The following is a 72,089-nucleotide window of genomic DNA, read 5'->3' as shown; positions in this document are numbered from 1 at the left end:
CTGGTGGGCCTCGGTGAGGCGTCTCATCGAGGCTATCTTCTTGCCCTCCGCGATGAGGGCAAGGCGGCGTGCCTCCAGGGTCTCGGCGTCGGCGTCGGCCGGGATGGGGACGGAGAGGTCGTGCATCGCCGCTTGCTGAGCGTCGCGGGCGTTCTCGCCCGAGATGGAGACGTGGCTGATGACCAGCACTTCGGTGACAGCGCTGCTGCCGCTGTCAGCTCGAGGGAGGGGGTCGTCGAAGACCACCACATCGGAGGGGTAGGCGTCGAGCGACGCGGTGTCGGAGTCGATGAGCATCGGGACGGTGGAGCCGACAGACTCCATGTCCGCAGCAGGCTCACTGGAGACGTGAAGTTGGTCGAGGAGGCTGACGAGGCGGCTCTCGGGGTAGTCGGTGCCTGCGTCAGACGCAGGCTCGTCGGAGATGCGAGTCTCGCCGAGCAGATCGGCGAGGCGGCTCGCTGCACAGGCGTCGTCAACGCCTTGCAGCGCGTCGAGGCAAACGCCATCGGGCGCAGCAGGCTGGCTGCGCTCGCAGGGGAGGAAGAGGGTTCCCGTCCAGAATAGGTCTCCGGACGACGGTGCACCTGGCCCCACGGTGGGCGCCAAATGTCGGGTGGTTGGTGCGACATATGCCAAGGGATGGCTTATCATTGTGGGAGCCAATAAAACGTCGCCGGTGCCCGGAAACGGGATGAGGCGAAGACATGCGCGCCGGCGAATCTTACCCAGGTTCGGGGCTCTCCGAGGAGATAACACCCCTAGTCCTGCTTTGCGGGGTCTCCGCATGATCACTAGATCGATAAAAGGTAGCTACAATCGCTCCTAGAGCTGTTGAGATCAAGGGAGAAGAAGAACAAGGCTAGCTCTTGCTTCTCTCTATCTATGGTGTGTGTGTGTCTGCTATGCTTAGAAGCGAACCCTTTGCATGGGTGCTCCGGGGGGTTTATATAGGCCTACCCCCCTGGGTTACAATGGTAATCCGACTGGGAACGGGTCCCAGCCGTTAGTGCCTACGCTCGTCGGCTTCTCCGCCGGCTGCTGGGTCCCGCCGGCTGCCGGCTACTTGGTCGACAGGCCGGCCCCACCGCCTTGGGTCTTGTCGGCGGCTACTTACTGTAGCCCCGCCCGTGATGACGAGGGCTTTGTCGAGGTAAGCGTGGCTACAGTGGGCCGCCTTGGGGGCTATCACTGTAGCCTTACCTCGTCTTGTCTCCTGAATGGGGCTCCTGCTTGGAGGGAGGGAGTAGCCGGCTTCTGGAGGCCGGCTATGCTCTTGGCCGACTGGGAAAGGCCGGGCCGCCTTCTCGCCTCTCTCTGGCTGAAGGGGCCCGCAGTCCTTGGGCCGTACAGTAGTGGATCGTGGACGACATCGAGGCTAGCATGGCTACAATGCGGAGACGCACGGGAGACGTCCGTCCCGTACGGCCTCCTGTAGCCACGCCCGCCTCGGGCTTCGGGGGTAGTGGACCGCACTGTGGCCACACCCCGTCATGTCGCCGTTAGAGTGGTTGCGGTCTTGGCCGGCTTCTAGGAGTCAGCGTCCTTCTTGGCCGGCTCCTTGGAGTCGGCCACCCTGTAGTCGTCTTGGGGAGCAGTCGGTGAGGCTGGGTCGCCTTTCGGGAGTCGGCTTTTAGTGGTAGCCGGCCGGGGAAGGCGGCCCAAATGCTTGGAGTGCTTGAAGGCCCAAAGGCCTGATAAATTTTCTGAAGAGCCAGGGGTAGTCGGTTAGGCTACCCGTGGCCATTTACTCCGACATTGTTGGTCTCCGGCATCGTCATCCATGTCGTCGATGTCTTCGGAGGCGTAGTCCAGCATGTCGGTTAAATCTTCGATAGTGGCTATGAAGTGGGTGGTGGGTTGGACGTAAAATTCCCCGCTCTCAGCCCCTAGTCCTGGCTAGGCGTAGTTCGGAAGTGATTCCTCTGTAATGAAGAGGGATCACATTAAGTCCAGAGCCTCATTTAGGAGTGAGGTTTGGACGGGGAAACGCGAGTCCGCGGGGCTGGCCGAGGCGAAGGCCTCCTGGCCATGCTTGCTTAGCGCGGACTTCGAGAGTTCGGATCTGGAGTTCGGGGGTGAGTCCAACCTTTCAATGCTAGGGGGAACCCGGTTTGATTCCGAGCTCGCCGTGGACACAGTCGCCTCCGGATCCTCGATGATGCAGTTTGCAGCGGAGAGTCCGGTGGGCTCCAAACTCCCATCCTCGGACCTGATGGTTTGCTCCGGATCTAAGGCCAGAGCGGTGATTGGGGCCGCGAACCCTTCGAAGATCAAGTCTCCTCGGATATCAGCAACGTAGTTCAGATTTTTGAAACTGATCTGATGACCAGGGGTGTAGCTGTGGATCTGTTCAAGGCGACCAACTGAGTTGGCACGCAGCGCGAAGCCGCCGAACACGAAAATTTGTTCGGGGAGAAAAGTCTCCCCCGAAACAGCATCGTTGTAGATGATTGAACGAGCCATCGAGCCTTCTGTTGATGGCAAGTGAAACTCTCAATGAAAGCACCAATGTCGGTGTCAAAACCGGCCGATCTCGGGTAGGGGGTCCCGAACTGTGCGTCTGAGGATCGAAGGTAACAGGAAGTAGGGGAAACAATGTTTACCCAGGTTTGGGCCCTCTTAATGTAGGTAATACCCTACTGCCTGCTTGATTGACTTTGATGAGTATAGGGTTTACAAGAGTTGATCTACCTCGAGATCGTAAGGGCTAAACCCTAGATGTCTAGCCTGTATGATTTTTGATAGCCTCGATGGACTAAACCCTCTGGTTTATATAGACACCGAAGGGGCCTAGGGTTGTACAGAGTCGGTTTACAGAGAATGGAAACTACACATCTGGACGCCAAGCTTGCCATCCACGCAAAGGAGACTCCCAGCCGGACACGGGGGAAGGCCTTCTATCTTGTATCTTCATGGCCCATCAGTCCGGCCCATGTCAAATAGGCCGGATGCCCGAGGACCCCATAATCCAGGACTCCCTCACCGGGGTCCAACCCAAACCCTCACTAGTTCATGTCCACACAAGAACAAGGTTCCTGAGGTTGTTCTTCCCCTTGTACTAGTTCATTATCAGCCCCTCGCGAGTCTAATCCACCCCAAAGCAGGAGTAGGGTCTTACACCGCAAGGTGACCCGAACCTGGGTAAATTGCCATGTCCCTTTCCTTTCTTGTTCATCGAGCTAGGATGTGGGGGCGGCAAACTGGCTGGCTGGAGAGGTTGAGTTCTTCGCACACGCCCCAGAGTTTGAACCATTCTTGGGTCAGCGGAGCCCTGAATCCGACATTTGGCGCGCCAGGTAGGGGCGTGTCGAAGGTTTGCCTCCTCATCATCCACGCCCCGCCCTCGCTGCTTGCTTCCCGTGGCAGGCGTCGCTCCACCCACCGGGCCGCCGGGCGCGTTTGGGGGCATCGCGGGCCTGCGGGCTTTCTCCCCCGCCTTGCGACAAGTGCAATGGTCGCTGAAGTTCAGGCCAGAGTTGCCGTTGTGATATGATGGCACGGCAGACCCGACGGAGGTCCTCCAGGTGTATGCGGAGGCCATCTGGGCAGCCGGCGGCATCGACAAGGTCATGGCGAACTGGCTCCTGATAACCCACAAGTATAGAGGATCGCAACAGTTTTTGAGGGTAGAGTATTCAACCCAAATTTATATATTCAACACAAGGGGAGCCAAAGAATATTTGAAGGTATTAGCAGCTGAATTGTAAATTCAACCACACCTGGAGATTAATTATCTGCAGCAGAGTGATCAGTAGCACAGTAATATGATAGTTTTGATAATAGTAGCAGCAACAATAGTAACGGTAATAGTGATAGCATTAGTTTTGTAGCAAGTGCAATAGTAACGATAGCAGTAGTAACTTAGCAAGAACAATAATAGATAAATTCGTAGGCCTTGGATCAGTGACTTGTTGGATGATATTCATCATGAGACAGTTATAACCTAGGGCGATACGACACTAGCTCCAGTTCATCAATATAATGTAGGCATGTATTCCGTAAATAGTCATACGTGCTTATGGAAAGAACATGCATGACATCTTTTGTCCTACCCTCCCATGGCAGCGGGGTCCTATTGGAAACTAAGGGATATTAAGGCCTCCTTTTAATAGAGAACCGGAACAAAGCATTAACACACGGTGAATACATGAACTCCTCAAACTACGGTCATCACCGGGAGTGGTCCTGACTATTGTCACTCCGGGGTTGCCGGATCATAACACGTAGTAGGTGACTATAACTTGCAAGATCGGATCTAGAACATGGATATAATGCTGATAAAATAAATGGGTCAGATCTGAATTCATGGCACCCAAGCCCAAAGTGACAAGCATTAAGCATGGCAAAGTCATAACAACATCAATCTTAGAACATAGTGGATACTAGGGATCAGGCCCTAACAAAACTAACTCGATTACATGATGAATCTCATCCAACTCCTCACCAACCAGCGAGCCTACGAATGAATTACTCACTCCCAGTGGGGAGCATCATGGAATTGGCGACGGAGAAGGGTTGGTGATGACAAAGAACGAAGACCCCCCCTCCCCGGAGCCCCAAATAGACTCCAGATCTGGCCTCGCGATGAAGAACAGGAGGTGACGGCGGCTCCATCTCATGGATCGCGATAATTCTTTCTCCCTGATTTTTTCTAGAAAAATAGGATTTTATAGCGTCGGTTTCAGGGTCTGCGGGGCCACCAGGTGGGGACAACCCACCTGGGTGCGCTAGGAGGGGGGCGCGCCCTGGTGGGTTGTGCCCACCCAGGTGCCCCCCTCTAGTGGATCTTGGCTTCGGAAATTCTTATTTATTGTATAAAAATTCCTCGCAAAGTTTCGTTCCATTCCGAGAACTTTTATTTCTGCACAAAAACAACACCATGGTATTTCTGCTGAAAACAACGTCAGTCCGGGGTTAGTTTCATTCAAATCATGCAAATTAGAGTCCAAAACAAGAGGAAAAGCGTTAGGAAAAGTAGATACGTTGGAGACGTATCAACTCCCTATGGCTCTTACGGGTGTGCCGCACGCCTGGCTCCTCAACCTGCCAGAGTCCTCAGTGGCCTCCTGGGAAGAACTGCGCGGCCTGTTCATCGTGCACTTCGCGGCGCCGGCGCCCCACGCCGTCGCGGCCATCCTCGGCGGGTCACAGGCGCCGGCCTCAGACAGCCACACCAAGTAGTTCTTTCGCCGGTTGGGGGCCACCCAGTCACGGCCGGGGGCCCCTCCGAGTTGGGCGGCGCCCAAGGCCAACCTCATCTTCGACTCCAGGGACCACCCCAGGACCACAGTCAGCGCTGGCGCACTTCCTATGCTTTTCACCCCCACCATCTCCAACGTGGTCATCACCAGGACCCTCATCGACGGCGGTGCCGGCCTCAACGTCCTCTCCGTGGAGGCCTTCGACCTACTTCATGTGCCTTATGATCGGCTCCTCCCCACCAAGCCCTTCTCTGGAGTCGTCGACGGCTCCACCTATCCTTTGGGGCAGATCCGCCTCCCCGTCACCTTTGGTACGCACAACAACTACCGCACCGAGCTCATCGACTTCGACGTCGCCCACATCGGTATCCCTTATAAGGCCATTCTCGGGTATCCGGCCCTCGCCAAGTTCATGGCGGTGACTCATCCCGGCTACAACGTCATGAAGATGCCAGGAAGCAGCGGTGTCCTCACCGTGGCAGGGGATACCAGGGACGCGCTCATGGCCCTCAAGCTCGCTTTCAAGGCCGCGGCGGCCGCGCAGCCAGGCACGAGGGGCGCTCCGGAGGGCCCGAGGGTAGAGCCAGCAAAAAAGAAGCAATTGTTCTCTCAAGATCGGGCCGAGACCAAGCAGGTGCCGGTCGACGAGGACGGGGGATCAGGCCCTACCTTGACCATAGGCGCCAGCCTCCCGCCGGACCAGGAAGAGGTGCTGGTCAGCTTCCTCCGCGCGAACAAGGATGTGTTTGCGTGGGAGGCAACGGACTTGGTCGGCATTCCGTGCGGGGTGATCGAGCACCACTTGATTAGGGTTAGAAGACCTTCGAGGGGCCCACAAGCCCTCAGGGCGCACCCCCACTGGGGCGCACCTAGCAGGCTTGTGGCCTCCTCGGGAACCTTCTGCCCCCCTCTCCAAGCTCTCTGGATGTCTTCTGGTCCAAGAGAAATCATCGCAAACGTTTTATTCCATTTAGACTCCGTTTGATATTCCTTTTCTGTAAAACTCAAAAACAAGGAAAACATAGAAACTGACACTAGGCTCTAGGTTAATAAGTTAGTTCCAAAATTAGTATAACATATTAATGCATATAAAACATCCAGAATAGATAATATAATAGCATTGAACAATAAAAAAATATAGATACATTGGAGACGTATCAGGCCCATACACCGTTTGCCGGTCAAAACTGAAGACGAGTTACTACTGATGGGACCATCGGTGATAAAACCCACGGCGCACCCACATGGAAGAAGGCATGTCAGCAACTGCTGCCCCCACCTGTCTGAATCTTTGACCGGTCAAACCCCAAGGCCAATCAACGGTGACGGATTATCGTCGCCAAAATGATCTTACGCGACAGATTGAGCTATCATAGGTGACATTCTCGGCTATCCCGGAAAACGACCATCGGTAACATTATTTGTTTCGTCACCTAAAATGCGATCTTGCATGACATAAAAAGTGGTACCGTCAAAAAATTTATTTTCCATGATGGCGCTTCGGTTACAGTGGGGGCGATGACCGGAAAACGTCACAGGGATATTTTCCGCGACGAAAAAGGGGTTATACGTGACACAAGTGAAACGTCACAAAATAGAGCAAATTTCGTAGTGTGAGTCTAGCTCAACCACGTGACACATGTGGTAAGTAAATCCAAACAATTTTTTAAAAAAAGTCTAGTTTAAAAATCCAAGAAATTTGGTTACCTTTTGCACTCATGGAATATAAATAAGCCCCCAAGATCAAATCAACAACCCGAAAAATCCTATGAGTAAAGATAATAGCAGAGCCGCCTGTTGGCTATATTTTGTTATCTATATGCAATCTTATAGCTAACATGTATAAATCCACAAAAAAGCTAACATGTATAATACTATTTAACTATAAATATGTACTACTTGACTTATCTTACAGTCTTACAAAGTTTTCTTGAAGCCCATTCTGCAGATGGCTCTTAATCTACAAACCGCTTCAGTATTGTCTCTTGTTCTCTCTCATTCAACTCAGCAAAAAATATAGTACTTAAATCTTTATAGGCTGCTAGTTGCCATATGTGCGGTCGCCATATGTTATATTAGCAGGTGGTCAACTTCATGGTGAATGACCAAGTCTATGTCCTAGTAGGTGGTTAACTTCATGGTGAATGACCTAGGCATGCAAGATGCAGAAGTATGAGCAGGTAGCCTTGCAAAAAAATGAGATCTCTTCTAGACATTGATATCATTGTGAGATCTGTACAACTCAAAACAACAATTCTAAATTCACAGATCTTCGGAGGCAACAACGTCCAAATTATGTTTGGATCCTTGCAATGCCAGGTGAACTGGTCATGCTACGATGCAGGGAAATTCTTCAACTTTCAGTGCATACAGTCAACATTCCTAAGCATCCCATGATAACCTTTTGCTTCATCATCGCTAGAAGCCTGGTTGTGCCCTCGACACCGAGTGCCTGCAGATACTATGGTTCATAAGCACACACCATGGTTTCAGCGAACACTTTCATACACTTGATAATTTTATCTTTGCCTGTTTGAAGAGTGTCATCTCATGAATCTACACAAGAGACATATGCAAACATCCAAAGTGAGGCGGTCACCTTATGAGAAGGGAAAAACTGAGGAGACTGCAGGTAACATTTCTCTGTTGTTGGAAGAAAGGTTCATTGGTGTGCATGTCTTGTGCAACTCAATGGAACAACCATTTGGTCATCCGGAAGCGTTGCCGGAACATGTATGGAGGGAAGGTATAACCAGACACAAAATTAATCCAGCATGAGCCACTCATGGCCGACGTATATATTTTGGCGAAATGTGGCAAGACCAAGCCGTGGTCCCGAATGCTTTCTCTTCCCTCCAGTTGATGCTATCCATTCAACACCCATCAAAATCACCTCATCTTCTCCAGCGTCCTTGATTTCACTCTCATGGTCAAAGCTTCAATTCGGCGACGAATCATCACAACACATTAGCTCCACCATTAGTCCATCTACACGGAAATCAGGGCCATATGACAATTCTACAGTTGTTCTTAGAGCATCTACAACCACAATTGCCAAATTTCACATCCTATACGTCCGTGGATGGGTCCGCGAATAGTGACTGGTCAGCCTCCATTTCTCCATGTCCGCATCCGTCCTCCTCAAATGTCCGCCCGCTCAAATCGATAAGACCCATGCAACATGATAAACATTTACATATATGCAATTTGAACATACCAATAACAAACATATACAGGGTGGTAGCAAGTTTCATCATCACATAGATCAGGGTTTTGGTTACCGAATGAGGCAATTTTACCGAGGGGGGCGGGTAAATGTGGTTACCACAGTTACCGAGAATATTTCGAGCGAATTTTATAGTTGAATTTTGAATTCAAATAAGTGAATGAACAATATTCAAACCAGAGACCTCTCAAAACAGGAACTAGGTTGCTACCAGCACGCCAAAACCAACTCTCATGGCATTAATTAGTATGATGTACTTTACAGTAAATCGAGTGTTTAAATTCAAAAATTTCAAAAATGGTATTTTTTGCTCTGTATGGCGATTTACCGAGGGGCATGGAAATACGCGGTAATCATGGGAAATCTTGAAATTTCGACCGGTAACCAAAACAGTGACATAGATACAACCGAACACAAAATGTTCAACAGATAAGCTAGATATATAGATACTTGTAGATGAGGAGGCCACCGAAATTCATCACTCTCTCGCCAGCCACTTCCCCTTGGGGTCTCCGGAGCAGCGATTGTAGTTCTTTGCGGTCGTAGGGGCATTTCCCTCGATTTTTGCTCCCCCTCCCCTGCTCCCTGCCGGCGGCCACTCCGGCACCGGTGTCCACTAACCCCGCCGCCTTCCATCCGGGTGCGACATCCACCCCCATGGCGTCTGGCTCAGGGAGCCCGCCATTCGTTTTCGCTCCGCGCAATGGCGAGCGGCTGGTGGTCTCGGGCCTGGGGCTGTCCGGCTCGCCTGGCTCGGCCCGCTCCTCGTCGGCCGTGGGGCCTGGCCCGGAGGTGGATATGACGGCAGCCGCTGGCCCCTGGAGAAGGAAAGGCCCGTCCCGCAAGGCCATGTGGCGCCGTCACAAGGCGCTGCACCGTCAGCAAGAGGCGGTCCGCCCGGGGTCGTTCTCTTCCTCGGAGCGGCGCCTGATCCCTCCAGATCTGTATGGCCTCTGCTTTCGCTGCTTTGGAGAGGGCCATCGCCGCCAGGACTGCACCAAGGAGCCACTTTGCATCCGCTGCGGGCTGTCGGGGCACGTCTCCTCGCAGTGCTTGCGGCCGCGCAGCCCCATCTTGGTGGAGGAGCTTCGCTGGGCCGTCATCGCCAAGGCCTCCAGGGACAGACCGGCACCGAGGTCGGACCACGGCTGGGAGCGGCGACTGTTGGAGCCTAGGCAGAGTGTGCCCAGTGCGCCGCTCTCGCCGGTTGCGCCCAGTCGTCCTCCTATGCCGCCCTCCTTCCCGGTGGCCGAGTCTCTGTCGGAGGGGTGCATCGTGCAGCGCTCGGCGGGTATGGATGATTTGGAGCATCGCCTCCAGCTCGCGGTGGTCATGTACGTTGGCGGTTCTCGACCACCGGTGACTTGTGAGGAGGCAACGGTGACGCTTGCGACGGAGTTAGACATCCCCAGGCATCGGTTTTCGGTTCTCAAGTTCTTCCCGGAGGATTTCCTCTTTGTTTTTGCTTCACATGAGTTCAGGAATAGGGCGCTGGCGCGTCCGGTGGTGCCGCATAGGGGCGTGCAGCTCCATATCAAACCTTGGCTGCGCCAGGCCCAGGCGACGGCGAGGTGCATGAGGGTTTAGGCTAACATCCTGATCGAGGGGGTGCCTTCCCACACATGGACCAAGGAGACGGCGGCGGAACTGCTCGGCAGCTCTTGCCTGATCGATAGTCTGGTGCCGGAGACGAAGAACCGCGAGGATCTCTCAGTCTTCAAGCTGAGGGCGTGGTGTGTGGATCCCGATGTGGTTCCGGTCTGTCGCCGGCTATGGGTGCCGGAGCCGGTGTCGACGAACCCTGCGAAGCAGTGGCCAGCTTTCCGGCAGCTGTTGGAGTACCCCATGCTGATCCACATTGGGAGGCTCAGGGATTTCTCGCCACCAGAGATGTGGAGACGGTGCTCGGACGCGGACAGTGACAGTGGGCAGAGCGGTTTGCCTGATAGCTCGGATGGATCGTTTGCAGGAGGAGATTGGTCTGTGCAATCTTGGACGAGAGGTGTCCGGGACCGCCGAGGTTTGGATCGCTCCGGCGTCACTCCGGCGGCGGGTGGTGATGGTCGTTCGTTCCCGCAGGTTCTCATGGGGCGGGTGGGCCCGTCAGATTGGAGGCTACCCCCATGACATTGCCGGGTCAGAGGGGACCGAATCGGGAGGTGCCCAATCGGGTGGTGGGGGAGCCGACCAGGGCCCCCAACGGTCTGCTGCGCAGCTTGGTGGAGCGGCCAGAGTTGGTGGCGCAGGCGGTCGAACAGACGACAACTGGTGAGTTGGAATTGGTCAAAAAGGGCGCGCGGGGCGCAGTAGAGGATAGTGATAAGGCGAGGGAGGATGGAAGTGGACAGGATCAGACTGTGCAGGCGGATAGGACGAAGGCCTCGGATCCCGTTGCTTGTCTGGTTCCTGGCTCTGTTCCCCCTGCTCTGGATGTTGTGAGGACCAGCAGGTGGATCCGGAGAGAGCGCTGGTGACACCCGGGCGTCCATTGGCTTTGGTGGCCTCTAATGCCGCGGTCTAGTTGGTGGAAAGTGCGGGGAGCCTGATGGAAGGGGAGCGGGATCTTCTGCTCCCTTCGTCGGCCCCGGCGCTCATGGAGAAGGATACTATGGAAGGTACGACTACACAGCAGTCGGCGTAGCCGATCCCATCGCCTCGGGACCCAGAGTTTGGAGCTTTGGCGGACGCACATGCGGATGGATGGGGGCCGATCCCCGAGCTGTGTGGGCCTGCTAGGCTTGACCCGGTCTCATTGGGCACGGTCCCCCAGGTTGATCCGGTGGTGCCATGCACGGACGTGACTACGTACACGGGTGTACCATGCACTAATGCGCCTCATTCATTGGAGGTGGCTGATCCTGTGCAGTTGGATGTGTTGCAAGCAAATGTCACAGCTAAAGAATTGGTTGCTCTGGGTAACATCTAGTCCTTCCGCGCCGAGTTGCTCAAGAAATTCACTCCACCGCTACTTAAGGAAATTGAGGGGGCCCGCGGCGTTCGACCGGGCCAAGATCCTTTCACACCAAGACGCACGACTAGATCGGTGGTGAGCTCGATTGGGGGAGGCAGGAAGACTAAAGCGACAGTGGCTGAGACAGTGCTTTTAAAGGCGTTGGGTGTGGCTTGTGACGAGTTGGCAGTTTCGGATGACACACTCGGTCTGCTCCGTTCCGTGTTTGACTCGCCGCTTCAAGAGCAACAGCTGAAGGCGATCGCGACAATCTTTGGGAAGGCCATGCCTACCAACCTGTCGGCCCAGTTGGAGTCCGCGTCCATGGCAAATGTGTAGGTAGGAGCATGCGTTGGTACGGACATGGAGCATCTTTTTCCTATGTCGTACAACCCTCTGGATGTGGTGTGCTGGAACGTGCGTGGCCTAAACAGCCCTGTCAAGAAGGCACTTAGGGAGTTTGTTGATTCTTTGCGTGTGGCCATTGTTTGTATCATGGAGTCTAAACTGGATTGGGTGGACCAGTACATTATATTGCAATGTTTAGGCCCATCGTATGATGGTTATGCGTATCTCCCGGCTTCTAAGACTAGAGGAGGGATCTTGGTGGGATGGGACTCCTGACGTGTCCAACTTTCTAACTTCGCCTTTGACTCCTTCTCTCTGTCTGGTTATGTTGCGCCGCGGGAGGGGAGCCCGTGGTAGCTGTCCGTGGTATACGGACCACAAGAGGATCACCTGAAGATTCAATTTCTCCAGGAGCTATCAGATAGAAGGACGCTGGTGATGGGAGATTTTAACATGATCTTACATGCGATGGACAAAAACAACACGCTGCTGGATCGTAGGATGATGGGGAAGTTCAAGTGATTTGTCGATGATAACGCGCTTAAGGAACTGTTCTTGCATGGTAGGAAGTTCTCGTGGAGCAATGAGAGGGAGGTGCCTACCCTTACTAAGATCGACCGGGCATTTGTGTTAGTGGATTGGGAGCTTGATCACCCGGACAGCTTGTTACAAGCTCTCTCCACTGACTCATCTGATCACTGCTCGCTGTACCTCTTGTTGGAGGAGCGCATGGACAAGAAGAGGAGATTTCATTTTGAGCTATTTTGGACAAAGCTTGAGGGGTTTTTGGTGGTGGTTCAAGAGGCTTGGATATGTGATCCCTTGATCATGGAGCCGTTTCACCGGCTGGATGTGCTTTTGCGGAACACGGCTAGAGCTCTCCCTTCTTGGGGCCAAAGGAAGATTGGGAATATCAGACTGCAGATAGGGGTGGCGAGATTGGTCATTCTCAGACTTGATGCTGCTCAGGACTCGCGACTCCTTACTCCTGAGGAGAGATGGTTGCGCAACATGCTCAAGCAGCTGGTTTTGGGGCTTGCTTCGCTTGAGAGGACGATCGCGCGACGGAGGTCCAGGTTACGCTGGCTCAAGGAAGGGGATGCTAACACAAAGCTGTTCCACCTGGTTGCAAATGGAAGGAAGACTAAGAATTTCATTCGTTGTTAACGGTCAGGTCATCACGGATCAAAGAGGAAAGGAGGAGGCATTTCTCCAGGCTTATAGAGAGCTGTTGGGAGCGTCATCTGCTAGAGATCACACCCTGGACATGGAGTTTCTCAACATACAACCAGTGTACCTCGCGGAGTTAGATCTTCCCTTCACAGAAGAGGAAGTGTGGGCCACTATCAAGGACATGCCATCAGACCGTGCCCCGGGCCCTGATGGTTTCATTAGGAGTGTTCTTCCAAACAACATGGAGCATTATCAAGGTTGATGTGATGGCTGCACTTCACAAGTTGGTACTCAATAATGGTCAGGGTTTCGGAAGACTTAATCAAGCCTTAATCACTCTCATACCCAAAAGTCCGGAAGCATGCAGAGTCAATGACTTCAGGCCGATCAGCCTAGTTCATAGCATCCCAAAATTGGCTTCCAAGTTGATGGCCAACTAGGTCTGTCTGCAGATGGGAGAGCTTGTGAACATCGACCAGTCGGCGTTCATTCGCGGTAGGAATCTTCATGACAACTTCCTGCTTGTGAGGCAAATGGCCAGAAGATTGCACCAAAGGAAAGCTAAGGGAGTCCTCCTCAAGTTGGATATTGCTCGAGCTTTTGATTCACTGTCGTGGCCCTTCCTCTTCGAGGTGCTTCATGCGAAAGGTTTTTCGGAGAGGTGCCTAGCTTGGCTGGCGACTATGCTTACTTCGGCCAGCTCGAGGATTGTGGTGAACGGGTGTATGACAGATAAATTCATGCATGCTTGTGGTCTTAGGCAAGGAGATTCGATCTCACCGCTTCTTTTTGTCATCGCAATGGAGACTCTAACAGCTATCATAACAAAGGCGCATGAGCTAAAGGTTCTGGATAAGTTGAATGGATGCAAACCTTTGCAACGTCTTTCTCTCTACGCGGATGATGTGGTTCTCTTTATCAGACCATCTAGGGCTGACATAGCTTTTGTCAAGGAGGCCCTAATGATCTTTGGAATGGCATCGGGATTGAAGGTCAACTTCGCCAAGTCCTCGGCGATCTTGATCCGGGGAGAGCAGCAGGACGAAGAGCTAGTCAGGAATGCTCTGCCTTGGAAGATTGAACACTTCCCATGTAAATATCTGGGTCTCCAACTGAGTATCAAACAACTAACACGCTCGGAGTGGCAGTTCATGGTGGATGGAGCTCTCAAGATCCTCCCGGGATGGCAAAGAGGACTGGTTACTCGCCCCGGGAGATTAATTTTGGTGAATCAAGTCATGAGAGCCCGGCCTACACACCATTTAATCGTGGCTGAAGCGCCTAAGTGGGTGGTAGAGAAAGTCGACCAAGGATGTAGAGCTTTCTTTTGGGATGGTACGGACGCGGTCGGCGGTGGGAAGTGTGCAGTTTCCTGGCAACGAGTCTGTCGCCCAAAACAGCTAGGTGGCCTCGGCATTATGGATCTTAGCAAGCATGGTCTTGCCCTACGGATGAGATGGGAATGGTTACATAGAGTGGATGGGAACCGGCCATGGCAAGGTCTAAATCTGGTTCCGGATAAGCAAGTCCAGTGCGCATTCAATAGCTTGGTGACTTGGGAGATTGGAGATGGCAAGAGGATTCTATTCTGGAAGGACAGATGGGTGCATGGTTATACGATCTCTAAGATTGTTCCTATGCTGGTTTCCAAGGTGAAAACGAGGACGATCAACTCTAGGTTGGCCAGAGAGGGTTTAAACCAACATGATTGGATCAAGGACATCCCGGAGTCGCTATCCACGGAGGAGCTCGCGCAATTCATCCACCTTTGGGAGATTCTTATGCAGTTTGTCATCACTCCAGGTAGTGAGGACAAGGCTGTTTGGTCATGGCACGAGTCAGGGATATACTCTGCTGCTTCGGCATATCGGATGTTTTGTGCGGGAGGAATCAGATTTGCGCCGGCGGCTGCTATTTGGAAGAACGGTGCACCTTTTGCCTGCAAGATCTTCATGTGGCTGGCAATCCAATACCGTATCTGGATATCAGATAGAAGGCTAAGGCATGGCCTACAAGAGATTGCATCCCCTTGTTACTTATGTGATCAGGAGGAGGACACGGTGGACCACCTCATGATCCAGTGTGTCTTCGCGCAACAGGTGTGGTTCAGATGCTTCTCCAAGGTGGGCATCAATCCCAATCTGATCCCCATGCATCATGATAGGCTTTGCCAATGGTGGATGCATTCGCGCAAGAAGATCAACAAAGTTGACAAGAAGGGCTTCGATGCGTTTGTCATGCTGATTTGCTGGACGTTGTGGTAGCAAAGGAACGCTAGGGTTTTTCATTCAGGTGCTATTCTCGATGAGCTCGCTAAGACCAATCTTATTTTTCAGGAGCTGCATCTATGGAGGCTTGCGGGAGTAGTAGGAGTTCAATGGTTTTGTGAATTGTAGGCTTAGTGTATTGGGGTGGTTGGGTGGGATCGCCGGCTTGTGACGATCTACCATTAAATCTTGTACATATATTTCTCTCTTCTATAAAGCTAAGGTACGCCTTTGGCGTACTCTCGAAAAAGGGGCATTGTCCTCGTCGATGGTTCCGCTGCCGGCAAAGCCAGAGGAGTGGATCTCGGCCTGATGTCATGCTACATGGACCAGGCAGCTTCCTCCATGTCATTTTCCTTCTGCTTCGCAAGGTGCTCAGACTCCTCAATTCTGATGCAGAGCACCATCGCCTTCTTGCAGCAGCAGCGGCGGGCGTCCGTGTCTGTTGAGGTGAAGAAGGACCGGTGGATGACATCTCGGAGGATCTCGTCGTCATCGAAGGTGGGCGAAAGCGGCTCCGGCGTGGATCTGCAGGATCCACGGCCGGACTAGCTGGAGGTGGCCCACGCCGCCCTCTGCCTTGCACGACAATAGACCCACGCCTCTGACTCAGGCATCTGGGGCTGCGGGCTCAACAATGTGGGCACGAGTACCCAACGCTGCCTTGGGTAGAACAAGGAATGGAGGTACTTGTCACGACCGGTTTTTCAATAAAATAATTATTGAGAAACCAATCCCTTTTACGGACCAGCGAGGAAGAATTCCTTCTCACTGGTAGACAATATCTTGGTCACAGAAGAAAAATACCAGGAGTACTAAATATAATACAAGGTTGAGCAGAGACTGCCCAACAATTTATTACATGCACACCGATAAAACAATACGGCGGATAGGGTGGCAAACTACTAACTCACGATAATAACGGTGGTGGAAATATCATCGCGAAGCGAGTGATATGATTCTAGAAGACTACAGCTCTTCGAGCATCGGAGTGAGGCTCGAAAAGACTTATTGCGGGTGGCGGAAGCGTAAACAAAGCAAGTGACCAAAATTCCGGGATCGCGCAGGACTGACTGGGACTCCTCTAGGCATCAGACGCGCTATCAAACCCTTCATCCAAGAGATCGCCTTCGTCAACATCTGGCCAAATCAACAAGCCAGGTGAGTACTATGAAAGTACTCGCAAGACAGTTCGGACATAAGATATAACAAATGCAAACATGAAGTACATGAATAAGTAACCAGTGCGATCTGACATAGAGATAATAAATACTGGGTGCCAAGCGAGGGTCTGAATGACGCCTCGAGCGGAAACTGCAGAATAGTAATACTGGTGCCAAACGAGTGTCTGAAAGACTCCTCGAGCGGAAAATGCAGAATAATAATACTGGTGCCAAACGAGTGTCTGAAAGACTCCTCGAGCGGAAAATGCACAATAATAATGCCACAGTCGAGCGTCGAGGCGACACCACATAAAGGGCTTATAACAGAAAATAAGGACGGTGCATGCCACAGTCGGACGTCTGAGCGACATCACATAAAGGGCTTATATTTAAAGTAAGAAACAAAAACACGCCACAGTCGGACGTCTGGGCGACATCACATAAAGGGCTTATATCACAGTTCAATAATACAATAGTTTGGGAACATAATTTATCCCGAGCAAGAAACAATTATAGGGTTAGTCCATCCACAGGAATAACAATAAAACTGAATTTTACCACTTGAGCTGGTTCACCGGGGACAAGTTTTCCACGCGGATAGATATGGATATAATGTTTTCGTTACTTGATCATGGATACGATGATTTGGAAAGAATTGACTCTGCAGAGTTTGTACTTAACCACAGCCAACGGATTTCAGTAGTCACGGGGACTAGTTCCGTCTACGGTGTTTTGGAAGAAACACGTCTAACCAGTACACACCCAATTTAACCATCCGAAGCCAGGGATCACCCTCGTCATCCTTCAAGAAAAACCTTGAGACGGGGAGGCTACAACCTCGCGTAGCATGGGATCAAATTTCTATACGCGCGCTATAAGGGGGTGCCCCCCCTCTCGGTCCCAACCGGAAACACCCATGCCCCCTGACCGGATGACTGGCTTTAATCCTGGGCCAAGGTGCCATCATCCCGGCCTCTCTGTTTGGTGTGTACACGGAAAGAGGTTACCAACTTACTAAACCGCATCCCTGGCAATGAGACATGTGGTAGCACGGAAAGGGGAAAGAACGGTAACGCGGCTCCAACCACGTTAACGTCGGGGGGAAAATCGGATGACGCAAGGCCGGCATGCTACAAAAGTACCACCTTGCTGCCCTTCATGTCACCACATGATTAGGCCATCTCTCATCAGAGATCATCACAACTTTGGAACATGCGGAAAAGAAACGATAACGTGGCTCCAACCACGTTAACGTCGGAGAAAGTCGGATGACGCAAGGCTGGCATGCTACAACAGTACCACCTTGCTGCCCTTCATGTCACCACATGATTTGGCCATCTCTCATCAGAGATCATCACGACTTTGGAACAACCGGGTAGTTGCCTCACAAGCAACGGGGTATTTACCGACACTCATATGCCACGCACCAACTTTCACGCAAACATGCAAAACACCTGTCATATCAAATGTTCAAAACATGCTTGCCTGGTTCGGAGAAGTCGGAGTCTAGCTCGGCGAAGTTCGCGGCTCCGTCACCTCTCCCGGAACCTACGGCAATCATGAAACGGGTACTACCGTGAAAACCAACACATGCACAGAAACTTTGCCAAATATTTTTCAAATAAATCCCATAAAAAACTAGACAAAATTTTAAGAATGTCAGAAAAAGAATCACTCAAAAATACCTTTTTATTAAAAAGTTATAAAGGTTTCTGTCCAGGGACCTTTCTGTAATGAAACAGAAAAGTTCCAGGGTTTTACCTGAGAAAACAGAAAACGGTTCATTTGGAAATGCGCAAGCGCAAGAGAGAAAGCGTATTTTGCCCGAAGGCGCCAACAGAAAACGGTTCGCGAATAAAAGAACAGAGGCTGACACGCGGGGTCCGCATGTCAGGTTTGAAAAGGCTCGCCGGCGCCCGAAGACGACGGTGGACGCCGGCGTCGAACCACGGCGAGTTAGGAGAAACGGAGGGTACCAAGAGCTTCAGCGTCCTCTTCCGCGTCGGTGGGTGGTGGACTTGTCCAACGGGGAGCACCACGTCGACGGCGACACTTTCTTCGGCGGACGGCGGTTCGGGTGAGGATGGGGAACTCCGGTGGAGGGCTGCAAGCTTCGAATTAAAGTGCGGGTCAGAAAGGGAGATGCATGGTGAAGCTACTGGCAAGAGAATGGAGGCGGAGGAGCACACACGGGGGCGAATCGGGCTGGATCCCGTGGCGGGTCGCGGCGGCCGGAGTCGAGGAAGGAGACCTCCTCGGGGCTCTTCCAGTGGCTAGGCGTGCTCTAGGGGAAGTGCAGGGCTGGTGGGTGCTCGAGTTGAAGCTCGAGGCCTCTATTTATAGGCAGATCGACGGGGTGGCCGTGAACGGAGAATCTCCGGCGAGCGCTTACGGCGGAGCAGTGGATTGGAAGGTGGTTTGAGCGGCCGGACAGCATCAGTGGAGATTACTGGAGTTGTTCCACAGCTAAACGGAGCTGGTCTCGGCGTAATGGCGTCTGTCCACGGTGAGGTGACCGCACGGGCTCAACGGCGGCAGAGAGCGCGCTCCGCGCCCTGCGGTTCACGACGAGAGCGGCAGCGCATTCGGGGGAGTGGAAGGCCACATGGCGGGCTCCGGTGGTTTGGGCGGCGGTGGGTGGAGTCGTCGGCGCCGTGTCTCCCGCTGGCGTCCGCAAAGCCGCCGCCGGCGTCGGTCACGGGGCGGCGCACCTTTTGCTGCTCGTCGCCGACGCCCGCAAGGTGCCAGGCGCTCGTGCGGTGCAGGAACAAGAGGGCGGGGACGAGGAGCAAGGCGATGCGGTGGCACTGGCGAGATCGATGCCCATCTCTGAAGAAAACGACAGCGAGCACTGAACTGATTCTCTGAAACATCTGAATGTGACAAAGACAGTGCACTGCAGGTGTTCGACAGAAGGTTTTGGTAAAGAGATAAATTTTTCTGGAGCTGTAACTTGGTGAGATGACCACTCAATGCACCCAGAGGCTGCATGATTTTACTTGGAATTTTTGGAGAAGGTTTTGAATGAATTTCACCAAATTTGGCAAATCTGGTCCAAACTTGCAGTAGATGTAGTTTGAAAATTTTGAACTGAAGACCAGTCGATCTTCATGGTTCTAGGTTGAGGGTTCAAAGGACTAGGAGGGGAAAAAGGTTTGGTGGCAAAAATCAAAACAGAAAAAGGAGTTCCTTTGTAAATCTCCAAGTGCTAGAAGAGAAGACAAAAATTTATTTGAATAGAATTTGAATGGAAATGATCACATGGGGAGGTTCAACTTGCTGGATTTGATGCAAATCATGATCCAAAGGTGAGGGAAAGGTTAGGAGAGAGCATTTGCACTAATGCCATGGCAAGAAGGAATAGTTGAAAGAGGCAAAGGACTTTCCAAAAGCCATAGTGCATTTTCAAAAAGATTTTCAAAGGTTATTTTCCCAAATGAAAACCATTTTGTCTTGAGCCCAAATGAAGAGCAAGAACTCCCAAGGCCAAAGACAGATCTTTGGTGAATCCAAACAAAACTTTTGCCATAAAGAAAAATATTTGAGAGGGGGAGTCCTCTTGAAAAAAAGTCTAAATCACTCCCCTCAAGTCAAATAAAATCTTTTGAAAAAAAATCCAAATAAAAACTTGGGTGTCATAGTACTAGGCGCCACTAGTCGCCCCACTTCATGACCAAGGAAGGTACTGACCGCGATGTGCGGCCACGAGTTAGTGCGGAGCTGCAGCTGCCCCACCAAGCCACTGGGAAAGTCGCAGAGCTCGAGCTCCCGCCTATGTGTATCCATGACTGGTGGAGGGCGATGTGGAGCGTGAGGTCCTCATCATCCACAACGGGTGAGCTGGAATGCTCCTTGACGAGCGACTCCCAATCGATTGCGCCGGATTCGCTGCCGGATCTGATGCTAGAGCCGGCTATGGTGGAGGGGAGGAGAAGGGCAGTGAAGACACAGTGATCAAGGAGAGTGAGGATTTTGGCTAGCATTTGGTCCAGGTGAGGTATTTATGGGGATATAGTGGGGACGGACCGTCCATATCCTCCCTAGATATGGGCTGATTTTGGGGAGTGCCGGTAAACATTGACATTTGGGCTGACTATATGAGGTGTTATTTTGGGTGTCAATTTGTTATTCGAAAAACGACCGAGGAGGCCTTTGGGGGCGATATGAGGGCTCCGGGGGTAGATTCTCTTACACGACCATATTATACTTGCTCCAGTGCCCCAGGCTTGGAGTTCATTTAGCTGTCTGTTTGTTGTTGTCCTGGGTCATTGATTGCAGAGCCGGACCAAGTATAATTTTTTCTGAGTAGTTAAGCTCAACAGTAAAATAAAAAAAATAAAAAAAAATCTGATTTTTTGTATGAAACATTGACAAAATTTGGTGGCTTGCAAAATTTCATAGTTTTATGATATTCATGGAAATCGTGGCGAAAAAACCATCGATGCTCCAAAATGTTATTTTCAAAGGCATTTTGGCATCGATTTTGTTTTTTCTTTTGCCACATTTTACACGAATGTCATTTCATGCTGAAATTTTGCAATCTATGAAAATATTTGTCAATCTTTCTCATAAAGAAATATGTTTTTTTATTTTACTGTTCACCCAAGCTCACATGAGCTTGGGCTTAGAATATCACTTTTGGTTTCGTAGGCCCTTTTCTATTCTACTCTACCTTGTATCGTTTCGTTTGGTCTCAATCTAGAGTTTTGCTATTACTCCCTCCATTTCTAAACATACAGTCTTTTTAGATATTTCAATATAGACTACATACGGAGCAAAGTGAGTAAATCTACACTTTAAGATACGTCTATATACATTCGTACGTAGTCTATATTGGAATATCTAAAAAGACATATTTATCTGCTTTTTCAAGAGAAAGGTTAACCGCTCATATCGATTTAACTTGAGATATATGAGATTCACGTAGGACATCATGTGTCTAATTCTGACATTAATTATCTAGTGGTTGGGGCACTAGAATGCCTCTGTGAGGATTTTTAGTACCATCGTCTGTGTTACAGGAAGAGGATGCGGATACGGTTTCAGAGGGGTATATTCCGCCCTACAACCAGATTTGAGCATGCAAAATGACCTCGGTTATATGGACCGAGAGGTTACACAGGATCATCCAAAACGCACTTGGAAGAGGAAGATATGTCCTGCATCTGTTATGCGCAGAAGCGCGGGAATACGGACCGCAAAGAAATTTCATGATAAAAGATGAAAGGAATCTTTTGGAATAGCAGAGGTCTAGCAGACTTGGCTAAAAGAAGGTTCCTTGTGGGAGCATCATTAGAACATAAGTTGGACTTCATTTCCTTACTTGAGACTGGTAGGGATCATTTTACATCACAATTTCTTGGCACCTTATCTGGTGGTGTTGACTTTGATTGGCACTGTCTACCCCCAACAGAAAGATCTAGAGGGATCTTACTTGGGGTCAAGTGTGAGACGCTAGAAGTATGTAACATAGTGCTGGGGGACTTTGCCGTCAAATTCAGGGTGCACTCGAAGGTTGATGGGTTCCAATGGGAGCTAGTTGTAGTATATGGGGCGGCTCAAGCCAGACTTCCTAGCAGACCTTGTGTGGGTTTGTGGGGATGAGAGATTACCAATCATGGTTGGAGGTGATTTTAAAATTATTAGGGAGAGAGACGAAAATAATAACGATAACTTTGATGGCAGATGATCATTCTTGTTGAACACTATCATCGAAAGTCTTGACCTGAGAGAGATAGAACTCTCAGGCAGAAAGTTTACTTGGGGAAACACACTACCGAATCCAACTTACGAGAAGTTGGATCAAGTTCTCACCAGTATTGAATGGGAACAAGTTTCCTTTGGTGACAGTCCAAGCTTTATAGAGAGGAATTTCCGATCACACACTGTTGCTTATTTACTCTAGGGAAGCGACACATGCATGCGGGGAATAAAAACATCTTTTCGTTCGAACTAGCATGGTTTGAGAGAGGGGGCTTTATTGACCAGATTGCCTGGGAATGGGCTAAGGCCATAGGATGGAGGTCAAATATTGAGAAATGGCAAAATAAGATTAGGCACTTGAGGCAGTTCCTGAGGGGTTGGGCTAAAAATGAAAATGAGGATTTATAAGGTGGAAAAGGATAGGCTTATACACCTTATAAATGAACTTGATCTAAAGGCCGAATCCATTTTATCAGATAAGGATGAACGGCATCTAAATGGAGGCTAAGCAGAGATTGCAAGAGCTTCTGAGAGAAGAAGAGATGAAATGGGCACTTAGAGCTAAAGTGCGACAGATTGTCCAAGGGGAGGCAATACCTAGTTTTTTCATACGATTGCAAATGGAAACAAAGAAAGAAGAAAAAATTCCAGCTTAAGCAGGATGAGGGTACAATTGCAGAACACGAGAACCTAAAATTTCATATCTCTAATTATTATAAACAACTACTTGGGGCTCCCGATGACAATTTTGTGTCTATGGACGAGCTCATAGTTGGGGATATTCCTCAGCTCGGGACAGACGAGAATGAGATTTTATCTGCACCATTCACGGATAAAGAGGTGTTTGAGGCCATACCACAGATGAAGAATAATAAGGTGCGAGGCCGGATGACCTTGTGCCGATGTTCCATGACTTGTTTAGTGGCCACCTACAGCTATTCCACCTAAAATTTAGGACAATAACGTTGTTGCCAAAGAAGGAGGAGGCAGTGTGTATCGAGCAGTTCCGACCAATTTGTCTGCTCAATGTGAGCTTCAATTTTTTTACTAAAGATGGGACAAACCGATTGATGCAGATTGCACATAGTGTAGAGCAACCAACTGAGACAGCTTTCATGCCGGGCAGAAACATACTAGAGGGTGTGGCTGTACTACATGAAACACTTCACGAGATCCACTCAAAGAAATTGTATGGGGTGGTTTTCAAAGTGGATTTCGAAAAAGCATATGATAAAGTTAAATGGTCGTTCCTCCAGCAGGCCATACTTATGAAAGGATTCGACGATTCTTGGAGGAAGCAGGTCGATTCATTTGTACAAAAAGGTAGTGTCGGGATTAAAGTGAATGATGACATAGGTCACTACTTCCAGACACATAAGGGTCCAAGACAGGGGGACCCGATGTCTCCTATCTTGTTCAACATAGTAGCGCATATGTTGGCAATTTTGATAGGAAGAGCTAAAGAGGAAGGCCAAGTAGGAGGATTAGTAGCTAGTAGATGGTGGGGTGTCCATACTACAATATGCTGATGATACCATTATTTTCATGTCCAGAAAATATGAAGCTTGTGCTATGCCTATTCAAATAATTGTCGGGTTTGAAGATTAATTTTAACAAAAGCGAATTGTTTTGTTTTGGGAGAGCCAAAGATGAACAAGATGCTTATAAACAATTGTTCGGATGTTAACTAGGTACCCTACCGTCTAGTTATCTGGGCATACCAATTCACCATCGCAAGGTATCTAACAAGGAGTGAAAGTGTATTGAGGATCAATTTGAAAAGAAACTAAGCTGCTGGAAGGGTAAGCTTATGTCATACGGAGGTCGGCTAGTACTAATAAATTCAGTGCTCATGAGTATGCCAATGTTCCTTTTGTCCTTCTTTGAAGTACCTGTAGGGGTACGGAAAAGGTTGGACTTTTATTGATCTCGGTTCTTTTGGGAGAGTGATGAAATAAAACAGAAATACAGGCTTACTAGATGGGACATCATTTGTAGGCCGAAGGACAAGGGTGGTCTTGGGATTGAAAATTTAGAGGTGAAGAATAGATGTTTGCTCAGTAAATGGCTGTATAGGCTTTCTGTGGAGACTCAAGAAACATGGGTACAAATTTTACGTAATAAGTACCTACAATCTAAGACCTTGGCCCATGTTACCATTAGACCCAATGATTTACCTTTTGGAAGGGGTTGATGAGAACGAAAGTAGCTTTCTTTCATAGAACTAAATTCATCATTGGAAACAGTAATTCAACGAGATTCTGAGAAAATACATGGTTAGGGGAGATGCCTTTAGCCACACAATATCCGTATTTATATAAAATTGTACAACGTAAGGAGGCTTACATTGCTACAGTGTTACAGTCCAACCCTCTGAATATTCAATTCTGGAGATCTTTGATAGGAGATCGATGGGCCGCGTGGCTACATCTGGTCAGCAGATTGATGGATGTTCACCTCTCTGATGATGCTGATTGTATTCACTGGAGATTAACTATGAATGGCATCTTCTCAGTGAAATCTATGTATTTGGATCTAATTGATTCCGGTTCGATTCTGAAATCGATATATATTTGGAAGATCAAGGTCCCGTCAAGAATCAAAGTCTTCATGTGGTTTGTTCACAAGGAGGTGGTTCTGACTAAGGATAAATTGGCAAAGCGTAATTGGGAGGGTAGTCAAAGGCGTAGCTTTTGTGATCAAGATGAAACCATCAAACACCTCTTTCTCGATTGTCCGCTGGCCAAACTATTATGCCGTTCAGTTCATATAGCCTTTAATATGACCCATCCAAATAGTATTCACACATTACTTGGGACGTGGCAAAATGGAGTAGAGACAAATATTGTGAGACATATTCGGATAGGAGTATGTGCATTACTTTGGGCTATATGGAACTGTAGAAACGATATGGTTTTTAACAGACAAACTTGCATAATTTTTTTGCAGTTTATCTATGGGGCCACTGCTTGGATCCGTACGTTGTCGCTACTCATTCGTGTGAAAGCTAGGGAGCCTTTGGTTACTAGGTCTATCTGATGGGAGATGGTAGCTCGGGATATCTACAACCGGTTTGGATGATGTTCCAGTAATAAGATAGGTGTGTTTAGTAATCTAGTCCTATTTTCTCCGGTTGTGGCATATTTTTTACTTAGTTTTTTATTTTTCCAGCTTTGAGTGAGCTTGTTCTGTATTATAGACTTTTTGGATATCTAGATTAATAAAAGGGTTGCATGCATCATTCTGATGAAGAGGCCGGGGTAATCATCCTTTTCTAAAATTAAAAAAATGCATATGTCTAAGAGCATCTCCAACAACCGCACTATATAAGCGCCGCGCTGAAAAATCAGTGCTTTTTGCTCGCGCGCTACCGCTCCGGGCGCTCCAGCGGAGGCGCAAAAACCGCGCGCGCAGCATATCTGGTTATTTGCTGTGCCCGCTCCCGCGTGCTAGACTCTCGAGCGCTCGCTCGCAACTTCACCTATCCCACCCAGCCGCCGCCGCCCGCGCCACCCCATTTATTTCGGCGACTGTTCTGGCGCTTCCCCGGCCTATCCCCGCGCCGCAGCGGCTTCCTCCGTCTCCCTCTAGTCACCGCCGCCCCTCGTGTGCGGCAGTCCTCCGACGATCAGCGCCTGGCCGCTCACTGCTGAAAAAACCGAAGCACGATGGTTCGGTTATGGGTCGGCAGAAAATTTGAAGGGATAGGATCGATGCCCATAACAGACTGATGAGGCACTATTTCGTGGAGAATACCACGTACCTGGAGTCGTACTTTCATCGCCGGTTTAGGATGAGCACCGAGTTGTTCAGGTGCATTGCAGAGAAACTAGCGATCCATGACTGGTTTTTTCAGCAAAGGAGGAATGCCGCCGGAGAGCTCGGGCATAGCACCTTTCAGAAGGTGACAGCCGCTTTGGGTATGTTGGCATACGGTATCCCGGCTGATCTAGTTGATGATCACTTGGCCATGGGTGAGAGCCAAGCCATCATGTGTGTCAAGCGCTTCGCAGTCAGAATTGTCCAAGTGTTTGGCCAGGAGTATTTGAGATCTCCCAATGCTGAAGATGTCGCAAGGCTATTGGAGATGAACAAAGCTCGCGGCTTCCCAGGTATGCTTGGCTCAATAGACTGCATGCATTGGAGTTGGAAGAATTGTCCAATGGCACGGCATGGGCAATTCCACGGCCAAAAAAGGGTTCCAATATAATCCTTGAAGCGGTGGCCGATCAAGAGATTTGGATTTGGCATGCTTTCTTTGGAATGCCTGGATCTTTGAATGACATCAGTCACCACTGATGAATAACATTGCAAGTGGTGATTTGCCACCGGTGCAGTTTGTAGCAAATGGCCGGACATACAACTATGGCTACTATCTTGCGGATGGCATCTACCCAAAGTGGCAAACATTTGTGAAGCCGTTAAACAAACCGGAAGGTAAGAAAAATCTTGATTTCCGCAATGCTCAGGCGGCGGCTAGAAAAGATGTGGAGAAAGCTGTTGGGATTTTGCAAGTCCAATTTGCTATTGTGAGAGGACCGGCTAGATTTTGGGATCAAAAAATGCTTTGGTACATCATGCACGCTTGTGTGATCATGCACAACATGAGCATCGAGAATGAGCGTGGCCAAGATGTAGACTACTCTCAGTACGAGCTCTTGGGACATCCCGTGCGAGTGCGGCGGGGGGCTGAAAGGGTGGCCCGTTTTGTTGCCTTCTATCATGTCATTCGACGTCCCGCAGCGCATGATGATCTTCAGAAGGATCTCATTGAGAAGTGGTGGGCTTGGAATGGCCGACAAAGACATCATGATTTGTGCGTTTGATGTTGATTGTTGAACTATTTGTTGTATTATTGAACTATTTGTTGTATTGAACTATAAACTATTTGTTTGAGTTGTAATAACGAAATTGAACTATTTATTGTTGATTTATTTTGTTTGTGTTTGATCTTTTTGTTTGTGTTTGAAATGTATATGTTGTTTGTGCGAGAGTCGCACACGCTGTATTTTTGCACACTGCTGGAGCTACGCGCGCTGCATTTTAGCGCGGCTGCTGGAGCAAGCGCTGCCGATGGACGCGCGGCAAAGTGGTTTTTTGCGTGCGGCGCGTTGGGCGGTTGTTGAAGATGCTCTAAGCAAAAAGACACAGAAGTAAAAAAAAAATATACCATGAGATCCCCGTGGAAATGTTTCATGCCGATTCACGTCGTTGCCGCTCTCCGCCTACCACCTTGGCCGCGTTACGTCCACCGGAGATGAAGCCAGACTTCCTCTGCCAGGGGAGGAGGAGGATCTTCACGCACCGTGCTTTGTAGACCTGAGCAATGACCCAGAGTGTCAATTACTTCGTGGAACGCCGGCCGGGGTAGCCCCAGGTACTTCATCTTCCCTGAATCCGACAAATACTACGGCCGTCGTTCCTGCATGCTTCCCGATCCTCGTTCTGAACGCCATGACACCCTACTATCTTCGGCTAATCCACCTCCAAAGAGGACTAGAGCCCGCAGTCTCCTTACGACGACCTCCCACAGTTCCACGTCGGCAGGAGCGAAACCCGGCCAGCAGCAAAGATAAAAGGGGAGGATAAGAACACAACCGAGCTGAAGCTCGGCGGCCGGAAAACGGCGATCCACGCCATCAGCCAGATAGCGGTAATTAATGGAACTGAAACGAAAGCCAAAACCAATTCAAATGATTTTCCCTTGCTGGACACATATTTTTGTAGACTTACATTCGATGGGGTTAAGGATGGATCGAGGTCGTCGCCCTTCGGCTTTCCATTTCTTATTCATCCTCTCCGTCAGAACAATATCGTAAAATGAGGAGCGTTGGGCGGAGTAACCTACCAGCTCTCCTTATCATGTGATTATCTAATGGAAAGCATATGACAGCACATTAGGCAGAAGACATGGATACCACTCAATGCTGCAGCACTACTACAGGCTGGACGGCTTAGCACGAATATAGCCGCTGCCAATAGCCATTTGTCTTTACCACAAGTGGCTCTGTACGTGGTTTCCTAAGAGCCCAAAGGCACGTACCCGAACACGTACATCTCTGTATGTGGTTTCCAAACCGAACCCGAACACGTACCCCACCAGGTACTCTAGTTTTTGTTGCGCCACCGGTTCCACCAGAGGGTACTATATATGAGTACATCTCTGCAGGCTGTAGACATTTTTGCTCTTATTACTCCCTCCCAGTCAGGCCGCACACATATAACCATGTCAACAGCTGGTCAACGTGGAGAGAAAACTATCGAGCAGCCCAAAATCATGACAGAGAGCGGAGGTATTGGCGCCGGTTTTGTAAGACGAGGAGTAGCATCCAACCAGCTGTGAGTTTGCTATTATTAGTGTTATTATGCACTTGCCCAGTTTTCTGTTTTTCAGGATGCTTATTTCACACCGATATCCATGTCTGTGATGTCCAGGCTAATAGAAATCATGCCGCTTCTCCTTCAGCACAAATCCTTTCATATGCCGAGCTATAATTGTGTTTACTATCAAGACGAGGTTGAGGAGAGACTGTTGCAACTCTTTCTGGGATTGCAAATCTGCACAAAAGACTGTTGGCAAACCTTGCTACCTGATATAAGAATAGAGGAATCTCCTTTTGTGACGAAATTACCCTAGAATTTCACAAGGTCCGTAAGAGTATAGCTATGGAGGTGCTCATCATGGGCGGCTAGCACAGTTGAATTCAAAGGAATGCCGAAATCTTCAACAATAGAGCTCCGCCTATGAATGAATGGAGAAAAAACATGAAAGAGGATCTTACTCTTGTTGGCCATAGAGCAAAATTCAAGCATTCAAGCTACTATGAGAGTTTGGACACACTTACATCTGTATAGTCTCTCATCTCTGTCTTTTGTTTCTTTATTCTTTATACACATATATACTCTTTCCAGTTAATGATTTTTTTCTCATATACAGATGTAGTTTTTCGTAAAATAGAAATCCGTCTGCTGGCCTGCTGAAAAGATGTGAAGGATTTGCATCAGGCATAGCAGAGTTCATGGCTGCTCGTGGAGATTTGCATCAGGCATTGCCCAGGTAATTTTCTTTATCATTTACTTCCTCTGATCCAAAATAAGGGTCACTGATTTAGTACAAAACGAATGGAGTATCATTTTCGGGAGAAAGAGAAGAGGGTCTCTCCTCTTCTTTTTGTTTAGGGCAAAGCACATAGCTTTATTACGAAACAGTTTGGGCTACACAAGCTGAAACATCATCATCTAAAACAAGAAATTCTCCGTCAGAGAGATCTAGACCTAGCTGAGCTAGACAGTGAGCAGGTTTGTCAGCTTCATGTTTACAGTGCGAGAAAACACAAGAAAAAAACCACAATCTATTCTGGATCTTGACGTCCTCGATCACTTGGGCTTCCTTGGAGAAGTCAATTGCACGCCTGTTCAGAGCTTGTTTAACCAGTATAGTACCACAAATCACACCACTCCAAGTTCAGCCGCCAATTCCAAAGCCCTTTCTACTGCATGCAATTCAGTGCCAAAAGCATCAAAATACATGCATCACCTGGGTAGCTCTAGGAGCCACCAACCCTCCATTATTGTTCGTGGCAATGACTCCCCACGCACCGTGTTGATGTCCAGGTACAAAGGCCCCATCAACATTGAATTTTTAAAGTATCAGCAGGGAGAGGCGACCCGCGACCACCCGATGCCTTGGTTGGGTGCTTGCATGCTTGCTTTGAAGAAACATTCCTGGTACTCTGCCGCTATGCATGCAACCCTAAATAAAAGCATCTTCGCCTCTAAGACTACCCACAGTAGGAGTAACATAGCTAATAACATCACACATATCTAGATAAAATAGATGATGTGGCAAGCAATAAATGAAAAAAAAGAGGCATGTGGTAACATAGCTAGTTACTACTAGTATGAGTAACATCACACATATTAAAGGCATGTTTGGTTTCAAATAAGTCACCTACTTATAAATCGAAAAGTGAAAAAAGTGATTTATTTTGCCAAACAGACCCGATTTATAAGTCACCCCAACTTATAAGTCATAAGTTGCTCCACCCCAACTTAAAACTTATAAGTCAACCCCTTTTGCGTGGGTCCTATCACATGCATGATGTTGATTGGTGTGGGAAGATGTGTCAAGTGACTTATAAGTCAGGTGACAACAAAACAGGCGTGACTTATAAGTCATTGGTTTTAAGTCACCTGACTTATAAGTCAGGTGACTTATTGGAACCAAACAGGCCCTAAGGCAATATAAGTCTATAGCCTAATAAATGAAGTGTTGCATGTTACCACACATATGTTACTCCTCATTATAAAGGTAGTAATGTAAAGTAGTAACATGACCATGTTACTACTCTATGTTACTATCCATTGTGACTAGTCTAAGGGCTTTTACCCTTGTTGCACTGTTTTGCACGCATTGACTTCTTTGCATCTACTATGAGAGAAGAATGATTTCTATTTAGAGAATTACTAGGGAATGTGTCTGTGCATCGAACCGTGTATAAAATAAATCTGAGAGTTCGTGTGGTATTTGAGAGTTCAGTTAGATACTGAGCTATGCCTTTAAATTATCTACATAGCCAAGAAAGACTATTAATTACATGAATAAGGAGGAGCAACTTTTTTACCGGCCCATGACAGAAATTCAAATTCTGACCCATGTGACTTCCGAAACTGTGGATGTACGAAACTGGCCGGGCGAGGCAGACCGATGAAATCGAACGAAATACGATGGTAAGAAACGTTTCTTACTTTATTAGTAGGTATATACCGCATTTGGGCAACCGTCTCAACAATTAAGAGATCCATTCGTACGAGACTAATTCAAGCGGACTTCTTATTTAAATGAAATTATTTTATTCTTGTAGTTGGAGTTGGTGGAACCTTTTAGGTGGTTCTCGGAATAAGATAGCGAAAAAGTCTATCCTTATATAAAGTCTAAAGTACGCAACGTTTCTGCTAGACCTTGGTGTGCGCCTCTCTGCCATGGCCGGGCATAATTCGGATGTTGTTGGACCGCATTGACGGATATTTCAATGGACACATCAATTATCTCTTCCATTGCAACCCGAGCTCGAGCGGGCTGCTGTACCTACGTTCGATTGGGCTTATGAGCCTGCTCGTTCTACAACTCTCTTTGGTGATATATCATGGGCGTTTCCAATTCGGTGCTTTAGGTGTGCGTTATAGGCCATTTTGCAAACAAGACTACTGTGGTCGAACCAGGGTCTTCCTGGTTAGTTGAAGACTGCAGTAACTACCCCGCCAACGCAACTAGATGTGATATCTTCCATCTTTTCCTCATCTTATCTTCCCCTTTGTTTTCTATTTTTTGATTTTCTTTTTTCTTTTTTCTGTTTTTGATTTCTTTTTTTTTATTTTTGATTTTATTTTTTCTTTTATATTTACTCTTCTTTCTGGTTTGATGAACTTTTGTTCAAAATTTATGAACTTATTTGAAATTCAATTATTTTCATATTCGTTGACACTTTTTTTTCAAATCGATGAAATTTTATTTCAAATTCATGAACTTTTTTCAATATTGATGAACTTTTTTCAAAATCTATGAACTTTTTTAAAATTTGGATGAAATTTTCAAATGCGATGAACTTTTTTAAAATTCAATGTAATTTTTCTCAAAATTGATGAACTTATTTTTAAAGATCGATGAAATTTTTCCAAATTTATGAATTTGTTTTCAAAATCAATGAACTTTTTCCAAGTTTGTGAATTTTTTTCGAGATGATGAACTTTTTTAAAATCGATGAAATTTTTTCATTTCCACGAACCCTTTCCAATATCTATGATTATTTTTTTCAAATTCTTGCGTGTGCTCAATTTTTTTTAGAATTCTAGTTCGAATTTATACTTTCTCTTTAAAATAATTTATACAGCGTATATATTATACAATATATATTAACTAAAGGAAGGGTCAAATAGAGCTTTTCAGTCTCTCAAAGGTGCTCATAGGGGTAGGGTGTGCGATGCGTTCATAGGGGCAAGTGTATATGCGTATATATGTGCGTTTGCGTATGTACCGTGTTAAAAAAAGTAGAGCTTTTCCCTGTGTGTTGTCAACAGAATGAGGTCGGGCTGGTTATTACGAGCGACTCTCAACGCTCGCGTTTGGAGTTCGAAACCTTTTTTTTTTCGCTGGCGCTGTATAGGAGGCCCCTTGCTTTAGGCCTGCTCTGCCTGCACCTCTCTGCTCGTTCTGGATATTGGGTTTCCGGTAGAACAAATTGCGATAGTTCCACGGGCTTCAGGCCCAACACCTCAGCGCGCGCAAGTTACAGTGCGACGGCGGGAATCGCTGCCACATCATGGATGATTTCATGATGATGATGATGTTAGGATCAGTTCAACGATGCCCGGTCAGACGGAGCCGGATGAGTCGCGTGTGCTGACTTTGTGGCGAATCGTTTGCGCCTCATGATACCCTTTCTTAGCGAGTAAGTAAGTTTCGATGTTCTCCTAATCTCCTCCTTCCGTCTCCAAAGGAAGCCCCAATTTCGCCAAAAAGAAAAACCCTAAAACTAAAAGCCTCAACATGGTGAAGCAACTACAGATGAACACGGCAGGAGATGCAGGCGGCATGGCGGCAGGAGCCGGCGGCGGCAAGGAGAGGCGAGCGGAGGCACCGCCAGCAGCCAAAGTTGCAAGAGTTGGCCGCAGCGAACTCCGGGAGCGTCCGGGGGAAGTGCGGCAGGTTACAACTCGATGACTTTTCTTCTGATATACTTTTGGTTTGGTGGTTAGATCCAATATAATCGTCAGGTCCGATGCCTTGAGATCCTGATGTTCGAGAAAGCTAGAGGATTTTCTTTATGTATTTGTGTGCATCTGTTTATATTTCCCCGATCGACAAGAGAAGCCCCCAGGGCCGTTCAAGAAACTTAGCTAACAGTCCTTAGTCCTCACACAACTAGTACAGGAAAAGGAGACAAATAAAACGTTCAACAGCACTGCACTCGAGCGACCTACACACAGCAGGGAACAGATTTCCATCGCTACGGCCAGTCTCATCATAACAGGATTCCAGCTATATCGTCACCCAAAACTCTCCCTTGCCCTCCGTGCGATTACATGAGCCCCCTGTCGGCAGAAGACTTTACGTTTTTCTGCAGTTTCGCCCAAACATTTAGGAAATGACATACAAGTGTCTTCCAAAGAGTCCAAAAAATAGCAGTAGCACCAATCAACACAAACTGTAAGACCTCGACCAGTAAAAGCATTAAACCAGGAACTACATAGATCAGAAAAATTAACAGGCTTGATACCGATCCCCAAGGAGACTTTTGCAACATTCCACGCATATCTGGCTATTGGAGAAAGGAAGAACGAGTGTTCTAGAGTTTCATGAGCACCGCCAAAGTCAAACAGGCCAGAGTCCTTCCATCATTGTTTTTTCATATTTTCTATGATCAGAAATCGATTCCCAATCAATCACCAACCAGAGCAAAAAACTTTGTTTCTCAAGGGAAGCTGAACCCAAATATTCTAAAAGGAAATTAACCTTTCTGGTAACAAGATAATTATAACAAGGCTTTACAGAAAAATCACCAGATTTAGTTACTCTCCCTGCGGGCCGGTATATTAGTGCCGCACGAATTTTTAGGTCTTCAATTTAACTACAGAAATATGTATTGTATTTTAGAAAAATATATCTTTAGATTCGTTGTCAAATGTAATTTTTGTGGCATATTGTACATGTTTTATTAGTTAAATCATAGACCTAAAATCCCGTGCCCGACTAATATACCGGTTTGGAGGGAGTAGTAATCATTTCAGCCTAAACTGGGAACACATGGCTTTCAATTTTTGCCATATAACCATAGTTTCTTCGTGAGAAATCTTATAAATGCAAACTTTCAATCCCTCCATCATGGTATTTTTTCACCCCCCCCCCCCCTCCCCCCCGTCCTGCTACCATAACATTTTAGCCATAAAGATGTCCAAACTTTTGAATTAGTAACAACACCCCCTTTCCAATTAGCAATCCTTTTTTCTTCCTTATCTTCTGGCATATTGGAATTAATGAGGCCCTGCAATATTGCTCTATTAATCAGCACAGAAGGAGCATCAGCAGCAATGCTTGGTTTGATGCTATGTGATGTGAATTTCTGGAAGGAGGGGAGATTGTGCGAATATGGCGTCATTCAGTAAGAACTTTTGTTCTGTCTGATCTACTGACTAGTAGCCAACTCGCCATATTGTTGTTCACTTCATTGGCATAAGCCCTCCTGAAACAAAAGCACCTCTGCCTGTTCGGTTTAGTAGGGATCTGCATACTCCCAGCACAACAATTATAATACATATAGTCCCAGGAAAATGTAATTTTGTTCCAATACAAACATTCTCCATGGGCAAGATAACTTACTCCTGGCACAACCCTGACCTGGTTCCATGAGAACAAGGTAGCCATAGGAATACTACCAGGATAACAAGGCATGCCACATACTAATACAGACATAAGCTCAAAATTTTGCCCGTTCATTTTAAGAAATCTAATCATGGTACCGGATGAGTCATTCCTTCCACACTCCTCCCTTCTCGAAATTTTTACCTCGACAGCTAGACAGTGAGTATATTATAGAAAAATGCTTTTGTCCAAGAAATATAAATTCATGAATAATATACAAAAACAAGTGATCTAATCATTGTACCAGATGAGTCATTCCTCCCTCGTCCCTCTTGAGAATTTTAGCGTAGACAACTGTAGTAGTAATCCTACAAACCACCGTACTAGAGGTTTATGGTAAAACATAGCACCAAAGATGGTGGTTGCCCAAGAAAGGCCTCACTCAAATTATACCGAGCTCAAGTATTGAGAGGAGCTCAACCCACTACATGTTTTTGCTCTAATAAGGAAAGTATGCCACTAAAATTAAATTTCTGGAACTTTAATACTTTGCTTGGGGGTAGGGCTAACCAAAGGAGGCCTAAGAGATGAATGGGTTAGAATAGCAGGTTTTGTATTTTAGGGGTCGAAATACAAATAACAGGAAAGTTCAGGTGGTAATCTAGACACTAGTAGAAAAAGGGCCATTTGTCCTGGTTCTAGAGGGCCTTTAGTCCCGGTTCTGGAAGCGGGACTAAAGGGTCGGTACTAAAGCCCCCCCCCCCCCTTAGTCCCAGTTCTTATATGAACCGGGACTAAAGGCCCTCTACGTGGTTGTTGTCTGGAGCTCCACCTTTAGTCCCGGTTGGTAATTTTACAAAAAAAAATGAATTTTTTTTCGATTTTCAAATTTCTGAATTATTTTACAATTTAATCTCTAATCACCCCTCATCACTGCTCAATTTAACCTCTAATCTCTAATCACCCCTCATCATTTCAAATCATCTAACTTTCCGGCCGGTCACCCATCCTCTCACTACTCCAGCCTGAGCATGCTTAACTTCCGGGTTCTATTCCCCCTCGTTTCCAAGTCTGCACTTGTTGTTTTCCTGACAATAGTAAAATGTCAATCCTATTAACCCTCAGGAGTTTAGCTTGAGCATGAAGTCACACGTTTCACTGTTTGAGTTTGAAACTATTATTTTAAAAAACAATAATTATTTAGTAACACTAATATTTCTTGAGTAAGTAGTTTGACCATAGTTTGACCACAGTTTGACCAGATTTGACCAAAATTCAAAAAAATTGAAATAATTATTTAGTAACACTAATATTCTTGAATAATTATGTATTAACACTAATACTTCTTGAATAAGTAGTTTGACCATAGTTTGACCAGATTTAACCAAAATTCAAAAAAACTAAAATTTGAGCATATCTTTTGTTCCTTTTAGAATTTGAGGATTCTAAAAATTTGCAAACAGGCCTATGGCCGTCAAAATCGAGTGCGGATTTTCGTGCTGAACATTTTGATATATTATACGTTTTTTTCCGACATCGTATGCAAAAGTTATAGCAGTTTTACTTTTTCATGACATTTTTTTTGCAAAACATGTCCAAATTTCAGTTTTTTTATTTTCCTAACTAGTAGATGTAACTACATCTCGGAGGATTTTATTTTTTGGAGTTTTTATCATTTTCTTTTGTTTTTTGCAAAACTGAAATGGCGGTACACGTGGGGGGGGGGTAGAGTTTGAGAAATGGGCCCTTTAGTCCCGGTTTGAGACACGAACCGGGACAAAAGGGCATCGCACCCTTTAATCCCGGTTCGTGTCTCAAACCGGGACTAAAGAAATTTGTAGTCCCGGTTTGAGACACGAACCGGGACTAAAGGGTGTGATGCCCTTTTGTCCCGGTTCGTGTCTCATACCGGGACTAAAGGGCCCATTTGAACTGGGACTAATGCCTTTAGCCGCTCGAACCGGAACTAATGCTCACATTAGTCCCGGTTCGTAATGCAACCGGGATTAATACTCACATTAGTCCCGGTTCGTAATGCAACCGGGACTAATGTGTATATTGCGCTGTCACCAAAGCCCTATTTTCTACTAGTGAGACCATATGTAGTTTTAGCAATTTTTGTTCTTTTATGCTTGCATTTTTGCATTTCATACTCACATAAGCTCTCTAGGCTGCTGCGTTTGTTGGGTATAGGTAAGGTTGCGGGCTACTCCTGACATTGCTAGTCATTGACTGATTCATAATCCCTGTTGAGCTACCCTTGCTCAACAACGCATCCATATGGTGAATAACTCGCAGAAGACCAATGCCACTTACTAGCCTATTATTCTCTTGAAGTACCCTGCACTCTAAACTCTGATTTCTCCAAACATATCTCTATTGGTGTGCCTTCTAGAGTATCTTTTGGTTACTTGATAAACCGTATCTCTCAAATATTAGATTGATACAAAGGACAACTTGGCAGTGGTGCCAAATGTAGTATTTTCTTGGTAGTGATCAAGACTTTTCTGTTCTTCTGAGCACTTGTTATTTCACCCAACTAACAGATCATTTGACTTGGACACTTGGTGGTTCGTTTTGCGATAAATCCCTGCTGCACTACTTGGTTCCAGAAGTCTGAGTTGGTTCCTAGTGCAGCAAGGGTCTCAACCTTTTGCTAGGAAGTGATTAATTGTACATTTTGCAGACTGATGCATACTTGTGCCCCAAGTAGGGGTGCAGATTGGTAATCCTTAGGGTACCCTGCATACCTGTTTAGTTCAACCAAATGAACTTTCCAAAAGTTGGAAATTTACTTCATTTGATTGAGTTAAAGAGGGTTGGAGGGTACCCTAAAGGTTACCCATTTGCACAGCTAGCCCAAGTGTGGTGTGGGAACTGTCACGAAGTTGCCTCTTGCCTCTGGTTAAAGATGGCCATTTGTCGCCCTTAGTCATTTTCCTCCCTCCCCCTCCTCTGGTACCCCCGCGGGTGGCAGGGGAGGAACCCTAGCCGCCGGCGCCTTTCCACTTCCCCTCCCCTCTCCCTCTTCCCGCCGCCACCAGAGGGCGCGCTCGGGCGAAGCCCTGCCAGCGCCGGCGGCAGCGGGAATTCTCACCCCCTTGTGCGGTTGGGGCTGGCGCGGGCCGGCGCGGGCGGACCAACGCGCTGCGGAGCGCGGGACGCCGCGGCGGCTCTGCGGGTGGCGCGGGGCTCTCCGGCGGGCGCGGTGGGCTGCGACGAGGCGGGCCGTGCCCGGGGTCTGGATGCGGCGCCTCGGCCGGATCTAGCCCTGTGGTGGCGAGGGCCGCGGGCGGCGCTGTGGGCGGGCGGCCACCTCTGCTGGGTCCTTCCTGCCTGGTGGAGGTGGGAGATGGTGGTGCGTGCTGGTGGTCGGGGACGGCGGCTCGGCCAGATCTGGCTTCTCGGCGGTGCGGGCCTCGGAAGGCTTGGGCTACGGGCGGCCGCATCGACCGGGGCCATGTCGGCTGGTTGGGGTGGTGGTGCAGTAGCGGCGGTTCGGCCCCCCTCTCCTGATGCTTGGGGTGCTTGGAGCTGGGTTGGAGGCGCGGCTGGAGGGTGGAGCACGGTGGCTCGACATTCCTCGTCTTTGTCTGGCCACAGTGGTAGGGGCGCTCCGTGGGTTGGCAGGGGTGCCTCCGGGTTTTTGCTGTTGCCAGGGGTGGCGACGGCGGCCTGGCCCCGGTTCGAGAAATGGCGAGGTGGCTGCGGCGTGCTCGGCAGCCGCCGGTGGCTTTCCCCTGTCCTGTTTCGGCCGGCTGGGTCCCATTCTCGCCCAAAGGGCCCGCCTTTCTGACAGCAGCGTCCGGTGGTCCGTGTGGAAGGAGGTGGGTTGGTCTTGGATGCGAGGGCGGCGGCTCTGGTGGTGGAAGCCCGGTGCTCGCGGGCGGAGGCCGTGGCTGAGTTGCTGCCCAGTGGCCATGGTCGTGTGGGCGGCATGGTGGCCGGGGGATGACGATCGGTGGTGGTGGTGCGGCTTCCGTACCTATGCCAGGGGCAGTGAGCGCGGACCGGGGTGAAAACCTGCTCTATCTTTGGGCAGTCCGGCGGCGGCGAGTTCGTCCCCTTCTTGAAGGCGTCGTCGCGGTCCTCATTGCCCGTCGCGTTGCTCCAGGGGAAACCCTGACCCTCGGTTCAGGCAGTGGCGGGACTCTGGTGTCGTAACCTTCCTGAAGGCGCCGCCTTGGAGCTCACGGTTCATCGTCTGCAGCTTCATCTCTTCGCGGTGGCATGTTCACGGTTGAGGATCCCGGTAGCTCTTGTAGTGGCTGGGTGTGGTGTTGCTGCGACTAGCGCCTATGTATCCTGTCTTGGGTGTGTGCGTGAGTTGAGGTGGTGTGTGTTTGTATCAGATTGGGGTTGGTTGGTGCTTTCTATATAAAGCGGGGCGAAAGCCTTTTTCGATAAAATGGCCATTTATCGGGTTCAATCAACATTGTCAAATTCATACCCATACCCATACCCATCTTTCTCCCACGACCCTACCCATGGATCTACAATTGGACCCAAGCCCATACCCATCAGGTCTGACATATCTGAATGATTGTGCATCTATCTAAGATTACACTCCCTCCGTCCCAAAATAAGTTTATCAACTTTGTACTCTTTATAGTATAAAGTTGAGACATTTATTTTGGGACGGAGGGAGTAGTAGACTACAAAGATATAATACTATAGTTTGACAAGTATACAGTTGGAAGATCAATGCAATATTTGAATTTCCAAGTGACAAATAGCGGCACCGAATACAATACCATTTTGTTGTTCTTACTCAATTTAACATCTCAAATGTAAACTTAGAAATATACAGATTTATGATAATGTTAGTCGATGTTGGGTGTTAGATGCTGCTAGTGGTGTTAGATGTAGGGTGAAATTAGCTAATTTTTTGCTCTAGCCAGAGCTGCACGCACCACTCCTGCTCCTTCGTTCCACCTACCCGTAAAAGAACTATGGAAAAAATGGTGATAGATGGAAAAGATACTGCCTACGCCTTGCAAGCCTACCCACTCCACGTGATACCTTTCATAGTTTTGGTAGTAAATGTCATGTGCAAATTACTATCCATTACTCCCTCCGTTTCTTAATATAAGTCTTTTTAAACATTTCAAATAGACAACAACATACGGATGTATGTAGACATATTTTAGAGTGTAGATTCACTCATTTTGTTTTGTATGTAGTCGCTTGTTGGAATTTCTAAAAACACTTATATTTGGGAACGGAGGGAGTATATGCAAGGCGGTAAAAATTACAAAAAATAAAAATAAAAATACTAGGCGGCATAGAATAGTGGAAGTACTTAAGCAAGGCTAACAACCGAAATCTGGAGATCAGCGCTAAGTTGTACTTGTATGATTCCAACGTAAATAATTTGTGAAAAAAGAATTCCTATCTCTCATACACAATACATTGAACAGAACGTCTAGATGTTCGTAAAATCCTTGAAATTTGAGGTAATTTTTTTGACTTCATGATCCAATTTAGCTAGGGAAAAAGTTTATTTAATATTTATCATTATGAATTTAGACTACAATCTAGGCAAAGAGATACTTTATGTTCACACAGATTGTACGGTTTAATCTTTATAATAAAAGGTTAGTAAAATCGGGTTCAGTATATGAGAACTGAGTCAGATTTTACTATCTAATTAATATGTTCATACCAAAAAAGGCTTTCGCCCCGCTTTATATATAAAGCACAGATCAACCACAGCCCAAGTACAAACATACCCCACGATAACACACGCACACACCCAAGGCGGGATATATAGGCGCTGAGCGCAGCAACACCACCCCTAACACTACAAGAGCAATCGGGGACCTCCACCGTGAACACGCCACCGCGAAGAGATGAAGCCGCATATGACGAACCGTGAGCTCCAAGGCGGCGCCTCCAAGAAGGTTACGACACTAGCGCGCTGCCACCGCCTGACCCGGGGGTCAGAGTTTCCCCTGGAGCGACACGATGACCGGTGAGAGCCGCGACGACGCCTTCAAGAAGGTAACGTGCTACGCCGCCGCCGGTCCGTCCGAGGATAGAACAGGTTTTCACCCCCAGCAAACACTCACCGCCACCGAACGCCACACCCCTGCCACCATGCCGCCCACACGGCCATGGTCACCGTGCAGCACCAAGCCACGGGCTCTGCCCATGAGCATCGCGCTACCACCACCAGGGCCGCCGCCCCGGCATCCAAGACCTTGATACCACCGCACCCGAGACCCGTCGCTACCCCAACCAAAGAGACGAGTGGAAAGGTCGCTCCTTTACACACCCATGGACGGCCCCCGACACCGAGACCCAAAGGGCCGGCCCAAAAATGGCCTCGATCACCCGTCCTGCAGCACCGGGTGCAAGACAAGCTCGGTTCTGCTGCCGGGCGCGAGACGAGGTTGGTCCTGCTGCCGGGCGCGAGACGAGCTCTGTCTCGCAGCCACGGGCGCGAGATGAGCAATGGACCGCAACTGGGAGCGGTCCAGCCCTATGACGAGGGTAGAGCCCGGACGATGAGGGGAGGAATCGAAGGTCGAAAAAGGCCACTCACCGACGGCCGACGCCGGAGGAGACCAACCGCCGCCGTGAAACGATCCAGACCACCACCATGAGCTACCACCACGCCGCGGCAGCCCACATCCACGCCGAGACCCCGAGGAGCAGCCCCGAGCCACTTTGCAGCAGCTGCGACACGCCGCCGAAGACGCAGCCCACCCCTCGGCCATGGACGCCCGGCGCCCCACCACCCCGCAAGGAGCAACCAGACCGCCGGCCGCCCCGCCACCACCTTAGCCAGGTCGCCGTCGCCACCCACACGACTGCCGCCGCCACCACCCGGATCTGGACAGGGGCACCCAGATCCGCCGCCAGCAAGGCCCCCGCCCCCGGAACCCCAAGAGCCGCCGCCAGGAGGGGGAGGGGGGGGGGGCGGTAGGACCACCGGGACGCCAGCACGCCGAGAGGGAGGGAGCAGAGCCCGGGGACGGGCGACGACCGCCACGAACGACGCAGAAGGCGGCGCCCCGCGACGCAAGCCTCCGGCACGCGGGAAGAAGACGCCCCGCCGCAGCCTACGCCGCGCGGCCTTTGGCCGGCGACGCGACCGGCGGCGGCGAGGGTAGGGAGGCCGGGGAGGGGGGCTGGGGAGCGGCGGCGCTAGGGTTGGCTCCCTGAGTCGCCCGCGGGAGCGACTCGGGAGCGGGTGGAACAATCTAATATGTTCATAGCAAATGTGCTAAACGTTGGTTCAATATTTACTAAAATTGAGCCAGATTTTACGATCTAATTCAAAGGACATAGGGGTGGTAAACTTTGATCCAATTTTACGGGAACCTCACGCTGACTTCAGTTCTTATGAGCATAACACCCAAAAAATAAGTATAGTTTAGGACCAGAGCTAAATGGAAGTCATTGATTTTTGGTCTTCTTGTCTTTTATTAGAGATTACTAGTCTTTGTTGGATGTTCCATAGGATTATCGTTGATTTTTGTCCAGGTGTGTGTCAGTAAAGAGGTTAACATGATTTACTACACCTTAGTCATGTATGATGTGCAAGTAAGTGGCCTTTGCACTGAGCTGGTTCAGGGCTTGGGGAACCGTGCGCGCAGTCTGCCTGGAGCACACAATAGCTAATTATACGGTCAAGCACACATACTATATATACTGAGATATCTTAGAATAATTAATAAGTTTCCCTAAAAAGGAATAATTAATAAGATATATGGAGAGTGAGGAAGGGCTATAATAGACTCTTGGGAGTGTATCAAATGATCAAATGTAATGCAGAATTAATGTTGGCCACAGCCTTTACCAATTGTCGGGCGCAGCTCTCTCTCAATCTCAGCATGAAGGAAAACAGGGGAGAGACATATTAGTTCGGCTGGGCAACAAATGCCTTTTCTTTATTACTCACTCCGTTTTGAACTAAAACCACGACACTTATTTTGGATCGAAAGGAGTACTTAGCAACATATGCTACATCTGTAACAATCTCGGCAATGGATGTCTTGCCAGCAACAAATGCTTGCTTGCATCTTGTCGCCAAGGCATCTTACATTTATGGACTGCATTGGTTTCTAGTTCGAACTTAGTTGTTTACCTTAACAGTGGTCTACGGTAGCAACTCACCAAACTCAACTTTGCTTCTTAAACTACTGCCCTAATGCACCTAGACATACCTGGAAGCTGTTGTCCTTGCCGACATGCATTGCCGCAGAGCCAATAATCTTGCATGCACACTATAACACCACTAGTGGTGTGCAACAGAGCACATAGTAGCGCAAAGGTAGTTTACATTTCAAAATTACTTTGGCAAAAAGTATCTGTCCAATCTAAGGCACTTTTCGCTTCTTGGTATGCAGTACTGTTAATGCACCTAGAAATCATAAATATCGATATCTTTTTTGCTTATATTTTCTTCACTTAAATCATTTTGTTCTTGGCAAAGCATCCTGAAGTGTTGTTACTTGAGCTACTACTTGGTCACTGTTCTGCATCTTTCAGGCTATAAGAACTTGACCAGTAAGGAAGGGCTACCACGTTTATGCATAAGAGATCTTGCTATTTCAACCAAGATTTGACTTTGCTATTTCAGAGATCTTTGCACATTTTTGATGTTGTGGTTTTTGTTTCCATACAACAGAATCGTGGTTCCTGGAAATCTCCGCCACGTAAGGAAAGGATGTTTAGGATGTCTGAAAAACAACCTTCGTCGGAACCTAAGCAAAAACACAGGAGGGGAAATCCGCAGGTTTCTTCAACACAGGTCAGAGTCCTTCCATCCTTTTTTGTCCATATTTTCTTTGGTCAGAACTTGATTCCTAATCACCAACCAGCAAAGAAGCTTATTTCTAAGGGAAGCTTGAGAACCCACATCATTCTATAAGGAAAGTTAACCTTACTGGTAACAAGATAATTATAACAAGACTTTACAGAAAAATCACCAGATTTAGGTAGTAATCATTTCAGCCTACACTGAGCACACATATCTTTCAATTACAGAATTTCTGCCACACAGCCAGTTTCTTCCCTGAGAAACCTTCTAAAATGCAAACTTTCACTTCCTCTAGTAAAAAGTGTGCACCATAACATTATGACTGAAAGTTATATTTTACAAGCAAAAGGAAAACTTGGCATAGTGGGTAGTGCCGAATCCAATTGTCTTCCCAAAATCTAGTCTTCCTCCCATCTCCTACAACTTTCTGACAACAACAATAAAAGAAAATCCTTAATATGTATAACGCCAGCCAGATGTGAGAATGTGCAGGATTTGGTTTACATCGAGTTAAAGTACCTTTTGTCCGGTATTTAGCCCTACCCAAATCCTGCCATTCTCCCTCTTAATTTTCAAACTTCCAGTTCCATTTACATAATGGAATTAATATTTTTGGGCTGAAGCTCAGTAATACCCAAGCCCACGTGTTCCTTGGGATGGCAAACATCCCCCCATCGAACCAGGTGGTATTTCTCCCACCACACCCCCTATTCAGATAGCAATCTTTTTTTTTCTTCTTGTCTTATGAATCCTTCCACTAAATATTTACAAGTGAAAATATGAGCATATGTATCCTATTTATCTACAACACACCCAAAACAGAGTCACTTATGAAAGTTAATTTTAAGACCAGTCAAATGCACATAATATGAAGTTGACATTTCTAGCACTTCCAACATCATCTTCAAACATAAAAATAGTATCATCTGCATACTGGATGATGGCTAATCCATCATCCAGAAAATTAGTAACAAGTCCCTTAATGAGGCCCTGCAATATTGCTCTATTAATCAACACATCAGCAGCAATGTTTTGTTTGATGCTATGTGATGTGAATTTCTGGAAAGAGAGGAATGGATGAAGAGAAAGGCGGATAGAGTGAGGGGAGATTGTGGGAATATGGGTTCATTCAGTAAGAATTTTGTGTTCTGTCTGATCTGCTGACTAGTCACAAACTCGCCATATTTATTGTTGTTCACTTCATTGACGTAAGCCCTCCTGAAACTACCAAGGGCCTGTTTGATTTAGTAGGGATCTGCGTAAACCCAGCCTCGAATGCACGGATACGTCAAGGAACCAGCGAATCCTTATCGGATACAATATACGACACGGATACCCCTGCGATACATCCTGGATACGTATCCAGAGAGTATCCGTGAATAAATGATTTAAAATAATTCTGATAATTCAAGGATACATACACTTGGTCAGTACGTCTTGGATCCGGCCCAGCCTAGTTAAGAGGAAACCAGCAACCCTAGGCTACCTACCCGGCAACTGCTCCTCCTGCGGCGGCGGCAGGCCAGTGGCTAGCTGACGACGAGCTGCTCCTCCTTCCTCGCCAAGCCCTTGTCGTCCTCACCCTTGGCCAATGCCACTGACTAGCCTATTATTCTCTTGGACTACCCTGCACTCTAAACTCTGATTTCTCCAACGATATCGCTATTGGTGTGCCTTCTACAATATCTTTTGGTTACTTGAATAAACCATATCTCTCAACTATTAGATTAATACATAGAACAACTTGGCAGTGGTGCCAAATGTAGTATTTTCTTGGTAGTGATCAAGACTTTTCTGTTCTTCTGAGCACTTGTTATTTCACCCAACTAACGGATCATTTGACTTGGTGGTTCACTTTGTGATAAACCCCTGCTGCACTACTTGGTTCGAGAAGTCTGAGTTGGTTCCTAGTGCAGCAAGGGTCTCAACCTTTTGCCAGGAAGTGACTAATTGTACATTTTGCAGACTGATGCATACTTGTGCCCCAAGTAGGGGTGAAAATTGGTGCTCCTTAGGGTACCCTCCATCCCTCTTTATTTCAGCCAAATGAGCTTTCCAAAAGTTGGAAATTTACTTCATTTGATTGAATTGAAGAGCGTTGGAGGGTACCCTAAAGGTTACCCATTTGCACAGCGAGCCCAAGTGTGGTGTGGGAACTGTCAAGAAGTTGTCTCTTGCCTCTGGTTAAAGATGTTGTCAAATCCATACCCATACCCATCATTCGCCCACAACCCTACCCATGGGTCTACAATTGGACTCATGCCCATACCCATCAGGTTTGACATATCTGAATGATTGTGCATCAATCTAATATTGTACTCCTTCCGTCCAAAAATAAGTGTCTCAACTTTGTACTAAAAACTTATTTTGGGACGGAGGGAGTAGTAGACACAAAGATATGATGCATGGTACATATAATACTATAGTTTGACAAATATACACTTGGAAGATCAATGCAATATTTGAAGTTCCAAGTGAAAAATGGTTGTTCTTACTCAATTTAACATCTCAAATGTAAATTTAAAAATATACAGATTTATGATAATATTAGTCGACGTTGGGTGTTAGATGTTGTAAGTGGTGTCAGATGTTGAGTGGAATCAGCTAATTCTGTGCTCTGGCCAGAGCTGCACGCACCACTCCTGCTCCTTCCTTCCACCTACCCGTAAAAGAACTATGGGAAACATGGTAATAGATGGAAAAGATACTGCCTACGCCTTGCAAGCCCACCCATTCCACCTGATACCTTTCTTAGTTTTGGTGGCAATGCCATGTGCAAATTACTATCCATTATATGCCAGGCGGCATAAATTATAAAAAAAATACTAGGCGGCATAAAATAGTGGAAGTACTTAAGCAAGGCTAACAACCGAAATCTGGAGATGAGCCCTAACTTGTACTTGTATGATTCCATCGTAAATTATTTGTGAAAAGGTATTCCTATCTGTACACAATACATTGAACAAAACTTCTAGATGTTTGTAAAATCCATGAAATTCGAGGTAATTTTTTCGACTTCATTATCCAATTTAGCCAAGGCAAAAGTTTATTTAACATTTATCATTATGAATTTATACTACAATCTAGGCAAAGAGATACTTTATGTTCACACAGATTGTAAAATTTTATCTTTATCATAAAAGGTTAGTAAAATCGGGTTCAGTATTTATGAGAACTGAGTCAGATTTTACTATGTAATTAATATGTTCATAGAAAATGTGCTAAATGTTGGTCCAATATTTACTAGAATTGAGCCAGATTTTACGATCTAATTAGAAGAACATAGGGGTGGTAAACTTTGATCCAATTTTACGGGAACCTCACGCTTACTTCAGTTTTTATGAGCATAACACCCCTAAAAAAGTATAGTTTAGGACCAGAGCTAAATGGAAGGCGTTGATTTTTCGTCTTCATGTCTTTTACTAGAGATTCCTAGTTTTTATTGGATGTTCCATAGGATTATCGTTGATTTTTTGTCCAGGTGTGTGTGTCGTAAAGAGGTTAACATGATTTACTACGTACACCTTAGTCATGTATGATGTGCAAGTGAGTGGCCTTTGCACTGGGCTGGTTCAGGGCTTGGGGAATGGTGCACGCAGTCTGCCTGGAGCACACAATAGCTAATTATACGCTCAAGCACACATACTATATATACTGAGATATCTTAGAATAGTTAATACGTTTCCCTAAAAAGGAATAATTAGTAAGATATATGGAGAGTGAGGAAGGTATATAATAGACTCTTGGGAGTGTATCAAATGATCAAATGTAATGCAGAATGTTGGCCACAGCCTTTACCAATTGTTGGGAGTGTATCAAAATGACAGTCCTCTGTATACCCCTCGGGTCGCCCCCGCGGGCGACCAGGGGAAACCCTAGCCGCCGGCGCCCGGACTCCCCCGCATCTTCTCCATCCTCGCCGCCGCCAGCAGCGCCGCTGGGCGAAGCCAGGCCGGCAGGGGCGGCGGCGGGGCTCCCTTCTCCTTCCCCCGAATGGGCTGGCGCGGGACGGCCGTTCGAGAGGAGGCGCCGTACTTTTGCGGGGTGCGGCGGCGCTGCAGATGGATCCTGGCCGCGACGTGCGCAGCGCGCCGGCGGTTGGGGTTCGTGCTCGCGGCGTGGTGCGGCCGCTGGATCTGGTGGTCGCGTGCGCCATCGGTCTCGGGTCCGATCCTTCTGGATCCGGTGCCTGATCGCTGCCGGCCGGCACAGGATGGTGGCTTTCGTCGCTGACCAGGTCGGGTCTTCTTTGATCCGGCGACTGGATGGATCTACGCCAGAGGTGTTGAGCCTTATGGTGCTTCCCTCTCTAGAGTTTTCGGGTCTTGGCTGCTGCCAGATCCAAAGCAGATGGAGATTGGTGGTACAGGAAGAGGACCGGAGGAAACTTTGGCCGGCTAGCTCGGCCCGGCATCGGCGACGGCTTTGATGTCGTTACCCATCTTGATGGCGAAGTCGAGGTCCCTCCTATCCACCTCCGTCCCGTTCCCGGACGAAAGTCCAAAATCCGTCTTGGATTGGACGGCGGCGGTGCCCTTTGCGTCGTAACCTCCATGGAGGCGCCGTCTTGGGAGGCTTGGGCGTTCGGGGGAGTTGCTATGGGTGAAGGGCTTCGTGTGTCAGCTCCAGCAGCGGCAATGGTGTGGAGGTTGGCAGGAGGAGCGGCGTTCTAACCGCGTCAGATGCGTCTGGTAAGAGATGTCAAGTCATGCCTGGCCGACAGGCGCTACGCTGAGTCATGCCTAGTCGGCAGGTGCTACGCACGACAGATCTTTCAGAGTGTCCGCCTCGGGATGGATGAGCGCAAAGCGGTGGAGCTGCCTGGCGTCGTGGTGGCGTCGACGGTAGCTAGACCGTGCAAGGTTGATGCAACAGTACAGCTCTGAAGATGGTTTGGTGGCAGGTGGCTGCGGCGGCCTCATACCCGGCAGGCGTCCTGGTTGAGGAGTGCGCCGGACTGGTAGGTACCCCATACCCGGCAGGCGTCCTGGTTGGGACCTCAGGTCTTAGATGTTTAGGTTTGGCTGCGATGTCTGTTTGGTATCAGGCCCAGACTATCAGCGCCCCTTCATCGATTGGATAGGTGTAGCGACAGTTGTTGCTTAGAAAGTGGCTTTAGTCTTGCTGTTGTATGACTTTGTAAGATCTTGTGAGAATAATTAATAAAGTGGCCGTATGCATCGCCCAGATGTAGAGGCCGGGGGTCATCCTCCTTTTCTAAAAAAAAAACCAATTGTTGGGCGCAGCTCTCTCTCGATCTCACAATGAGGGAAAAACAGGGGAGAGACATATTAGTTTGGCTGGGCAACAAATGCCTTTACTTTATTACTCCCTCCGATTTGAACTAAAACCACGACACTTATTTTGGATCGGAGGGAGTACTTAGCAACATGTGTTACATCTGTTACAAACTTGGCAATGGATGTCTTACCAGCAATAAATGTTTGATTGCATCTTGTCGCCAAGGCTTATTACATTTATGGACTGCATTGGTTTCAATTTAGAGCATCTCCACTCGTTCGGGCCCCCCAGCGCAGCGGCCGGCGCTATTTCGGACCAACGCCCGACGCTTTTTAGGCCCTGGGGGCGATCTGGCCCAGTCACGCCCCCAGGGGCCGGCCCCAAGACATTTAAATTCAAACTTCACATTTCCCGCTACCCAAAAAACGCCACAAGTCCGGCGATCACCATGCCATAGTTCGGCGATCAAATAACATAAAAGGTCGGTGTTCAAAAGGAAGGGCACGTATGCAATTCATCAAACGGAGGCGCCGTCCACCGGCGTCGGATTGTCGGGAATCGGCGTGCGCGGGCTGGTCGGCGTCGGCGAGGCTTCTGTGCTTCGCGTCATGGAGGCGTCACTCGGGCTTGGCAGCGGCGTTGGGGTCGGAGTGGGAGTTGGCGCCGCTGCCGACGTCATCTGGTTCAGGATGAGGCCACGTTCCGCCAGGTACCACACCTTGACCTGCTCGTGGCGTTGGCATCGGTAGCGGTGAGAGGGGCCGTGTACTTCTTCGGTGGCATGGCGGCCGGATGGAGGGGAGAGGGAGGAGAATGACGGGAGAAGGCGGGAGAAGGGGGAGATGGAGGGAAACGGAGGGGGGGAGCGCGGGGGGGGGGGGGGGGGTCGACGGGAAAAGGTCTTTCTCTCGCCGACAGAGCGGACCCACGCGCCTTTTCGCTTCGGCCGGCGCCCCAGGCCACCCCGGGGCTTGGGTTCAGCTCGGGTTCGCCGGCTGTTATTTTGGCCCAAACCGGCGATAAACGAGATCCTGGGGGCGCGACTGGGCCGATTTTTGGGCGCCGGCGCCCCAGGCCACCCCGGGGCTTGGGTTCGGCTCGGGTTCGCCGGCTGTTATTTTGGCCCAAATCGGCGATAAACGAGATGCTGGGGCGCGACTGGGCCGATTTTTAGGCGCCGGCGCTAAAAAAGGCCTTCGGGGGCCTGTTGGGGACGCGGCTGGAGATGCTCTTAGTTGTTTACCTCAACAGTGGTCTACGGTAGCAACTCACCAAACTCAACTTTGCTTCTTAAACTACTGCCCTAATGCACCTAGACATACCTGGAAGCTGTTGTTCTTGCCGACATGCATTGCCGCAGAGCCAATTATCTTGCATGCACACTATAACACCACTAGTGGTGTGCAACAGAGCACATAGTAGCGCAAAGGTAGTTTACATTTCAAAATTACTTTGGCAAAAAGTATCTGTCCAATCTAAGGCACTTTTTGCTTCTTGGTATGCAGTACTGTTAATGCACCTAGAAATCATAAATATCGATATCTTTTTTGCTTATATTTTCTTCACTTAAATCATTTCGTTCTTGGCAAAGCATCCTGAAGTATTGTTACTTGAGCTACTACTTGGTCACTGTTCTGCATCTTTCAGGCTATAAGAACTTGACCAGTAAGGAAGGGCTACCACGTTTATGCATAAGAGATCTTGCTATTTCAACAAAGATTTGACTTTGCTATTTCAGAGATCTTTGCACATTTTTGATGTTGTGGTTTTTGTTTCCATACAACAGAATCGTGGTTCCTGGAAATCTCCGCCACGTAAGGAAAGGATGTTTAGGATGTCTGAAAAACAACCTTCGTCAGAACCTAAGCAAAAACATAGGAGGGGAAATCCGCAGGTTTCTTCAACACAGGTCAGAGTCCTTCCATCCTTTTTGTCCATATTTTCTTTGGTCAGAACTTGATTCCTAATCACCAACCAGCAAAGAAGCTTATTTCTAAGGGAAGCTTGAGAACCCACATCATTCTATAAGGAAAGTTAACCTTACTGGTAACAAGATAATTATAACAAGACTTTACAGAAAAATCACCAGATTTAGGTAGTAATCAAAATCAAAGAATGGAGCAAAGTGATGAATGCACACACGTAAATAATTGAAGACAAAATGAATGTGCGCAAGCCACAAGTTGGAGATAGGTTTATGTCCATTCTCCATTATGGTGAAGGACCGGTTTATCTGTTTTATGGTATTTTAGCTAGGAGAGAGGAGTAGGTCCTAAGTATTAAGAACAATTAGTTAGTGTTGATTATATATGACTACAATGTCCTAGACTTGATGGTGATGCTGAGTAGGAGTAGTGATTATGAGTACTATGATGATGATGATGAGGAGTTGTTATTATAACTAGTGACGAAGTTGTTATATGATGTCTCATCATGGACGAAAATGATGATTATGAGGAGTTATATGACAATGATATATTATGATGATAAGTTGTTAATGATATTATGATGATGATGATAAGTTATTATGTCATTGGGTGAACGAACCGCGGATTAGTTTCAAATGGATGGATCCAAAGTGACCATTATATTGGTTACTTTGGATCCATGCACTTGAAACTAATCCAATGTTCTTTCACCTAGTGATTTAATAACTCATTATGATGTTAAAACAATCTCTAAATTGCTACTGTATGAAAAATTGTATACAGGTGTATGAATACGACCTAAAATAAAAAAGAAATGGAACTAGGAATAATAGTAGTAGCGATTGTTCTCGAAAGCGCTACTACTAATTAGCAGTAGAGCTCGTTTCGGAAAGCGCTACTACTAAGTAGATATAGCAGTAGCGCGTGCCAGCAGGCGCTACTGCTAAGCTTTAGCTGTAGCGCCTTATCAGTAGCGCGCTTCCCCGCGCTACTGATAGGCCAAAAACCAGCGCTACTGCTAGGCTTTTCCCTAGTAGTGTACACTGAGCACACATATCTTTCAATTACAGAATTTCTGCCACACAGCCAGTTTCTTCCTTGAGAAACCTTCTAAAATGCAAACTTCCACTTCCTCAAGTAAAAAAGTGTGCACCATAACATTATGACTGAAAGTTATATTTTACAAGCAAAAGGGAAACTTGGCATAGTGGGTAGTGCCGAATCCAATTGTCTTCCCAGAATCTAGTCTTCCTCCCGTCTCCTACAACTTTCTGACAACAACTACAATATAAAAGAAATCCTTAACATCTATAACATCGAGTTAAAGTACCTTTGCTCTGGTATTTAGCCCTAAGCAAATCCTGCCATTCTCCCTCTTAATTTTCAAACTTCCAATTCCATTTACATAAGATAATTAATATTTTGGGGCTTAAGCTCAGTAATACCCAAGCCCATGTGTTCCTTGGGATGGCAAACATCCCCCATCGAACTAGGTGGTATTTCTCCCACAACACCCCCTTTTCAGATAGTAATCTTTTTTTCATCCTGTCTTATGAATCCTTCCAATCACTGTTTACAAGTGAAAATATGAGTATATGCATCCTATTTATCTACAACAGACCCAAAACAGAGTCACTTATGAAAGTTAATTTTAAGACCTGTCAAAAGCACATAATATGAAGTTGACATTTCTAGCACTTCCAACATCATCTTCAAACATAAAAATAATAACACCTGCATACTGGATGATGGCTAATCCATCATCCAGAAAATTAGTAACAAGTCCCTTACTAAGGCCCTGCAATATTGCTCTATTAATCGACACTGCAGCAGCAGCAGCAGCAATGTTTGGTTTGATTCTATGTGATGTGAATTTCTAGAAAGAGGGGAATGGATGAAGAGAAAGGCGGATAGAGTGAGGGAGATTGCGGGAATATGGGTTTATTGAGTAAGAATTTTGTGTTCTGTCTGATCTGGTGACTAGTCGCAAACACGCCATATTAATTGTTGTTCACTTCATTGGCGTAAGCCATCCTGAAACCACCAAGGGCCTGTTCGGTTTAGTACGGATCTGCATAATCCAGCCTCGAATGCACGGATAAGTCAGGGAACCAGCGAATCCTTATCGGATACCATATATGATAGGATACGCCTCCGATACATCTTGGATACATATCCAGAGAGTATCCGTGAATAAACGATTTATAACAATTCTGATAATTCAAGGATACACTTGGTCAGCACGTCTTGGATCTGGCCCAGCCCAGTTAAGAGGAAACCAGCAACACTAGGCTGCGTACCCAACAACTGCTCATCTTGTGGCGGCAGCAGGCCGGTGGCTAGCCGACGACAAGCTGCTCCTCCTTCCTCGCGGACCCCTTGTCGTCCTCACCCTCGGCCTCTCGCATGGAGCAGCCCAGCCAAGCAGCACTGTTTTTTGGCTGTTTTACACTTGTTTATTTGATTTTGGTTGGATGTTGCTACTTGCTAGATGGAAATGGAAACATGCAAGTTGGAACTTCCTGCTCAGAACAATCTTTCAAAATTTGAAAGGTGACATACAGCTAACTGATATTTGCTGCTCCATATTCATTTTACAAGAGTCTAATTCATTTCTTTTTGTTTTCGAACTTGGAGTTGGTACAGGACATCAACAATGTCAACTGGAGAGGCTAGTAGCAGCTGTGGCATGCTCACGAGAGCAAACATGAAGGTAATCTGCTGTTTCTAACTTCTATACATTTTTGTTTTGAATTAAACAATAGTAAAGTGTATCCCTGCATTAGCACTTTTTCAAAATGGTGAATTTACATATCCGTATCGGCCTGATACTGATACGTGTATCAATCAGTGCTTTGTTACTCCCAGCACAACAATTATATTACATACTGCTAGGACAATGTAATTTGATTCCAATACAAATATTCTCCATGGGCAAGATAACTTGTTCCTCACACAACTCTGACCTGGTTCCATGAGAACATGGGAAGCCACATGAATACTCCCAGGATAACAGGGCATGCCACAAACTAATACAAACATACAACAACAACAACAACAATAGCAACAGCAACAACAACAACAACTAATAAATCATAAATTTATATTTAGCTCATTAATTTTAAGAGATGCACCAGTTTCTGCACCTCACAAGCAACACTTTTAGCATGCCAAAATTTAACTGGAACTATCATTTATAGTCTAACAAAGGTAGAGAGATGCACATGTTAATGTAAATAGCATTCTTTACCAAACACCATAGAGCAAGGAAGATGCGCCATTGACTACTAAAAGCCAACGAATTATATTGTTATGCACCATGCATGTACCCCTGCTTCCTGGAGCAGACGGAGGTCTCGTGGGGGCAAAGTTCCTTGATCAAGATTATAGGTGAGGAAGCCTTGTCCTGTAGAGTGAGAAGATGCCAACGACAACCATCATTTGAGCAAGAATTTAATCTGGAACAGAATGTTGAGGGACAAGAACATTGACAGCAAGTGTTCGACAAAACTTACCTTCTTGACTTAAGAGATCGATCGAGCGGCTCCTGTCGGAACCTTAGCTGCCGCCGCCAGGTAGCCCCTCCGTCGTCCTCTCCCGCATCGCCGCCGCCGGAGGGACGGCCGGCGAAGCCGTGCCGGGCCCCAGGATGGCGGCGGTGGGGCTGATCTGGACCATCTCGTGCTCCCCCCCCCGACCGCCTCCTCCTTTGCCTTCCCTAGTCCCTCTGATGGGCTCCAGTCCCCATCTCCGGCGGAATTTCAGGCTCCAGATCGGCGTCCTCGGCGAACCTCCGTCATGTCAGGCCATGGCCTCCGGTTGGATGTTGTTGTTTCCCCTACCCGCGGAGGGATCTTAGCCGCAGGTGCCATCCCGCAGGGGTGCGGTTTGGCACGGTCAGGGTCGCCATTTGGCTGCTATTGACTATTGGTCGGGATGGGGTCCCCTTCCTGCCCCGGCTCAACGTCCTCGAGAATCCACCAAGCAAGGCCCTTTCTTCGATGGTTGCCCTCGTGGCTTCCAATTCTGGGCAGCACAGCTGGGCAGTCCCTCGTTGTCGTCGATTTGGTACCGGCTGCAAGTGGGCACGTAGTGGCGGTTTGTGCCAGAGCAACACTTGCATGGCAGCTGGGTAGGTTGGCTGCATGTGTGTGGCTCGTCTCTCCGAGAGAGGCGGGTGTGGTTCGTCATGTGGTTCCCAGAGCGGCGGCTCTGGATAGTTGGCGTGGCGGCACCCTTGTGGCGGGTGCCGTTTGTGCGGTGCTGGTGTGTGTGGCCGTGGTCGTGTGGGCGACAGGGTTGCTCGCTTGGGCGGCTCTATGTGCATTGGGTGTGGTCTCTGTAGCAACCCAGGCAGATTTGTGCGTCACTCTCATCACCCTCTGCCTACCTCGATGCTCCGATGAGCCTCGGCTATCAGGGAGGTTGATGGCGGTTATCTCAGGTGAAAACTATGCATGATGGTGTCGTTGCCAGTGATGACAATGCTCTCGAGCGCCACTTCCCCTCCTTGGAGGTGTCACCACATGGGTTGACCTCCTCCACCTTGTGCTCTGGGTGAAAACCCTTGTTACGGCATGCCGAACTAGGCGGTGGCGGCACTGCCATGTCGTTCCCTTCTTGGAGGCTCCGTCTCATGAGCAAAGTTCTTATTGCTGGTGGCCGAAGGTGTGGTAATGGACGGCAGTTTCCTCTTCGTTTCGTCAGTTCTGCGGCCTCGACGATGTTGACCTCGAGGGGTGTTAGTTTGCATTGCAATTGTGCCCAAATTCCTCCCCTATGGTCTCGCCGTTTGTGTCCATCCAGAAGCTAGGGTGAGCGTCCTCATCATTTGACGGTACGGCGCCCTTCGGGCCAGGGTGAGGGGGCAGGTGGGCAGGTGGGCTCCTTTCGACAATGTAGCTAGATGGCACCATTGCTAGTTGCCTAGTTGATGGCAGTGGCATGGCTTCATGTCGACCAGTACCCTTAGCGAGTTAGCCTCATTCTTGCTTTGGTTTGCTTGACTACGGATGAGGGCCTCTTTGACTTCAAGCGGTGCTTCTTTATCCCACCTTATGCTTGCTTGTAGCCTTGTGGGTTTTGTTGTTCGTCCTCAACACCTATGATCTTACCATTTTTCTTTGTTGTTGTTGTTGTTGTCGTTGTTGTTGTTGTTGTTGTTGTCGTTGTTGTTGTTGTTGTTGTTGTTGTTGTTGTTGTTGTTGTTGTTGTTGTTGTTGTCGTTGTTGTTGTTGTTGTCGTTGTTGTTGTCGTTGTTGTCTGCATTGCAGATACATATCATTTCATCTAAAGCATATAGTCATAGAAAGATAATTGCATTGGGGAAACATATCACTCTCATCTGAAGCATATAGTCATATGAAGAAAACTGCACTGCAGAAACCAAAAGATAACTCCCATCATTTAGTTTAACATATTGAAGCTCTCATGTGTTTCTGTGATCACCAAGCAAGCAAGTATTCCGTGGAAGGCACCGACCTGCCTATCTATTGATCACAAAATCTGTTTGAGGTACCCATGATTATCAAGAATGCAAATTAAGGAAGCTGCTGAGTAAGTTCGGTATCCTAGTATTTGCCCATAGTTAACAAAATGATTATTTTGTGTGCAATGCTTTTGTGAAAGATTCTAAATTCATCAATAATCAATGTTTTCAATAGCGGGATATGGAAAATAGCGGCGGGCCTTCAAATCAGCTATAGCGAAGCTAAAACGCGCTATAGCCTAGCAGGCTATAGCGGGCTATTTGTGAATGCGACCATTTAACGGCACCCCGCTGAAAAGGCTATAGCAGAGCTATAGCCGGCTATTTAAAACTATGTCAATAATCTACAAAGACATCAATAGATTTAATGATCGTACCGGATGAGTGATTAATGTGCGGCCATACCCTACGTACCATGGGTAAAGATCCATACGGGAACTCGATAACCCATACCCACTACCCATTGGGATCGGTTGCACATGGGATGGATTGCCATATTTACCACTGGTACTATAGCATCACTATTGGTGTGCAACAGAAGTACAAAACATAAAAAAAAGATCATATTTACATGTCAAAATTACTTGATCATATTTACCTGTCAAAATTACTTTGGCACAAAGTATCTGTCCAGTCTAAGGCACATTTCGCTTCTTGGTATGCAGGACTGTTAATGCACCTAGAAATCATAAAGAACGATATCTTGTTTGCTTATATTTTCTTCGCTTAAATCATTTTGTCCTTAATTAGCAAAGCATCCTGAAGTGTTGTTACTTGAGCTACTACTTCGTCACTGTCCTGCATCTTTCTGGGGATGACTATAATAGAATCTGCCCTTTACGTGAGATCATGGGATCAACCTAACAACTTAATATTTAGACAATACAAAAAGTTCTGAAATTATTTAACCGATGTATCTACAACTCCAAAAAAAAAGCTCAAAACTCGATCTACAATTTGAGAAACAAAAATGAAAAATTCTACTGTGAATAGTGTCAGCTTTGGGTGAATAGTATTTGACACTATTCACATCTGATTTTGTCTTTTTGTTTCTCTAAGTGTAGTTTGAATTAGGAGCTGAAGCTTTTTGAGATTGTACATCAAACATGGATGTGTGTCTCCAAATATTTTCCGAATTTTCGAACATATTTTGTATCTTCAAAAAGATTGTCTTCTCCACATCTTTCTTAACCATTAGGCTATAAAAACTTGACCAGTAAAGGACTACCATGTTTATGCATCAGAGATCTTGCTATTTCAACCAAGATTTGATTCTCCTATTTCAGAGATCTTTGCGGACTTTTTATATTGTGTTTTCTTTTTCATACAGCAGAAGCATGGTTCTGGGAGGTCTCCGCCGCCTCCTGAACGAGTGATGTTTGGGAAGCAAAAGCAAAAGGAGGTCCAGGAGACACACCCAATAAAGAAGAAATCCTAATCTTTGACGAATTATAGGTGGAAAAAGGATTCACCTTTCCACGAAAGAAGATTAAGATAGACTGCCTGGGATTTTTGTCACCTCCACGAAAGAAGTTTAAAGATGGACTGACTGGGATTTTGTCACCTCCACGAAAGAAATTTAAGATGTACTGAAAATCTCCGCCACCTTCCCAGGAAAGAAGTAAATGGATTGAACATACTTACTGTAAATGTTCAAGACTAAAGTGTGATTTATATCCGTCAGTTTGCTATAAGAAATAGTAAACATATATATTTAAAATGTTTGGACCTGTTAATTCCGCCTGGCTCTTTTTCCACATGGATAATATTGTTTCATGCTAAGGCATATCTATACTCTTCTCTGTGTTGGAGGAGAGCCAAAGTAAAGCTGTGTATCTTCCCAATTGCAATTTAGTTTTTTTTCATCAAGGCGACTTACACTGGTAAGAGAAATACGTTAGTAATCACGAGTTATGAACAAAGGCAAAATTTAAGCTTATACTCCCTCTATCCCAAAATATAAGACCATTTTGATAGTGTAAAGAATGGTTTCATATTTTAGGATGGAGGAAGTACTTTTGTGGGGTGATAGGAAGTCGTGGTGGGCGATACTCTGGAGAAAACTACTAGCGTCTTGTTCTTCCATTTGAGTTACAACCAATATATGTTTTAGCTATGTAGTCCCATCATTTACATATAAATTCGTCCTAATTAAACTACTATTTACCTTTTTTAGACAAACTTGCAAGCTTTATTAAGAGGACACAACGTTTACAGGGACGAAGAGAAGATCTCCGGGTTGGCCTAACCAGACATGGCGACCAACCCCTAAAGTAAGACCATGCTTTTGCGAGATTGTGAGCCTCCACATTCGAGATTCTAAACTCATGACTAATAAATTTTTTTTTGATGAATACGCATGGCTGCGTATCATTTCATTGATAGAATGGAGAGAAAGTACAGAGTGCAGCCCTAGTGGGCGTGCGCGCTACGGCGTCCACTAGAGTGCGAGAGGAGCAGAGGGGGGGGGGGGGGGGGGGGGGGGAGGATCCTCAGCCTCGCCCCCCCTAAAGAATGGATTTCTGTACCGCAGCTCCATATGTGGCCGAGCTCCCCTTCCTAATTTCCTCCACAATTACCTTGCAGTTAGAGGCGATGAAGATTTGTTGAACATACATGTCCTTTGCAAGAGCCAAAGCTTCCCTTGTAGCTAGAGCCTCTAGGGTCGCTGGATCACTCATATGGGAAAAAAAGAGTAGGCACACCCATGAAAGATCCCCCTTGGTCTCTACATATTGCTCCGACAGCACCAAAGTCACCATGCCTAGAGAATGCCGCATCAACATTGATTTTCACATGGTTTGCCGGTGGAGAGATCCATTGACTCGGTCTGCACACAGGGGCTGCCTGTCTCGTCATAGACTTATCTATGTTGGAACTATTGGGCCTAGCCCATTTAATATTTCAGAATATTCTCAATAATTAATATTTAATCTCAGAGGCCCATGTGGCACATTCATGCATGACAAGGTGGTGTGGAAAGCTAAGTCTCACCCTGCTAATGAAGGAAGTGTGAGACCACTTTATAAGGGGAGATGTTTCACATACCACTAAGAGCTTGGGGAAAAAAACTAAGCTTGAGAAGTGAGCACATACCTGTGCGCTCTCCTCCGCTGCCTCTGCACGACCCATGCGCGCCACGGGTTGCGGGAATGACTCAACAAAGCATAAAAATAAGTTGAAACATTTTGTCTTCAAGAGGAAGACAGAATCTGAACAATTTCGCAAATAGTTTCTCTTCCTCTCTCTCTATTGGACGTCTGTTTCTCTTCCTCTCCCCTAGTGGACGTCCATTTCTCTTCCCCTCTCTGTTCGAGGCCTATATAAGATGTCGCTCCTCTGTGGGTAGAATACACACACCTCCTTGCCTTGTTCTAGAGCCTTGCGCCGCCTACCTCTTTCCCATTTCGCTTACCGGCGTACATCGGGAGTAAGACAACAGGCCTCCGAAACCCCACCTCTTGTAATCCGCATGAATGTTGGATTTTTGTTCTTCGTGGCTTCGAACAATGACGAGTCCCCCAACAACAACTTCTTCCCTGACGTCGAGGACCTCTTCGATGACATGACGAATGACGTGTCTGCATCTTCTGCTGCTTTTCTGTATGTCGTCATCTTATCCTCTCTGTTAGGGCTAGCGTTTGATTTAGTGCTACTAGGGATCGACATGGGTATGATGCTTGTTGCTTATGATCTCATTTGCATGACTAGTTTCAACAATCTGTTGAGTGTCTCAATTATTTTCTCTAGTTGTTTACCTTAACAGTGGTCTACGGTAGCAACTCACCAAACTCAACTTTGCTTCTTAAACTACTGCCCTAATGCACCTAGACATACCTGGAAGCTGTTGTCCTTGCCGACATGCATTGCCGCAGAGCCAATAATCTTGCATGCACACTATAACACCACTAGTGGTGTGCAACAGAGCACATAGTAGCGCAAAGGTAGTTTACATTTCAAAATTACTTTGGCAAAAAGTATCTGTCCAATCTAAGGCACTTTTCGCTTCTTGGTATGCAGTACTGTTAATGCACCTAGAAATCATAAATATCGATATCTTTTTTGCTTATATTTTCTTCACTTAAATCATTTTGTTCTTGGCAAAGCATCCTGAAGTGTTGTTACTTGAGCTACTACTTGGTCACTGTTCTGCATCTTTCAGGCTATAAGAACTTGACCAGTAAGGAAGGGCTACCACGTTTATGCATAAGAGATCTTGCTATTTCAACCAAGATTTGACTTTGCTATTTCAGAGATCTTTGCACATTTTGATGTTGTGGTTTTTGTTTCCATACAACAGAATCGTGGTTCCTGGAAATCTCCGCCACGTAAGGAAAGGATGTTTAGGATGTCTGAAAAACAACCTTCGTCGGAACCTAAGCAAAAACACAGGAGGGGAAATCCGCAGGTTTCTTCAACACAGGTCAGAGTCCTTCCATCCTTTTTTGTCCATATTTTCTTTGGTCAGAACTTGATTCCTAATCACCAACCAGCAAAGAAGCTTATTTCTAAGGGAAGCTTGAGAACCCACATCATTCTATAAGGAAAGTTAACCTTACTGGTAACAAGATAATTATAACAAGACTTTACAGAAAAATCACCAGATTTAGGTAGTAATCATTTCAGCCTACACTGAGCACACATATCTTTCAATTACAGAATTTCTGCCACACAGCCAGTTTCTTCCCTGAGAAACCTTCTAAAATGCAAACTTTCACTTCCTCTAGTAAAAAGTGTGCACCATAACATTATGACTGAAAGTTATATTTTACAAGCAAAAGGAAAACTTGGCATAGTGGGTAGTGCCGAATCCAATTGTCTTCCCAAAATCTAGTCTTCCTCCCATCTCCTACAACTTTCTGACAACAACAATAAAAGAAAATCCTTAATATGTATAACGCCAGCCAGATGTGAGAATGTGCAGGATTTGGTTTACATCGAGTTAAAGTACCTTTTGTCCGGTATTTAGCCCTACCCAAATCCTGCCATTCTCCCTCTTAATTTTCAAACTTCCAGTTCCATTTACATAATGGAATTAATATTTTTGGGCTGAAGCTCAGTAATACCCAAGCCCACGTGTTCCTTGGGATGGCAAACATCCCCCCATCGAACCAGGTGGTATTTCTCCCACCACACCCCCTATTCAGATAGCAATCTTTTTTTTTCTTCTTGTCTTATGAATCCTTCCACTAAATATTTACAAGTGAAAATATGAGCATATGTATCCTATTTATCTACAACACACCCAAAACAGAGTCACTTATGAAAGTTAATTTTAAGACCAGTCAAATGCACATAATATGAAGTTGACATTTCTAGCACTTCCAACATCATCTTCAAACATAAAAATAGTATCATCTGCATACTGGATGATGGCTAATCCATCATCCAGAAAATTAGTAACAAGTCCCTTAATGAGGCCCTGCAATATTGCTCTATTAATCAACACATCAGCAGCAATGTTTTGTTTGATGCTATGTGATGTGAATTTCTGGAAAGAGAGGAATGGATGAAGAGAAAGGCGGATAGAGTGAGGGGAGATTGTGGGAATATGGGTTCATTCAGTAAGAATTTTGTGTTCTGTCTGATCTGCTGACTAGTCACAAACTCGCCATATTTATTGTTGTTCACTTCATTGACGTAAGCCCTCCTGAAACTACCAAGGGCCTGTTTGATTTAGTAGGGATCTGCGTAAACCCAGCCTCGAATGCACGGATACGTCAAGGAACCAGCGAATCCTTATCGGATACAATATACGACACGGATACCCCTGCGATACATCCTGGATACGTATCCAGAGAGTATCCGTGAATAAATGATTTAAAATAATTCTGATAATTCAAGGATACATACACTTGGTCAGTACGTCTTGGATCCGGCCCAGCCTAGTTAAGAGGAAACCAGCAACCCTAGGCTACCTACCCGGCAACTGCTCCTCCTGCGGCGGCGGCAGGCCAGTGGCTAGCTGACGACGAGCTGCTCCTCCTTCCTCGCCAAGCCCTTGTCGTCCTCACCCTTGGCCAATGCCACTGACTAGCCTATTATTCTCTTGGACTACCCTGCACTCTAAACTCTGATTTCTCCAACGATATCGCTATTGGTGTGCCTTCTACAATATCTTTTGGTTACTTGAATAAACCATATCTCTCAACTATTAGATTAATACATAGAACAACTTGGCAGTGGTGCCAAATGTAGTATTTTCTTGGTAGTGATCAAGACTTTTCTGTTCTTCTGAGCACTTGTTATTTCACCCAACTAACGGATCATTTGACTTGGTGGTTCACTTTGTGATAAACCCCTGCTGCACTACTTGGTTCGAGAAGTCTGAGTTGGTTCCTAGTGCAGCAAGGGTCTCAACCTTTTGCCAGGAAGTGACTAATTGTACATTTTGCAGACTGATGCATACTTGTGCCCCAAGTAGGGGTGAAAATTGGTGCTCCTTAGGGTACCCTCCATCCCTCTTTATTTCAGCCAAATGAGCTTTCCAAAAGTTGGAAATTTACTTCATTTGATTGAATTGAAGAGCGTTGGAGGGTACCCTAAAGGTTACCCATTTGCACAGCGAGCCCAAGTGTGGTGTGGGAACTGTCAAGAAGTTGTCTCTTGCCTCTGGTTAAAGATGTTGTCAAATCCATACCCATACCCATCATTCGCCCACAACCCTACCCATGGGTCTACAATTGGACTCATGCCCATACCCATCAGGTTTGACATATCTGAATGATTGTGCATCAATCTAATATTGTACTCCTTCCGTCCAAAAATAAGTGTCTCAACTTTGTACTAAAAACTTATTTTGGGACGGAGGGAGTAGTAGACACAAAGATATGATGCATGGTACATATAATACTATAGTTTGACAAATATACACTTGGAAGATCAATGCAATATTTGAAGTTCCAAGTGAAAAATGGTTGTTCTTACTCAATTTAACATCTCAAATGTAAATTTAAAAATATACAGATTTATGATAATATTAGTCGACGTTGGGTGTTAGATGTTGTAAGTGGTGTCAGATGTTGAGTGGAATCAGCTAATTCTGTGCTCTGGCCAGAGCTGCACGCACCACTCCTGCTCCTTCCTTCCACCTACCCGTAAAAGAACTATGGGAAACATGGTAATAGATGGAAAAGATACTGCCTACGCCTTGCAAGCCCACCCATTCCACCTGATACCTTTCTTAGTTTTGGTGGCAATGCCATGTGCAAATTACTATCCATTATATGCCAGGCGGCATAAATTATAAAAAAAATACTAGGCGGCATAAAATAGTGGAAGTACTTAAGCAAGGCTAACAACCGAAATCTGGAGATGAGCCCTAACTTGTACTTGTATGATTCCATCGTAAATTATTTGTGAAAAGGTATTCCTATCTGTACACAATACATTGAACAAAACTTCTAGATGTTTGTAAAATCCATGAAATTCGAGGTAATTTTTTCGACTTCATTATCCAATTTAGCCAAGGCAAAAGTTTATTTAACATTTATCATTATGAATTTATACTACAATCTAGGCAAAGAGATACTTTATGTTCACACAGATTGTAAAATTTTATCTTTATCATAAAAGGTTAGTAAAATCGGGTTCAGTATTTATGAGAACTGAGTCAGATTTTACTATGTAATTAATATGTTCATAGAAAATGTGCTAAATGTTGGTCCAATATTTACTAGAATTGAGCCAGATTTTACGATCTAATTAGAAGAACATAGGGGTGGTAAACTTTGATCCAATTTTACGGGAACCTCACGCTTACTTCAGTTTTTATGAGCATAACACCCCTAAAAAAGTATAGTTTAGGACCAGAGCTAAATGGAAGGCGTTGATTTTTCGTCTTCATGTCTTTTACTAGAGATTCCTAGTTTTTATTGGATGTTCCATAGGATTATCGTTGATTTTTTGTCCAGGTGTGTGTGTCGTAAAGAGGTTAACATGATTTACTACGTACACCTTAGTCATGTATGATGTGCAAGTGAGTGGCCTTTGCACTGGGCTGGTTCAGGGCTTGGGGAATGGTGCACGCAGTCTGCCTGGAGCACACAATAGCTAATTATACGCTCAAGCACACATACTATATATACTGAGATATCTTAGAATAGTTAATACGTTTCCCTAAAAAGGAATAATTAGTAAGATATATGGAGAGTGAGGAAGGTATATAATAGACTCTTGGGAGTGTATCAAATGATCAAATGTAATGCAGAATGTTGGCCACAGCCTTTACCAATTGTTGGGAGTGTATCAAAATGACAGTCCTCTGTATACCCCTCGGGTCGCCCCCGCGGGCGACCAGGGGGAAACCCTAGCCGCCGGCGCCCGGACTCCCCCGCATCTCCTCCATCCTCGCCGCCGCCAGCAGCGCCGCCGGGCGAAGCCAGGCCGGCAGGGGCGGCGGCGGGGCTCCCTTCTCCTTCCCCCGAATGGGCTGGCGCGGGACGGCCGTTCGAGAGGAGGCGCCGTACTTTTGCGGGGTGCGGCGGCGCTGCAGATGGATCCTGGCCGCGACGTGCGCAGCGCGCCGGCGGTTGGGGTTCGTGCTCGCGGCGTGGTGCGGCCGCTGGATCTGGTGGTCGCGTGCGCCGTCGGTCTCGGGTCCGATCCTTCTGGATCCGGTGCCTGATCGTCGTCGGCCGGCGCAGGATGGTGGCTTTCGTCGCTGACCAGGTCGGGTCTTCTTTGATCCGGCGCCTGGATGGATCTACGCCGGAGGTGTTGAGCCTTATGGTGCTTCCCTCTCTGGAGTTTTCGGGTCTTGGCTGCTGCCAGATCCAAAGCAGATGGAGATTGGTGGTACAGGAAGAGGACCGGAGGAAACTTTGGTCGGCTAGCTCGGCCCGGCATCGGCGACGGCTTTGACGTCGTTACCCATCTTGATGGCGAAGTCGAGGTCCCTCCTATCCACCTCCGTCCCGTTCCCGGACGAAAGTCCAAAATCCGTCTTGGATTGGACGGCGGCGGTGCCCTTTGCGTCGTAACCTCCATGGAGGCGCCGTCTTGGGAGGCTTGGGCGTTCGGGGGAGTTGCTATGGGTGAAGGGCTTCGTGTGTCAGCTCCAGCAGCGGCAATGGTGTGGAGGTTGGCAGGAGGAGCGGCGTTCTAACCGCGTCAGATGCGTCTGGTAAGAGATGTCAAGTCATGCCTGGCCGACAGGTGCTACGCTGAGTCATGCCTAGTCGGCAGGTGCTACGCACGACAGATCTTTCAGAGTGTCCGCCTCGGGATGGACGAGCGCAGAGCGGTGGAGCTGTCTGGCGTCGTGGTGGCGTCGACGGTAGCTAGACCGTGCAAGGTTGATGCAACAGTACAGCTCTGAAGATGGTTTGGTGGCAGGTGGCTGCGGCGGCCTCATACCCGGCAGGCGTCCTGGTTGAGGAGTGCGCCGGACTGGTAGGTACCCATACCCGGCAGGCGTCCTGGTTGGGACCTCAGGTCTTAGATGTTTAGGTTTGGCTGCGATGTCTGTTTGGTATTAGGCCCAGACTATCAGCGCCCCTTCATCGATTGGATAGGTGTAGCGACAGTTGTTGCTTAGAAAGTGGCTTTAGTCTTGCTGTTGTATGACTTTGTAAGATCTTGTGAGAATAATTAATAAAGTGGCCGTATGCATCGCCCAGATGCAGAGGCCGGGGGTCATCCTCCTTTTCTAAAAAAAAACCAATTGTTGGGCGCAGCTCTCTCTCGATCTCACAATGAGGGAAAAACAGGGGAGAGACATATTAGTTTGGCTGGGCAACAAATGCCTTTACTTTATTACTCCCTCCGATTTGAACTAAAACCACGACACTTATTTTGGATCGGAGGGAGTACTTAGCAACATGTGTTACATCTGTTACAAACTTGGCAATGGATGTCTTACCAGCAATAAATGTTTGATTGCATCTTGTCGCCAAGGCTTATTACATTTATGGACTGCATTGGTTTCAATTTAGAGCATCTCCACTCGTTCGGCCCCCCAGCGCAGCGGCCGGCGCTATTTCGGACCAACGCCCGACGCTTTTTAGGCCCTGGGGGCGATCTGGCCCAGTCACGCCCCAGGGGCCGGCCCCAAGACATTTAAATTCAAACTTCACATTTCCCGCTACCCAAAAAACGCCACAAGTCCGGCGATCACCATGCCATAGTTCGGCGATCAAATAACATAAAAGGTCGGTGTTCAAAAGGAAGGACGCGTATGCAATTCATCAAACGGAGGCGCCGTCCACCGGCGTCGGATTGTCGGGAATCGGCGTGCGCGGGCTGGTCGGCGTCGGCGTGGCTTCTGTGCTTGGCGTCGTGGAGGCGTCGCTCGGGCTTGGCAGCGGCGTTGGGGTCGGAGTGGGAGTTGGCGCCGCTGCCGACGTCATCTGGTTCAGGATGAGGCCACGTTCCGCCAGGTACCACACCTTGACCTGCTCGTGGCGTTGGCATCGGTAGCGGTGAGAGGGGCCGTGTACTTCTTCGGTGGCATGGCGGCCGGATGGAGGGGAGAGGGAGGAGAATGACGGGAGAAGGCGGGAGAAGGGGGAGATGGAGGGAAACGGAGGGGGGGAGCGCGCGGGGGGGGGGGGGGGCGACGGGAAAAGGTCTTTCTCTCGCCGACAGAGCGGACCCACGCGCCTTTTCGCTTCGGCCGGCGCCCCCAGGCCACCCCGGGGCTTGGGTTCAGCTCGGGTTCGCCGGCTGTTATTTTGGCCCAAACCGGCGATAAACGAGATCCTGGGGGCGCGACTGGGCCGATTTTTGGGCGCCGGCGCCCCAGGCCACCCCGGGGCTTGGGTTCGGCTCGGGTTCGCCGGCTGTTATTTTGGCCCAAACCGGCGATAAACGAGATGCTGGGGGCGCGACTGGGCCGATTTTTAGGCGCCGGCGCTAAAAAAGGCCTTCGGGGGGCCTGTTGGGGACGCGGCTGGAGATGCTCTTAGTTGTTTACCTCAACAGTGGTCTACGGTAGCAACTCACCAAACTCAACTTTGCTTCTTAAACTACTGCCCTAATGCACCTAGACATACCTGGAAGCTGTTGTTCTTGCCGACATGCATTGCCGCAGAGCCAATTATCTTGCATGCACACTATAACACCACTAGTGGTGTGCAACAGAGCACATAGTAGCGCAAAGGTAGTTTACATTTCAAAATTACTTTGGCAAAAAGTATCTGTCCAATCTAAGGCACTTTTTGCTTCTTGGTATGCAGTACTGTTAATGCACCTAGAAATCATAAATATCGATATCTTTTTTGCTTATATTTTCTTCACTTAAATCATTTCGTTCTTGGCAAAGCATCCTGAAGTATTGTTACTTGAGCTACTACTTGGTCACTGTTCTGCATCTTTCAGGCTATAAGAACTTGACCAGTAAGGAAGGGCTACCACGTTTATGCATAAGAGATCTTGCTATTTCAACAAAGATTTGACTTTGCTATTTCAGAGATCTTTGCACATTTTTGATGTTGTGGTTTTTGTTTCCATACAACAGAATCGTGGTTCCTGGAAATCTCCGCCACGTAAGGAAAGGATGTTTAGGATGTCTGAAAAACAACCTTCGTCGGAACCTAAGCAAAAACATAGGAGGGGAAATCCGCAGGTTTCTTCAACACAGGTCAGAGTCCTTCCATCCTTTTTGTCCATATTTTCTTTGGTCAGAACTTGATTCCTAATCACCAACCAGCAAAGAAGCTTATTTCTAAGGGAAGCTTGAGAACCCACATCATTCTATAAGGAAAGTTAACCTTACTGGTAACAAGATAATTATAACAAGACTTTACAGAAAAATCACCAGATTTAGGTAGTAATCAAAATCAAAGAATGGAGCAAAGTGATGAATGCACACACGTAAATAATTGAAGACAAAATGAATGTGCGCAAGCCACAAGTTGGAGATAGGTTTATGTCCATTCTCCATTATGGTGAAGGACCGGTTTATCTGTTTTATGGTATTTTAGCTAGGAGAGAGGAGTAGGTCCTAAGTATTAAGAACAATTAGTTAGTGTTGATTATATATGACTACAATGTCCTAGACTTGATGGTGATGCTGAGTAGGAGTAGTGATTATGAGTACTATGATGATGATGATGAGGAGTTGTTATTATAACTAGTGACGAAGTTGTTATATGATGTCTCATCATGGACGAAAATGATGATTATGAGGAGTTATATGACAATGATATATTATGATGATAAGTTGTTAATGATATTATGATGATGATGATAAGTTATTATGTCATTGGGTGAACGAACCGCGGATTAGTTTCAAATGGATGGATCCAAAGTGACCATTATATTGGTTACTTTGGATCCATGCACTTGAAACTAATCCAATGTTCTTTCACCTAGTGATTTAATAACTCATTATGATGTTAAAACAATCTCTAAATTGCTACTGTATGAAAAATTGTATACAGGTGTATGAATACGACCTAAAATAAAAAAGAAATGGAACTAGGAATAATAGTAGTAGCGATTGTTCTCGAAAGCGCTACTACTAATTAGCAGTAGAGCTCGTTTCGGAAAGCGCTACTACTAAGTAGATATAGCAGTAGCGCGTGCCAGCAGGCGCTACTGCTAAGCTTTAGCTGTAGCGCCTTATCAGTAGCGCGCTTCCCCGCGCTACTGATAGGCCAAAAACCAGCGCTACTGCTAGGCTTTTCCCTAGTAGTGTACACTGAGCACACATATCTTTCAATTACAGAATTTCTGCCACACAGCCAGTTTCTTCCTTGAGAAACCTTCTAAAATGCAAACTTCCACTTCCTCAAGTAAAAAAGTGTGCACCATAACATTATGACTGAAAGTTATATTTTACAAGCAAAAGGGAAACTTGGCATAGTGGGTAGTGCCGAATCCAATTGTCTTCCCAGAATCTAGTCTTCCTCCCGTCTCCTACAACTTTCTGACAACAACTACAATATAAAAGAAATCCTTAACATCTATAACATCGAGTTAAAGTACCTTTGCTCTGGTATTTAGCCCTAAGCAAATCCTGCCATTCTCCCTCTTAATTTTCAAACTTCCAATTCCATTTACATAAGATAATTAATATTTTGGGGCTTAAGCTCAGTAATACCCAAGCCCATGTGTTCCTTGGGATGGCAAACATCCCCCATCGAACTAGGTGGTATTTCTCCCACAACACCCCTTTTCAGATAGTAATCTTTTTTTCATCCTGTCTTATGAATCCTTCCAATCACTGTTTACAAGTGAAAATATGAGTATATGCATCCTATTTATCTACAACAGACCCAAAACAGAGTCACTTATGAAAGTTAATTTTAAGACCTGTCAAAAGCACATAATATGAAGTTGACATTTCTAGCACTTCCAACATCATCTTCAAACATAAAATAATAACACCTGCATACTGGATGATGGCTAATCCATCATCCAGAAAATTAGTAACAAGTCCCTTACTAAGGCCCTGCAATATTGCTCTATTAATCGACACTGCAGCAGCAGCAGCAGCAATGTTTGGTTTGATTCTATGTGATGTGAATTTCTAGAAAGAGGGGAATGGATGAAGAGAAAGGCGGATAGAGTGAGGGAGATTGCGGGAATATGGGTTTATTGAGTAAGAATTTTGTGTTCTGTCTGATCTGGTGACTAGTCGCAAACACGCCATATTAATTGTTGTTCACTTCATTGGCGTAAGCCATCCTGAAACCACCAAGGGCCTGTTCGGTTTAGTACGGATCTGCATAATCCAGCCTCGAATGCACGGATAAGTCAGGGAACCAGCGAATCCTTATCGGATACCATATATGATAGGATACGCCTCCGATACATCTTGGATACATATCCAGAGAGTATCCGTGAATAAACGATTTATAACAATTCTGATAATTCAAGGATACACTTGGTCAGCACGTCTTGGATCTGGCCCAGCCCAGTTAAGAGGAAACCAGCAACACTAGGCTGCGTACCCAACAACTGCTCATCTTGTGGCGGCAGCAGGCCGGTGGCTAGCCGACGACAAGCTGCTCCTCCTTCCTCGCGGACCCCTTGTCGTCCTCACCCTCGGCCTCTCGCATGGAGCAGCCCAGCCAAGCAGCACTGTTTTTTGGCTGTTTTACACTTGTTTATTTGATTTTGGTTGGATGTTGCTACTTGCTAGATGGAAATGGAAACATGCAAGTTGGAACTTCCTGCTCAGAACAATCTTTCAAAATTTGAAAGGTGACATACAGCTAACTGATATTTGCTGCTCCATATTCATTTTACAAGAGTCTAATTCATTTCTTTTTGTTTTCGAACTTGGAGTTGGTACAGGACATCAACAATGTCAACTGGAGAGGCTAGTAGCAGCTGTGGCATGCTCACGAGAGCAAACATGAAGGTAATCTGCTGTTTCTAACTTCTATACATTTTTGTTTTGAATTAAACAATAGTAAAGTGTATCCCTGCATTAGCACTTTTTCAAAATGGTGAATTTACATATCCGTATCGGCCTGATACTGATACGTGTATCAATCAGTGCTTTGTTACTCCAGCACAACAATTATATTACATACTGCTAGGACAATGTAATTTGATTCCAATACAAATATTCTCCATGGGCAAGATAACTTGTTCCTCACACAACTCTGACCTGGTTCCATGAGAACATGGGAAGCCACATGAATACTCCCAGGATAACAGGGCATGCCACAAACTAATACAAACATACAACAACAACAACAACAACAATAGCAACAGCAACAACAACAACTAATAAATCATAAATTTATATTTAGCTCATTAATTTTAAGAGATGCACCAGTTTCTGCACCTCACAAGCAACACTTTTAGCATGCCAAAATTTAACTGGAACTATCATTTATAGTCTAACAAAGGTAGAGAGATGCACATGTTAATGTAAATAGCATTCTTTACCAAACACCATAGAGCAAGGAAGATGCGCCATTGACTACTAAAAGCCAACGAATTATATTGTTATGCACCATGCATGTACCCCTGCTTCCTGGAGCAGACGGAGGTCTCGTGGGGGCAAAGTTCCTTGATCAAGATTATAGGTGAGGAAGCCTTGTCCTGTAGAGTGAGAAGATGCCAACGACAACCATCATTTGAGCAAGAATTTAATCTGGAACAGAATGTTGAGGGACAAGAACATTGACAGCAAGTGTTCGACAAAACTTACCTTCTTGACTTAAGAGATCGATCGAGCGGCTCCTGTCGGAACCTTAGCTGCCGCCGCCAGGTAGCCCCCTCCGTCGTCCTCTCCCGCATCGCCGCCGCCGGAGGGACGGCCGGCGAAGCCGTGCCGGGCCCCAGGATGGCGGCGGTGGGGCTGATCTGGACCATCTCGTGCTCCCCCCCCCCGACCGCCTCCTCCTTTGCCTTCCCTAGTCCCTCTGATGGGCTCCAGTCCCCATCTCCGGCGGAATTTCAGGCTCCAGATCGGCGTCCTCGGCGAACCTCCGTCATGTCAGGCCATGGCCTCCGGTTGGATGTTGTTGTTTCCCCTACCCGCGGAGGGATCTTAGCCGCAGGTGCCATCCCGCAGGGGTGCGGTTTGGCACGGTCAGGGTCGCCATTTGGCTGCTATTGACTATTGGTCGGGATGGGGTCCCCTTCCTGCCCCGGCTCAACGTCCTCGAGAATCCACCAAGCAAGGCCCTTTCTTCGATGGTTGCCCTCGTGGCTTCCAATTCTGGGCAGCACAGCTGGGCAGTCCCTCGTTGTCGTCGATTTGGTACCGGCTGCAAGTGGGCACGTAGTGGCGGTTTGTGCCAGAGCAACACTTGCATGGCAGCTGGGTAGGTTGGCTGCATGTGTGTGGCTCGTCTCTCCGAGAGAGGCGGGTGTGGTTCGTCATGTGGTTCCCAGAGCGGCGGCTCTGGATAGTTGGCGTGGCGGCACCCTTGTGGCGGGTGCCGTTTGTGCGGTGCTGGTGTGTGTGGCCGTGGTCGTGTGGGCGACAGGGTTGCTCGCTTGGGCGGCTCTATGTGCATTGGGTGTGGTCTCTGTAGCAACCCAGGCAGATTTGTGCGTCACTCTCATCACCCTCTGCCTACCTCGATGCTCCGATGAGCCTCGGCTATCAGGGAGGTTGATGGCGGTTATCTCAGGTGAAAACTATGCATGATGGTGTCGTTGCCAGTGATGACAATGCTCTCGAGCGCCACTTCCCCTCCTTGGAGGTGTCACCACATGGGTTGACCTCCTCCACCTTGTGCTCTGGGTGAAAACCCTTGTTACGGCATGCCGAACTAGGCGGTGGCGGCACTGCCATGTCGTTCCCTTCTTGGAGGCTCCGTCTCATGAGCAAAGTTCTTATTGCTGGTGGCCGAAGGTG

The 72,089-nt window shown here is 47.2% G+C and overlaps 2 protein-coding genes across 8 annotated transcripts in view; both read left to right on the top strand.

The window, feature by feature from the left end:
• The first annotated feature begins 32,515 nt into the window (after window positions 1-32,515).
• On the top strand, window positions 32,516-57,609 carry LOC123121966 (uncharacterized). 4 transcript variants are annotated; one of them, XM_044542071.1, is made up of 6 exons: window positions 32,516-32,739; window positions 43,031-43,153; window positions 50,190-50,312; window positions 52,823-52,884; window positions 52,978-53,044; window positions 57,153-57,609. In XM_044542071.1, the coding sequence occupies exons 1-6, from the start codon at window positions 32,581-32,583 to the stop codon at window positions 57,255-57,257; spliced, it is 639 nt and encodes a 212-aa protein (XP_044398006.1). In that variant the 5' UTR covers window positions 32,516-32,580; the 3' UTR covers window positions 57,258-57,609. The 4 variants fall into 4 exon arrangements, with proteins under 4 accessions (XP_044398006.1, XP_044398005.1, XP_044398004.1 ...); XM_044542070.1 differs by having other exon boundaries at window positions 32,518-32,739; window positions 57,150-57,609; XM_044542069.1 differs by having other exon boundaries at window positions 32,518-32,739; window positions 52,969-53,044.
• A 2,523-nt stretch (window positions 57,610-60,132) lies between these two features.
• Window positions 60,133-72,089, top strand: part of LOC123121965 (uncharacterized) — a 14,556-nt gene continuing 2,599 nt past the window's right edge. For 2 of the 4 annotated variants that reach the window (XM_044542066.1, XM_044542065.1), the window contains exons 1-4: window positions 60,133-60,242; window positions 67,278-67,400; window positions 69,909-69,970; window positions 70,064-70,130. In XM_044542066.1, the coding sequence (XP_044398001.1) occupies window positions 60,159-60,242; window positions 67,278-67,400; window positions 69,909-69,970; window positions 70,064-70,130 (336 nt within the window). In that variant the 5' untranslated portion in view covers window positions 60,133-60,158. Of the gene's footprint in view, window positions 60,243-67,277; window positions 67,401-69,908; window positions 69,971-70,054; window positions 70,131-72,089 lie in introns of all 4 variants that reach the window. The other 2 variants (XM_044542064.1, XM_044542063.1) reach the window with 1 other exon arrangement.

Source organism: Triticum aestivum, chromosome 5D (genome assembly GCF_018294505.1).
Source record: "Triticum aestivum cultivar Chinese Spring chromosome 5D, IWGSC CS RefSeq v2.1, whole genome shotgun sequence".
Taxonomy (NCBI): Eukaryota; Viridiplantae; Streptophyta; class Magnoliopsida; order Poales; family Poaceae; genus Triticum; species Triticum aestivum.
The sequence above is the reverse complement of the archived record's forward strand: the minus strand, read 5'-3'. Positions and strand labels throughout refer to the sequence as shown.

Excerpts from the sequence above, each read along its gene's own strand:
- LOC123121966 (XM_044542068.1), top strand. The coding sequence starts at position 32,581 with ATGGTGAAGCAACTACAGATGAACACGGCAGGAGATGCAGGCGGCATG. Across the intron at positions 50,313-52,822 it reads CGCAGGTTTCTTCAACACAG|ATGGAAATGGAAACATGCAA; the intron begins GTCAGAGTCCTT and ends GCTACTTGCTAG. Across the intron at positions 52,885-52,968 it reads AATCTTTCAAAATTTGAAAG|TTGGTACAGGACATCAACAA; the intron begins GTGACATACAGC and ends TCGAACTTGGAG.